This window comes from Bidens hawaiensis, unplaced genomic scaffold (genome assembly GCF_021521415.1).
Source record: "Bidens hawaiensis isolate Kalapana, Puna unplaced genomic scaffold, B.hawaiensis_p1.1 tig00004817_1, whole genome shotgun sequence".
NCBI lineage: Eukaryota > Viridiplantae > Streptophyta > Magnoliopsida > Asterales > Asteraceae > Bidens > Bidens hawaiensis.
The window spans coordinates 1,355,650-1,416,144 of NW_027491300.1; the positions used below are offsets into that span (position 1 = coordinate 1,355,650).

Genomic DNA, 60,495 nt, shown 5'->3' on the forward strand with positions numbered 1-60,495 from the left:
TATTATTTTTTTTCTGCTTTTTAAAGGTTTGTTTATTTTTATAACCTTTAAATATTTAATAAAAAAAATGTTTGGTATGGGAGACGGGTTTTTTTCTACCACATCCTCCGGTGTAGTATTTGTGACGGAAGACATTTCTATTAAATATTTTTTTTAAAATTATAAAAATAAATCTTTAAAAAGTAAAAAAAAATAATAACAAATTAAACATTAAACAATTAATAGTTAAGAAATTTAGTTATAAAAAAATAATAACTATAATACATTTAAAGATAAAAAAACATTTATTTATATACGAGTCAATTACATACCGGAAATATCGAACAGTAAATGTACCGGAAATGCGATATCTAAAGTCAATCTCAGTGAATTCCGTACCAAGCAGCCCAACCAAAACCTAACAGTATATCAGATCTATCCTATAAAGGTAGTCCAACACAAGTAATCGATACTACGCCTTCGCCCTTTGAGAAGTTACTTTGTGAAATAGGATTGCTCCCTTGTACAATTTCTTCATTTTAGATAGCTAGAGCTAAGCCTATCCTAAGTATGAGTCGGGTAGGACCTTTCAGTCAAGTGCATTGCCTTCCTTGCCTATTCATTTAGTCCAACAATTGAAATACCTATTCGCATTCCTTCCCAGTCTATTTCGAAAGTTACTTTGTTCAGTCGATAGATGCAATGTTGCGATGGAGAAATCTCATATGCTCTCCAACTTGAAAGACCTTATCTTCCCCCTCTTGGAAACAGGCTAGCGATGAGGAGAAAAGATGATGACAAACGAACTGAAAACTGCGAATGCTTCTAATTCATTGAATCTTATTTTAGAATCAAATTATATATATATATATATATATAAAGCAGAGTGATGTCTTTATGACAATTCGTCAAGTCCGATCGAGAAACCTGCGCCCAAAGTGCTTACGTAGCCGGTCACCGTTTGGCTAAGATCCTTGATGACTAATTCGTAAACCAAGTGTATAAATTGTAGAAGTGAAAACTCAAAAAATAAAAAAAAGTTGTGTTGCCTTTTATTTTCATTTTTGTCCATAGTATTTAAAAAGTATCTAAAATAGTCTATCAAGAACTGTCGGTCGATGCTTCCTTTACAACCGCAGGCGATTTTTGTTTTGTCACCCAACAAAACTTGTGGACGAGTAATATCACGTCACATGTACCTGAAATCCGTTGACAGTTTATCAATGTCGGGCGATGGTTTATTAGTTTAATGAGTTATTTTTGTTTTCTTGTCTATAATAAAGTTAATTGTTTGTTCAACCACGGTACAAAAAAAGTGGTCACTCGATAACCAGCCTGATTTTTAAAAATATTATCTTAACGGTTTAACATGTACCTAAACTAGAATACCGAATACATTGCCATCTAATAGAAGAATATCTTTTGTCAATCTAAAAATATGATTAGAAAATAAACCCACTTATACACGTGCGATTGATACTAATACCCAACATGCCAGCCACACATGTACACCTTCATCCCAATTCCCATAAACCAATAAATTGCGTTCTTAAGCTTCCTATTTCCATTGAAACTGAAAGAAAGACTCATTTAAGATACAAATCAAAATGAATTCAGTTATCAACAAAACTTACCACCACATTCGAATGTGGTGCTCAATATCGGATTCAATTGGTGTTCGGGTTCACAGAAGCCATGTCCAACCGAAACCACAACTTTCCAACGTGTGTTACTCGCGATTTCCTGGTCGGAGAGCGTTGTTTTCTGTGCCAGCTAGACGTTTTAGTAGTGCGGCCAGTGGCGCATCGACGCTGGCTTCCTTGAGTACTGGTGGACCGGTTTTGTGGTATTTGAGCATGATTAAAGCTCGACCGATTATTACTAAGAGCGTTACATGTGCTCTCAGTTTCACTGCTGCTGATTTAACGTCTCAGGTACTTTATTTCTTTCGGTCCCTGAAGAGCTAGGTCCCAGCAGAGCCCAGTTGGACCCGCAAGACTCACCTTGAAGAGGGACGTCTGCGCAAGGACCAACTGGTTCCGCAGGACCAACCATGCTCAGAGATGAAGACCTTACGCGCAGTACGCCAGCTGTTCCCGCAGGAAAAGCCTCCCAATGGTGAAGTACCCCGCCTGTTCCCGCAGCTGCGGGTACAAGCCATCAGGGAAGGCTATCCGCACTAACAGCAAGGCTACACGCATAAGGCACTAAATAATTCAGTAATGTCACCTGAAGGAATGAGCAAGGCGGGAACACTCCCACCCAAATGAGCCAGTCCGTACGCTTCTGGAAGGTCTTTTGTACTATACCTGCCAAGGTATGGACAAAATAGACAAGATCTGACCAGAGCGGCCCATGAACCAATCACAGGGTGACAGCTCACCGACAACAGTACGAGGAGCACGCTCTAGTACAAAATGTCACTATCGGCCGCTGCCTACTCACCAACCCTTGTGTGGCACGTACATAGCCTGCAGTTGGTGGAAAAGGAACAGTACACAGCCGGCCATGTCACTATCAGCCGCTGCCTACCCACCAACTACCAGCATGGCACGTGCGTAGCCCACAGTTGGTGGAAAAGGAATATTATACAGCTGGCTGTACCTGCTTGGAAACCTACCTTCGGCTATAAATACTCCAACACCTTGGAACGGTATCATTATCTTGTATCTTATCTTCTCTAGCAATCTCTCTTTATATACACTTATATTCAGAGCAATCTAGTCTGATTCTCGCGCCGGAGGGTGGTCACAAGGAGAAACCCCCCCTTCTCAGTGACGAGCTCACGGTGTCTGTTTTGCAGGTCATCAGAATAACCATCTCTGCCGGACCTAACCCTCGTGGGAAACATTACTTAACCCCCAGATTATCCATAATCTACTCGGGGTCACCTAGTGTTTCTTCATTGCCGCCATCCGTGCATAAAAGCTAGAACTAATTCTCAGTTTTTTCAAAAAACCTCTGAAAAGATGGTTAACGTTACTCCGGTCCCAAGGCCAGTGAGTGACCAAGAAACCCCGGTAACCACAACCCCAGCTACTGGGGGGAACACCGGCGGTTACACAAATTTTACGAACACTACCCCGGTTACCCAAGCCGGGGCAAGTGCAGTAAACAATCTTTCACTGGGACTCACCGATGCCCAGTTGGAGAAACAGACGAGGCTCCCCCGCCAAACTCTCGATCAAGTTAAGGCGTGGGCCGAAGCACGTCAGAAGGAATTCCAAGCTGAGTTGGATGAACGCTTGCGTTCACTCCAACAGGCTGACGAATTCGGAAGCACTCGACAACAGCTCAACATGAGCAGTGAGTGCGAGTACTCGGACGATGATCGGGAGGAATCCAACACCGACGCAAACCCTCGCCATAGGGCGAAAGGGAAGCGTAAGGAAACGGACTTCCAACCAAGAAGGAATTTCGGAGAAACCTTCAAACCAAGGACCGCGGGGGGAAACCCACGTGACTTCTCCAAAACCTTTAGACCAACTGTTGCAAATGCGGGAACGTCCAAATTTGCAAGGGACATTGCGGAAGCAATCGCCCCGAAAAGTGCCAAACAAATGTCCAACATAGGCACTTATGATGGTATGTCCGACCCAGACGATCACTTGAACAGATTCATAGCGGGGGCAACCGTCAGCAACTGGACGGAACCCACGTGGTGTTATATGTTCCAGAAGACGCTGGTTGGAGCGGCCAGGGCGTGGTTTGATCGTTTACCGGTCCACCACATCTATGATTGGGTGGACTTTCAACACAAGTTCAGCCAACACTTCAGTCAACAGAGGAAATATACTGAAGAGCAGTGGACGATCCTCAACTGCGTCAGAGAGGAGGATGAATCTTTACTAATCTTCATCACGCGCTTCAACTCCAAAAAGCTGAGTCTGGGCACCATAAGCGAAGATCTTGTTCGCGCCGCTTTCATCCAGGGCGCCGAATACCCAGAGCTTATCCGCACGTTGACGGGTAAGGACGGCATGCCATCCACATGGGATGCCATCATGACGGCGGCCAAGCGCTTTGCCGAAACGGAGAAGCAACTGGGTAAGGATCTTCCCCAGAATACACACCTCTACACGCAGAGGACTAGAGAAAACAACGTTCGGACCGCTCGGCAAAACAAAAAGAGGAAGCTAGGTATTTGGCAGTCAAGGGTAAACTTTGACACCTCATCCAGCTCTCGCCCTCTAGTGGGCGGAAGGGATAACACGCACCCATCAAGCCGAAAACACCGATGGATGCCACTCACCAAAAGCGTCACGGAAATATTTGCCACCGAAAAACTCCCATGGCCAAAAGCTCCAATGATCCGGCAGAGACCTAATGCGGATCAGAGCAAATCCTGTGACTTCCACGGGACAAAGGGTCACAGCACTGAGGAGTGTACATCCTTGAAGGATATTGTTGAAACATTCGTCAAGGATTGAAGACTTACACACCTTGTGGCATCAATCAAGAATGGAGGGAGGAATGATAAACGATACAAAGGCAACGGACGAAAGCTCGTTGACATCAGCATCCACATGGTTCATAGTAACATCAGAGGAAGAAAAAGACGAATGATAGAACCATGCGCGTGGAAGGAAGCTGAGGTGCGCTTCCCGCGAGTGCCAGGAGGACCCAGCAAAGAAGGCCCTATCGTCATCAAAAGCCAGCTGGGGCACTACATCACTTCCCGCACTCTTGCTGACAACGGCGCCTCGTCAACGGTGATGTATAGGCAGTTCTTCGACAAGCTAGACGACGAAGACAAGGAACGCCTGGAAACGGTCTGCGCCTCGATGGAAGGGTTCGACGGCAGCACAAACACCCCCCTGGGTATCCTATCTTTCCCCGTCATTCTCACGGACGGGAAACACTCCCGCACAGAAGATGTGGACTTTGTCGTGATGAGGAAGCCACACCACACGTACGACATTCTCTTCGGGAGAGACGGGATGGCAAGATTCAATGCCGTGGTATCTTCAGTCCACGGCATGATGGGATGGCCAACAGCTGAGGGTGTAGCGATGATCACCGTCATTCCCCAGGTATGCATCGCATCTGTCTCATCTAAACCCAAAACAAAGATGGCTAAACCAACCATCACCGAACCGGAAGAATGGGCCTTCAATGGCAAATACCCTGACCAGGTCATTATCATTGGCCCAACAGTCATTGATCCTACGCGCACCTTACTCAAACGCTTGCTACTGAAAAACGCTGACATCTTCGCATGGACACCAGCTGACATGACTGGGGTACCTCGAAGTAAGGCAGAGCATAAGCTCAAGTGTGACCCGGCTTTTACGCCAGTCATACAAAAGCGCAGAGTAATGGGGGCGGAGCAAGCTAACGCGTGTAGAACCCAAGTCAAGGAACTCCTTGACGCGGGCATCGTACGCGTTAGCAGATATCAAACATGGGTTACAAATCCCGTTATGGTACCGAAGAATAACAAACAATGGCGCATGTGCATAGACTTCAAAGACTTAAACAAAGCATGCCCCAAAGATTGTTATCCGTTACCCGAAATTGATCTTAAGGTAGATTCGTTAGCACCGTTTCGCCTTAAATGCTTCCTGGATGCATATAAGGGGTACCATCAAATCCACATGGCCGTTGACGATCAGGACAAAACCGCTTTTCGAACGCCCGATGGCACATTTTGTTATCAAATGATGCCATTCGGACTTAAGAATGCCGGGTCCACGTACCAACGCCTGATGGACAAAGAGTTTCATGCCCAAATTGGGAGAAACTTGGAAGTCTACATGGATGACTTGGTCATCAAAAGCCCTGACGCGGAAGCGATGTTGAAGGACATCGAAGAAACTTTCAACACGCTCAGGAAAATAAACATGAAGCTCAATCCGAGCAAGTGTTCCTTTGGGATGGAAGAAGGGAAGTTCTTAGGAGTCATCGTTACTAAAGATGGCTTCAGAGCGAACCCTGAAAAGGTCGAAGCCATTATCAAAATGGAATCACCGACTACTATCAAGCAAGCTCAGACACTGAATGGACGACTAGTCGCACTTAACCGCTTTTTGGCAAACCATGCGGATAAGTCGTTTCCATTCGTGTCAACATTGAGAAACTGCTTAAAGAAAACGCACTTCCGCTGGACACCAGAAGCGGAAGCAGCTTTTCAGGAGATTCGGTCACGCTTGATCGAACTCCCAACGCTCACAGCACCAGAAGCGGGGGAGGAATTAATCCTATACCTTTCCGCCACAGATAGAGCAACCGGAGCAGTCCTGCTAGTAGAACGAAAAGGCATCCAGATGCCAATCTACTATGTTAGCCGTGTCCTAACAGACGTAGAAACCCGGTACTCTACCCTGGAAAAATTAGTCTTAGCACTTGTACAGGCTTCACGCAGGCTAAGACGATATTTCCAAGGTCACCCAATCACCGTTCTCACCAACTTCAAACTTGCAAACGTTCTAGGCAAACCCGAATTGTCGGGACGCCTAGCCAAATGGGCAATAGAATTGGGAGAATACGCGATAAAGTACAAGCCAAGACCAGCCATAAAAGGCCAGGTCTTGGCCGACTTTATTGTAGAAGTCCCCGCTTCGCGGGAGAAAGAGTGCCAGGAGGAGGCTCAACCCTTCCCAGCACAGGACATCCAGGAGGTCTGGCGACTCTACACTGATGGAGCAGCCAGCAACGAGGGTTCAGGCGCAGGGTTGAAACTTACTAACCCAGCAGGTCAAGAATATACTTACGCTATTCGACTGGATTTTCCAAGTACGAATAACGAAGCGGAGTATGAAGCATTCTTGGCCGGGCTGAGAATTGCGCGTAAAATGGGAGTGAAAAACTTGGAAGCCCACGTGGATTCCATGTTAGTAGCCAACCAAATAAACGGGACGTACACGGTCGTGAACGACACAATGGCCCTGTACCTCGCACAAGCAAAGACCCTTATGCGCGATTTTAACGATTGTAAAGTCATACACGTCAAGCGTAGCGAAAACAAATCTGCGGATGCGTTAAGCAAGCTTGCATCGTTAGCCTTCACCCACTTGGGAAAGGATATCCGCATTGAACTCCTTGGAGCACCATCAGTCCCGCACAAGGAAATCTGTGTCATCCAAACCGGCACAGAAACATGGATGACACCAATAATAAATTACCTTGCGGCGGGTATACTACCAGAGTCAAAAACACAGGCAAGAAAAATACGTTGTAAAGCACTGAACTATCAACTCATCGATGACGTCCTTTATAGACGTAACTTTCTTGGCCCACTCCTAAGATGCGTGGACAACCAAGATGCTGACTACCTCCTAAGGGAAGTACACGAGGGCATCTGTGGAGTACACGCAGGTCCACGCGCTGTTGTAGCTAAGCTTAACAATGCGGGATACTTTTGGCCGGGGATGCATACGGATGCGCTGGCATACATCAGAAAATGTAGGTCTTGCCAGCTCTACGCACCCAACACGCATCGCCCGAAGAATGAACTTGTTCCAGTCACCTCGTCACCTCTTCATGGCCATTCCAGAAGTGGGCCATCGATGTGACAGGCCCATTTCCCACAGCAGCAGGAAACGTTCAATTCCTAGTGGTAGCCATCGACTACTTCACCAAGTGGATAGAAGCAAAACCCTTAGCCCAAACAACCGCAAAACATATCAAAAAATTTATTTGGGAATTTATTATTTGTCGTTTTGGACTTCCACAGACTTTGGTGAGCGACAATGGCGCCAACTTTGCTGACAAGAAGTTACAAGAGTGGCTGGAAGAACTTCAAATCACCCACACCTTTACCTCAGTGGCGCACCCGCAGGGTAATGGTGAGGTGGAAAGAGCAAATAAAAGCATCGTCGACGGCATAAAGAAAAGACTCTTGGAACACAGATCCGGCTGGGTGGACGAAGTCCCACACGTCCTTTGGGCAAACAGAACGCTGAAAAAGGCCAGTATGGGAGAAACCCCGTTCAGCCTCACTTATGGCACTGAAGCCATGGTCCCGGTCGAAATTGGTTTACCCTCACCAAGGGTCTTGATTCAGCCAGAAGACAATGATGCGGAAAGATGGTTAAACCTTATGCTAACCGAAGAACGCAGAGACTTAGCCGCAGTGCGTGAAGAGAACTACAAGCGACAAATGCAAAAGTACTACAACACGCGGGTAAAACTCTGCAATTTCAATGTAGGAGACTACATATTGAGTAACAACGAGGCTTCAAACCAAGAGCGCCCAGGAAATCTGGCCCCGGTCTAGGAAGGACCATACATTATCAAAGAAGTTTTGGGAAAGGGCGCATACCGGCTTGAAAGGCTCGATGGCACTCCCATCCCAAGAACATGGAATGGAGCTCAATTACGCAAATGTTACATGTAGATCAATTCCAAACTTGTAAAGAAAAGGCCTAGAGCCACTTCTAATGGAAATGATTCTCCTTTATCACATTGTGTTGATAGCCTTACCTTTATACTTATGAACTTTCCACTCTGATGTGCCGGTATTCACCGCATAAATATGGGAAGAAGTAAGTCGTTGCATGTGGAAGGCGGAAAAACCCGCATAAACTGTCACACCCTCAAAATCCACTAACGGAGTTTTACCGTCAGAGGGTGTGAACTGGCAGGATCGGAATCATTAGTTATAATCAAACCAAAGAAAAATGTTTAAATGTAAATAAGTGCGGAAACGAAAAACCTTAGTTCAAAAGTTGCGTCACGCAGGACGACTTAAAACCAAATGTAACTGTTAAAATTAAGTTTGCAAAATAAAGATGTTTTCAATTAATGCATGCTCCTAAACCGCGCGCCCGCCTCGGCTACCTGAGAATAACATACTAAAAGTGTCAACACAAGGTTGGTGAGTTCACAAGTTAAATAAGATAAATGGTTTAGCGTTTTGCGTAACCTTGTTACGACGTTTATGTGTTGCGTAACCCCGTTACGACGTTTAAGTGTTGTGTAACCACGTTACAACGTTTAAGTGTTTTGCATTACCAGATAGTGTTATGTCAAATTATATATCGATAGGTAGCTAATCTATACAACAAGTATCGCTAAGTGGTTCGCGACCGAAGCTGACTGTTTATCAAGTGCCCGTCACCAGGTCAATCCAGACCATGGTAAGTGTTAGCCAAAATTACACCCACTCAACCTCCAGTTGAGCTTAACGTCGGGTGGGGTTTGTCAAACCCAGTAGTACTACTCAACAGTGACTCGCTATTCCAAATATTAACCGGTCCGATGTGTGGGACTTCAAATGTTACGTTTGCCGCTTAGCCTTTACAAGTGATATATAATTTATAACAAAATCTTAAATATGCGTTTATCTCAGAAAATACGTTTATCGGAGTATGTTATCTCCCCCAAGTGAAAAACGTTTGAAAACAGTTCAAAGAGCGGGGTAAGTGAAACTCACTGTTTGCGAAGATTATCCCGATCTAGATCACCAAGTGATGCGCGTCGTAGAAACTCTCTAGCGTTCTAAATAACAAAGAGATTTTCTAAGTATCGGTACGTTTAACGAGTCTCTAGACTCGGCACATAATTCCTATGCACGTAACAGATTTCGTGTTTCGTTTGTGAGTCGTGTGTGACTTACACAAGTACAATTGTGATACGATACATGAGTGAGCAATTACTTTCGTGTCACGTACTAATAATGTATATCACTAGCAATTTCTCCCCGTAAGGGTGATTTGGTCACACACAACAATTAACTAGCAATTATTCCCGTAAGGGCATTTTGGTCAACAAACAAAGACTAACTAACCATTATTCCCCATAAGGGCAATTTGGTCAATTCATGGCAATCAACTAACAACTATTCCCCGCAAGGGTATTTTGGTCAAAATACAACAATTTTATAAAAACTATCATATTTCATGCATTCCTATACAACTCAGCAGCTAGTTTCGTTATGACAGAATTTCTACTTGAAAGATTGCACTAGTTCACCGATCATAACGTCTCAATTAATTCACCAAAAATCACCACAGAAGCATACATATCTTAGGTTTCCAGAACATATTTTATCTTATTTTTATTCCACATATTTTTCTTATAATGACCAAAACATTACAGCAAACTCATATCAGTCAGATTCATGCGCAACAGAATTTTATTTACAATTCCCGTTAAACGAAAAATCCAATAAATGCAAGACCACTTGGGTTTGGTTCCTAACTCAGTGAGTCAACTTCCAGAAGTGGAACCAACCCAATTGGTCTCGTAGTTCATGAGATATAACATTTACAACATAACCTAACAGCAGGTCTAACAGCTCAGCTTTGCATCACGTTTTTGTAAAATCATAAAAGCATACTTCCACTTATCCAAAAATTACGAATTTATACTTTATAGAAACTAGACTCAACCTAGTTTACTGCAGTACCCACAATCTCAATCAATTTTCACGTTTACACTTCGTTACAGTCAGTTAAACATCGTATATACATTCTGTCCAGAATCTGTTCACATCAAAACTCAACAAAATAACAATCTATGAACTATCATGCATCCATATAACCCTCTAGACACTATAACTACTATCCATGCATATCAATTACACCATACACACATGGTTAGGGTTTTATTTGAACTCACAATCAAGGACACAACAATTAACATGCAATACTATCAAACTAGTTATCAATTCATTATTCAAATAACAACAATCATATTAATCATATGCATGAACAAAATCGGCCAGCTAGGGTTTGTTATTAACCCAACAAACATCAAATTCAATCAACAAGGATGTGAAGGATGATCAAATATACCTTCCTAGCACTTTGTTCTTCAATCAAAGGCTTGAATTGATGGTGTATGTGTGTGTGTTTGTGGACGGCAGCCAAGAGAGAGCAAGGGGGAGGCCGATCGGGTTGTAGGTTAATAAAATAGGTTAGGGTTTGTAGTTAAGGTTATATTTATAGATATACAAGTTACACTCTAGCCCCTAATCTTTCAAGTGTTACATCTCTAGCCTAAACTAGTTGGTTCTTGTTTCTTGTTTAACATTCCATATAACAATCAAGTAACACACATATATCTAACACATAATAATCACATAATTAGTGTTTTGAGGTTTGTCGTTTATTTATCAATCGTTCGCGTCAACTCGTTTGCGTTTCGGTGCAAATCCCGAAAGACTACACATGTAGTAAGTGTTAAGCGTCATTTAAACCCTAGTTTAAATGTAATGAAGTGTGCGTTATAGATTCAACGATCTTAAAGTTTGAATTGACGGAGTTGAGTTAACGGGGTTAACCTGAAATTGACGATTGTCACATCATTCCCATGTTAAAGAATTTTCGTCCCGAAAATTTGAGTCAAGTCGTGATGAGAGCCTGAAAAAGTAAGAAAAATTTTCAGTTTGTCATATCATCCCCTAGTAGAAAGAAATTTCGTCCCGAAATTTAGTTCATACCTCCGGTGATGTTTGACGGTTTGCCGGGTTTCGCGGTTTTCGGTGTTTGGTTAGCCCTTCAAAAAGGTGAGGATACTTTTTCATCATGTGATCCTCGCGTTCCCATGTGAACTCCGGTCCACGTCTCGAGTTCCAACGAATCTTAACGATTGGAATTTTGCTGCGTTTGAGCGTTTTGGTTTCCCAATCCAAAACCTCGACTGGTTCCTCAATGAACCGTAACTGTTCATCAACTTGTAGTTCCTCCAAAGGGACTACTTGGGTTTCATCAGATAGGCATTTCTTCAAATTTGATACGTGGAATACATCGTGTACGCCACTGAGTTCTGTTGGTAGGTCCAGTCGGTACGCCACCGGACCAATGCGCTCAGCTATCCGGTACGGACCAACATATCGTGGGTTGAGTTTGTTTCGCTTACCAAAGCGAACCACACCTTTCCAAGGTGAGACTTTGAGTAACACCCGATCGTTCACTTGAAATTCGAGAGGTTTTCGGCGCTTGTCGGCGTAACTCTTTTGGCGATCTCGTGCTGCTGCCATGCGGTTTCGGATTTGAACAATCTTTTCCGAGGTTTCGAGTACCAGTTCCGGACCAGTGATTTGGCTATCACCCACCTCTGCCCAGCAGAGTGGTGATCGACACTTCCGTCCGTACAGCGCTTCAAACGGCGCTGCCTTAATACTTGCGTGGTAGCTGTTATTATACGAAAACTCTACCAAGGGTAAGTGGGGTTCCCAACTTTTTCCGAAATCTAAGACGCATGCACGCAACATATCCTCCAGGGTCTGAATAGTCCGTTCACTTTGCCCATCCGTCTGAGGATGGTATGCTGTACTCATATCGAGACGGGTGCCCAGTGCGCTTTGCAGCGACTTCCAAAAGTGCGAGGTGAAACGAGAATCTCGATCGGAAATGATCGAGACAGGCACTCCGTGTCTAGACACCACTTCCTTCATGTATACTCGAGTCAGTCTTTCCATTTTGTCTGTTTCTTTAATCGCTAGGAAGTGTGCCGATTTAGTCAACCGGTCAACGATCACCCAGATGGTATCGCATCCCGTCGGTGTCTTAGGCAAACCCGTAATGAAGTCCATAGAGATGTGTTCCCATTTCCACATTGGGAGTTCCGGTTGCTGCAGAAGGCCAGATGGTTTCTGGTATTCTATCTTGACTCTGGCACAAGTCAAACATTTGCTCACGTAGGTGGCAATGTCGGCTTTCATGTTCGGCCACCAGTAAAGTGCCTTTAAATCATGATACATTTTATCTGAGCCAGGGTGGATAGAATATCGGGACTTGTAAGCTTCGTCCATCACTAGAGTTCTCAACTCTCCGTATCGTGGAACCCAAATCCGGTTCTCAAAATATCGGACCCCGTCCGATCTTGTTTCAAGTTGCTTGCTCATGCCCCGCATGAGTTCCGATGGAAGATTATCATCTTTCAAAGCTTCCAGTTGCGCATCGCGAATCTTATCGGGTAAGCTGGCATGAATCGTGAGTTGCAATGCTCTCACCCGTCTGGGTTTATCTGTTTCTTTTCTGCTGAGGGCGTCGGCCACCACATTGGCCTTGCCAGGGTGGTACTTGATGGCACAATCATAATCTTTAAGCAGCTCGACCCAACGACGCTGTCGCATGTTCAGCTCCTTCTGATCGTAGATATGTTGGAGACTCTTGTGGTCGGTGTAAATGGTAAACTTGGTACCGTACAAGTAATGCCTCCATATCTTGAGAGCAAACACCACAGCTCCGAGTTCCAAATCACGGGTCGTGTAGTTCTTCTCGTGAAACCGTAGTTGTCTAGAGGCGTAGGCTATAACCTTCTCGACTTGCATCAGCACACAACCGAGACCTTGTATAGATGCGTCACAGTGCACCTCAAAATTTTCCGTTCCCTCGGGGAGGGCTAAAATAGGGGCGCTACAAAGCTTGGTTTTCAACAGTTGAAAAGCGGATTCTTGCGCGTCACCCCAGTTGTACTTAGTGCCCTTGTGAGTCAAAGCGGTGAGGGGTTGAGCAATCTTTGAAAATCCCTCGATGAAACGCCGGTAGTAGCCGGCCAGTCCTAGGAATTGTCGCACCTCAGTCGGAGTCTTAGGTGCTTCCCAGTTTTTGATGGCCTCTACCTTACCGGGATCGACATGGATACCATTCTCGTTGATCACATGTCCTAAAAAGTGAACCTCGCGAAGCCAAAATTCACATTTCGAGAGTTTAGCATACAGTTGTTCCTTCTTCAGTAGTTCCAGAATTATCCTTAAGTGCTCTTCGTGGTCAGTCTCGTTCTTGGAGTAGACGAGAATATCATCAATGAAAACAATCACGAACTTGTCGAGGTACGCCTTGCATACTCGATTCATGAGATCCATAAATACGGCTGGTGCGTTGGTTAGGCCAAAAGGCATAACCGAAAACTCGTAGTGACCATACCGCGTTCTGAAAGCTGTCTTTGAAATATCTTCTTCGCGCACTCTCAGCTGGTGGTAACCGGATCGTAGATCGATCTTCGAGTAGTAACTCGATCCCTGAAGCTGGTCAAACAAATCATCAATTCGGGGTAAAGGATAACGGTTCTTGACCGTCACCTTGTTCAATTCCCGGTAGTCGATGCACATTCGGAAAGTCCCGTCTTTCTTTCGGACAAACAAGACAGGGGCTCCCCATGGCGATGAGCTAGGTCGGATAAAACCTTTATCCAACAAATCTTGCAACTGAGTGGACAACTCCTGAAGTTCCGCCGGTGCGAGCCGATATGGGGCTCGTGCTATGGGTGCTGCACCGGGTGTCAACTCGATTTGAAATTCGACTTGACGAATAGGAGGGAGTCCGGGCAAATCCTCCGGGAAAACTTCCGGAAACTCTCGCACAACCGGTATGTCTTCAATTCGTTTCTCCTCCGCGGGTTTCTCAACAATCTGCGCCAAAATTGCCGGATGACCCTTTCGTAAATACTTCTGTGCCTTCAAAAGGGTAATGACGCTGGTGGTCATGCCGCTTCTCTCGCCTCGGACCGAAATGATCTCGCCGAAAGGGGTGGTAATATGGACTATCTTATCATGGCATATAATCTCCGCTCGGTTCTCGGATAACCAGTCCATGCCGACAACGACATCGAAACTACTAAGCGTAAAAGGAATAAGGTCGATGTCAAAGACATGACCTGACAGTTTCAACTTACATCCCGCAAGTATATGAGTTGTTACTACAGTTTTACCGTTAGCTAATTCAACAGGAAACTTAGCGTCTAACGGGGTTGGAGTAAGGTTTAAAAGTTGGCTAAAAGCTTTTGACACAAAACTCCTATCAGCTCCAGTGTCAAACAAAACAGAAGCAAAACAATCGTTTACAGGGAACTTACCAGACACCACATGCGGATCATTGCGGGCTTGACCCGATCCAATCACAAACGCTCTTCCTTTGCCATTTCCTCCACCGTTACTGCCACTTCCATTACCCCCATTATTGTCATTCTGTTTCAGCTTGGGGCAATCCTTCCGGAAATGACCTTCCTGTCTGCATTCAAAACATCCCTTAGTCGTCATCGGTGGCTTAGGAGCACCCTTCGCCGCAAGGTCAACTCTACATTCCTTCGCTTGGTGACCTATCTTTCCGCATCTTTGACACTTGACACGGTCACACTGACCAACATGATGAAAGTTGCACCTGTTGCATTTTGGATATTTCCCAGCATATCCGCTCGAAACCTGCCCGCTACCGTTCTTGTTGTTGTTGTGATTCTGAGTGTTGAAATTCCGAGTAAATTCGGGCTTACGGTAGTGGTGTTGCGGTGGGAGGTTTGAGGATGAAGATCTGGTGTTGTCAAACTTTCTCTTCCCGCTATTCGGGTTGCTGTTGTTGTTACTGTTGCTGACGTGGTCATTACTCGGGTTGTCACGGGCCTTAACAGTCGAACCCCTTGGTGGTAACGCACCCTGGGTCACAGCTTGATCCGTCAGTTTGTGAGCTAAACGGATCGCTTGTTGGATCGTGGCTGGTCGGGAAGACGTCACCATGCCCTGAATCTGTGGTGCTAACCCATCAATGTACAACTCTATTCTCTTGCTCGGCGGATCCACCATCCGCGGACACATCACTGCCAACTCGTGCGAACGAGTAGTGTAGGCTTCAATCTCCGAACCCACCATCTTCAACGACCAAAACTCCGATTCTAACTTCGCAATTTCTTCCCTCGGACAGTACTCCTCTCGCATCATGTTTTTGAACTCCTCCCAGTTCATCGCGTTAGCCAGTTCTAATCCAAGGATCTGGACGTTCGTATTCCACCAAGTGAGGGCGGAATCCTCAAGTGTCCCAGCAGCGAATTTGACCCTACTGGCAGGGGGACAGTTACACATCTCAAAGGCCGACTCGGCCTTCTCAGCCCAACGCAGGAAGCCTATAGCTCCCTCAGTGCCCTTAAACGTACTGGGCTTGCAGTCTAGGTAGTTCTTGAAGGTACATGTTCCACTTGGACCTCCAGTATGATTCTGAACGTGTGCAGCTAAAGCGGCAGCAACATGGTCATTCAGCAGAGTTTGGAGTTCAGCTGCAGTCATGCTGATGTTACCACGTCCTCGTCCAGCGTTTCTTCCGGCCATTTCCTAGAATCACAGTATAAAATGTTAAACATGAATTTTTCTTTCATATACAACACACCATACATGTAATAAAAGATAGGTAAGAAAAAAAAAACATCACATCACAACCACATATTAGTCTAAATAATAACTCATGATTAAAACCATTGTATTCGCTACAAAGTATTTCCAATCAATCCTTAAAATCATAGAAAAATAATAGTTAGGATGGAGACAACCCCTCCATCTAAGTATCATCATCACTAGATGTCGTCATCTGAGGACACTTCCGAATGTGCCTCCTCCTCAGCCGGTTCTTCCTCCGGTTCTTCTTCGGGTTCCTCCTCGGGATCTTCCTCGGGATCCTCCTCAGGCTCCTCTTCGGGATCTTCTTCAGGTTCTACTTCAGGCTCTGCCTCAGGTTCGGCTGCGTTCTGAGCAAGTTGCATTTGTAGGATATCGCAACGTTCTAACGCTATTTCGGTTCGGGTCCTTGCTTCTTGGAGTTGCTCTTGCAAGTCTATCATCTCGGCTTGCATCTTCATCATAACCTTCGTTTGTTGCTCACTAGTCTCTTGCATTTCTTTCATTGCCGCTGCCATGCGGGCAATCTCCTCCTGAGTCTCGGTTCCATCTTTAAACAGTCTGGAAACATTCTCTCTCGTGTAGCGCATGTAACCCACATCACGCTCCAAACAAGAAACGACAGCTGCGAGAACTCGCTCCACAGGTTCGGTTATGGGTGGTAGAGTGTTAGGGTAAGCAGGGTGGTTCGGGTGAGGCAATGGGGGAACTTGTTCACGGTAGACCATACGTCTGATCATGTTGGGGTACCAATCCCAGCTAATGTCGTTTTCATACAGGCCTCCGGATAGGCGGTACCTCTTCGGTGCAGGAGCTTCGAGTTCCGGGACTACACGGGGTGGCGAGGCAGTAGGTAACTGCGGTTCCTTCCCGTGAGCATGCGTCATCGAATCGGATGATGATGATGATGAGGGTGGCGTCGACATTCCTACAGGTAAGCCGTGTATATGCGCGCGTATGAGTGAAGGAGGTAAAGAAATAAGATTTCAAGACTACACAAACCTATGCAGTGCGTATCATTATAACTAATGGGTCGTCGCGGTTATAGTCTAGTATGCATGCAGCTTCTAGTTCGCTATAACCAATGGCTCTGATACCAATCTGTCACACCCTCAAAATCCACTAACGGAGTTTTACCGTCAGAGGGTGTGAACTGGCAGGATCGGAATCATTAGTTATAATCAAACCAAAGAAAAACGTTTAAATGTAAATAAGTGCGGAAACGTAAAACCTTAGTTCAAAAGTTGCGTCACGCAGGACGACTTAAAACCAAATGTAACTGTTAAAATTAAGTTTGCAAAATAAAGATGTTTTCAATTAATGCATGCTCCTAAACCGCGCGCCCGCCTCGGCTACCTGAGAATAACATACTAAAAGTGTCAACACAAGGTTGGTGAGTTCACAAGTTAAATAAGATAAATCGTTTAGCGTTTTGCGTAACCTTGTTACGACGTTTATGTGTTGCGTAACCCCGTTACGACGTTTAAGTGTTGTGTAACCACGTTACAACGTTTAAGTGTTTTGCATTACCAGATAGTGTTATGTCAAATTATATATCGATAGGTAGCTAATCTATACAACAAGTATCGCTAAGTGGTTCGCGACCGAAGCTGACTGTTTATCAAGTGCCAGTCACCAGGTCAATCCAGACCATGGTAAGTGTTAGCCAAAATTACACCCACTCAACCTCCAGTTGAGCTTAACGTCGGGTGGGGTTTGTCAAACCCAGTAGTACTACTCAACAGTGACTCGCTATTCCAAATATTAACCGGTCCGATGTGTGGGACTTCAAATGTTACGTTTGCCGCTTAGCCTTTACAAGTGATATATAATTTATAACAAAATCTTAAATATGCGTTTATCTCAGAAAATACGTTTATCGGAGTATGTTATCTCCCCCAAGTGAAAAACGTTTGAAAACAGTTCAAAGAGCGGGGTAAGTGAAACTCACTGTTTGCGAAGATTATCCCGATCTAGATCACCAAGTGATGCGCGTCGTAGAAACTCTCTAGCGTTCTAAATAACAAAGAGATTTTCTAAGTATCGGTACGTTTAACGAGTCTCTAGACTCGGCACATAATTCCTATGCACGTAACAGATTTCGTGTTTCGTTTGTGAGTCGTGTGTGACTTACACAAGTACAATTGTGATACGATACATGAGTGAGCAATTATTTTCGTGTCACGTACTAATAATGTATATCACTAGCAATTTCTCCCCGTAAGGGTGATTTGGTCACACACAACAATTAACTAGCAATTATTCCCGTAAGGGCATTTTGGTCAACAAACAAAGACTAACTAACCATTATTCCCCATAAGGGCAATTTGGTCAATTCATGGCAATCAACTAACAACTATTCCCCGCAAGGGTATTTTGGTCAAAATACAACAATTTTATAAAAACTATCATATTTCATGCATTCCTATACAACTCAGCAGCTAGTTTCGTTATGACAGAATTTCTACTTGAAAGATTGCACTAGTTCACCGATCATAACGTCTCAATTAATTCACCAAAAATCACCACAGAAGCATACATATCTTAGGTTTCCAGAACATATTTTATCTTATTTTTATTCCACATATTTTTCTTATAATGACCAAAACATTACAGCAAACTCATATCAGTCAGATTCATGCGCAACAGAATTTTATTTACAATTCCCGTTAAACGAAAAATCCAATAAATGCAAGACCACTTGGGTTTGGTTCCTAACTCAGTGAGTCAACTTCCAGAAGTGGAACCAACCCAATTGGTCTCGTAGTTCATGAGATATAACATTTACAACATAACCTAACAGCAGGTCTAACAGCTCAGCTTTGCATCACGTTTTTGTAAAATCATAAAAGCATACTTCCACTTATCCAAAAATTACGAATTTATACTTTATAGAAACTAGACTCAACCTAGTTTACTGCAGTACCCACAATCTCAATCAATTTTCACGTTTACACTTCGTTACAGTCAGTTAAACATCGTATATACATTCTGTCCAGAATCTGTTCACATCAAAACTCAACAAAATAACAATCTATGAACTATCATGCATCCATATAACCCTCTAGACACTATAACTACTATCCATGCATATCAATTACACCATACACACATGGTTAGGGTTTTATTTGAACTCACAATCAAGGACACAACAATTAACATGCAATACTATCAAACTAGTTATCAATTCATTATTCAAATAACAACAATCATATTAATCATATGCATGAACAAAATCGGCCAGCTAGGGTTTGTTATTAACCCAACAAACATCAAATTCAATCAACAAGGATGTGAAGGATGATCAAATATACCTTCCTAGCACTTTGTTCTTCAATCAAAGGCTTGAATTGATGGTGTATGTGTGTGTGTTTGTGGACGGCAGCCAAGAGAGAGCAAGGGGGAGGCCGATCGGGTTGTAGGTTAATAAAATAGGTTAGGGTTTGTAGTTAAGGTTATATTTATAGATATACAAGTTACACTCTAGCCCCTAATCTTTCAAGTGTTACATCTCTAGCCTAAACTAGTTGGTTCTTGTTTCTTGTTTAACATTCCATATAACAATCAAGTAACACACATATATCTAACACATAATAATCACATAATTAGTGTTTTGAGGTTTGTCGTTTATTTATCAATCGTTCGCGTCAACTCGTTTGCGTTTCGGTGCAAATCCCGAAAGACTACACATGTAGTAAGTGTTAAGCGTCATTTAAACCCTAGTTTAAATGTAATGAAGTGTGCGTTATAGATTCAACGATCTTAAAGTTTGAATTGACGGAGTTGAGTTAACGGGGTTAACCTGAAATTGACGATTGTCACATCATTCCCATGTTAAAGAATTTTCGTCCCGAAAATTTGAGTCAAGTCGTGATGAGAGCCTGAAAAAGTAAGAAAAATTTTCAGTTTGTCATATCATCCCCTAGTAGAAAGAAATTTCGTCCCGAAATTTAGTTCATACCTCCGGTGATGTTTGACGGTTTGCCGGGTTTCGCGGTTTTCGGTGTTTGGTTAGCCCTTCAAAAAGGTGAGGATACTTTTTCATCATGTGATCCTCGCGTTCCCATGTGAACTCCGGTCCACGTCTCGAGTTCCAACGAATCTTAACGATTGGAATTTTGCTGCGTTTGAGCGTTTTGGTTTCCCAATCCAAAACCTCGACTGGTTCCTCAATGAACCGTAACTGTTCATCAACTTGTAGTTCCTCCAAAGGGACTACTTGGGTTTCATCAGATAGGCATTTCTTCAAATTTGATACGTGGAATACATCGTGTACGCCACTGAGTTCTGTTGGTAGGTCCAGTCGGTACGCCACCGGACCAATGCGCTCAGTTATCCGGTACGGACCAACATATCGTGGGTTGAGTTTGTTTCGCTTACCAAAGCGAACCACACCTTTCCAAGGTGAGACTTTGAGTAACACCCGATCGTTCACTTGAAATTCGAGAGGTTTTCGGCGCTTGTCGGCGTAACTCTTTTGGCGATCTCGTGCTGCTGCCATGCGGTTTCGGATTTGAACAATCTTTTCCGAGGTTTCGAGTACCAGTTCCGGACCAGTGATTTGGCTATCACCCACCTCTGCCCAGCAGAGTGGTGATCGACACTTCCGTCCGTACAGCGCTTCAAACGGCGCTGCCTTAATACTTGCGTGGTAGCTGTTATTATACGAAAACTCTACCAAGGGTAAGTGGGGTTCCCAACTTTTTCCGAAATCTAAGACGCATGCACGCAACATATCCTCCAGGGTCTGAATAGTCCGTTCACTTTGCCCATCCGTCTGAGGATGGTATGCTGTACTCATATCGAGACGGGTGCCCAGTGCGCTTTGCAGCGACTTCCAAAAGTGCGAGGTGAAACGAGAATCTCGATCGGAAATGATCGAGACAGGCACTCCGTGTCTAGACACCACTTCCTTCATGTATACTCGAGTCAGTCTTTCCATTTTGTCTGTTTCTTTAATCGCTAGGAAGTGTGCCGATTTAGTCAACCGGTCAACGATCACCCAGATGGTATCGCATCCCGTCGGTGTCTTAGGCAAACCCGTAATGAAGTCCATAGAGATGTGTTCCCATTTCCACATTGGGAGTTCCGGTTGCTGCAGAAGGCCAGATGGTTTCTGGTATTCTATCTTGACTCTGGCACAAGTCAAACATTTGCTCACGTAGGTGGCAATGTCGGCTTTCATGTTCGGCCACCAGTAAAGTGCCTTTAAATCATGATACATTTTATCTGAGCCAGGGTGGATAGAATATCGGGACTTGTGAGCTTCGTCCATCACTAGAGTTCTCAACTCTCCGTATCGTGGAACCCAAATCCGGTTCTCAAAATATCGGACCCCGTCCGATCTTGTTTCAAGTTGCTTGCTCATGCCCCGCATGAGTTCCGATGGAAGATTATCATCTTTCAAAGCTTCCAGTTGCGCATCGCGAATCTTATCGGGTAAGCTGGCATGAATCGTGAGTTGCAATGCTCTCACCCGTCTGGGTTTATCTGTTTCTTTTCTGCTGAGGGCGTCGGCCACCACATTGGCCTTGCCAGGGTGGTACTTGATGGCACAATCATAATCTTTAAGCAGCTCGACCCAACGACGCTGTCGCATGTTCAGCTCCTTCTGATCGTAGATATGTTGGAGACTCTTGTGGTCGGTGTAAATGGTAAACTTGGTACCGTACAAGTAATGCCTCCATATCTTGAGAGCAAACACCACAGCTCCGAGTTCCAAATCACGGGTCGTGTAGTTCTTCTCGTGAAACCGTAGTTGTCTAGAGGCGTAGGCTATAACCTTCTCGACTTGCATCAGCACACAACCGAGACCTTGTATAGATGCGTCACAGTGCACCTCAAAATTTTCCGTTCCCTCGGGGAGGGCTAAAATAGGGGCGCTACAAAGCTTGGTTTTCAACAGTTGAAAAGCGGATTCTTGCGCGTCACCCCAGTTGTACTTAGTGCCCTTGTGAGTCAAAGCGGTGAGGGGTTGAGCAATCTTTGAAAATCCCTCGATGAAACGCCGGTAGTAGCCGGCCAGTCCTAGGAATTGTCGCACCTCAGTCGGAGTCTTAGGTGCTTCCCAGTTTTTGATGGCCTCTACCTTACCGGGATCGACATGGATACCATTCTCGTTGATCACATGTCCTAAAAAGTGAACCTCGCGAAGCCAAAATTCACATTTCGAGAGTTTAGCATACAGTTGTTCCTTCTTCAGTAGTTCCAGAATTATCCTTAAGTGCTCTTCGTGGTCAGTCTCGTTCTTGGAGTAGACGAGAATATCATCAATGAAAACAATCACGAACTTGTCGAGGTACGCCTTGCATACTCGATTCATGAGATCCATAAATACGGCTGGTGCGTTGGTTAGGCCAAAAGGCATAACCGAAAACTCGTAGTGACCATACCGCGTTCTGAAAGCTGTCTTTGAAATATCTTCTTCGCGCACTCTCAGCTGGTGGTAACCGGATCGTAGATCGATCTTCGAGTAGTAACTCGATCCCTGAAGCTGGTCAAACAAATCATCAATTCGGGGTAAAGGATAACGGTTCTTGACCGTCACCTTGTTCAATTCCCGGTAGTCGATGCACATTCGGAAAGTCCCGTCTTTCTTTCGGACAAACAAGACAGGGGCTCCCCATGGCGATGAGCTAGGTCGGATAAAACCTTTATCCAACAAATCTTGCAACTGAGTGGACAACTCCTGAAGTTCCGCCGGTGCGAGCCGATATGGGGCTCGTGCTATGGGTGCTGCACCGGGTGTCAACTCGATTTGAAATTCGACTTGACGAATAGGAGGGAGTCCGGGCAAATCCTCCGGGAAAACTTCCGGAAACTCTCGCACAACCGGTATGTCTTCAATTCGTTTCTCCTCCGCGGGTTTCTCAACAATCTGCGCCAAAATTGCCGGATGACCCTTTCGTAAATACTTCTGTGCCTTCAAAAGGGTAATGACGCTGGTGGTCATGCCGCTTCTCTCGCCTCGGACCGAAATGATCTCGCCGAAAGGGGTGGTAATATGGACTATCTTATCATGGCATATAATCTCCGCTCGGTTCTCGGATAACCAGTCCATGCCGACAACGACATCGAAACTACTAAGCGTAAAAGGAATAAGGTCGATGTCAAAGACATGACCTGACAGTTTCAACTTACATCCCGCAAGTATATGAGTTGTTACTACAGTTTTACCGTTAGCTAATTCAACAGGAAACTTAGCGTCTAACGGGGTTGGAGTAAGGTTTAAAAGTTGGCTAAAAGCTTTTGACACAAAACTCCTATCAGCTCCAGTGTCAAACAAAACAGAAGCAAAACAATCGTTTACAGGGAACTTACCAGACACCACATGCGGATCATTGCGGGCTTGACCCGATCCAATCACAAACGCTCTTCCTTTGCCATTTCCTCCACCGTTACTGCCACTTCCATTACCCCCATTATTGTCATTCTGTTTCAGCTTGGGGCAATCCTTCCGGAAATGACCTTCCTGTCTGCATTCAAAACATCCCTTAGTCGTCATCGGTGGCTTAGGAGCACCCTTCGCCGCAAGGTCAACTCTACATTCCTTCGCTTGGTGACCTATCTTTCCGCATCTTTGACACTTGACACGGTCACACTGACCAACATGATGAAAGTTGCACCTGTTGCATTTTGGATATTTCCCAGCATATCCGCTCGAAACCTGCCCGCTACCGTTCTTGTTGTTGTTGTGATTCTGAGTGTTGAAATTCCGAGTAAATTCGGGCTTACGGTAGTGGTGTTGCGGTGGGAGGTTTGAGGATGAAGATCTGGTGTTGTCAAACTTTCTCTTCCCGCTATTCGGGTTGCTGTTGTTGTTACTGTTGCTGACGTGGTCATTACTCGGGTTGTCACGGGCCTTAACAGTCGAACCCCTTGGTGGTAACGCACCCTGGGTCACAGCTTGATCCGTCAGTTTGTGAGCTAAACGGATCGCTTGTTGGATCGTGGCTGGTCGGGAAGACGTCACCATGCCCTGAATCTGTGGTGCTAACCCATCAATGTACAACTCTATTCTCTTGCTCGGCGGATCCACCATCCGCGGACACATCACTGCCAACTCGTGCGAACGAGTAGTGTAGGCTTCAATCTCCGAACCCACCATCTTCAACGACCAAAACTCCGATTCTAACTTCGCAATTTCTTCCCTCGGACAGTACTCCTCTCGCATCATGTTTTTGAACTCCTCCCAGTTCATCGCGTTAGCCAGTTCTAATCCAAGGATCTGGACGTTCGTATTCCACCAAGTGAGGGCGGAATCCTCAAGTGTCCCAGCAGCGAATTTGACCCTACTGGCAGGGGGACAGTTACACATCTCAAAGGCCGACTCGGCCTTCTCAGCCCAACGCAGGAAGCCTATAGCTCCCTCAGTGCCCTTAAACGTACTGGGCTTGCAGTCTAGGTAGTTCTTGAAGGTACATGTTCCACTTGGACCTCCAGTATGATTCTGAACGTGTGCAGCTAAAGCGGCAGCAACATGGTCATTCAGCAGAGTTTGGAGTTCAGCTGCAGTCATGCTGATGTTACCACGTCCTCGTCCAGCGTTTCTTCCGGCCATTTCCTAGAATCACAGTATAAAATGTTAAACATGAATTTTTCTTTCATATACAACACACCATACATGTAATAAAAGATAGGTAAGAAAAAAAAAAACATCACATCACAACCACATATTAGTCTAAATAATAACTCATGATTAAAACCATTGTATTCGCTACAAAGTATTTCCAATCAATCCTTAAAATCATAGAAAAATAATAGTTAGGATGGAGACAACCCCTCCATCTAAGTATCATCATCACTAGATGTCGTCATCTGAGGACACTTCCGAATGTGCCTCCTCCTCAGCCGGTTCTTCCTCCGGTTCTTCTTCGGGTTCCTCCTCGGGATCTTCCTCGGGATCCTCCTCAGGCTCCTCTTCGGGATCTTCTTCAGGTTCTACTTCAGGCTCTGCCTCAGGTTCGGCTGCGTTCTGAGCAAGTTGCATTTGTAGGATATCGCAACGTTCTAACGCTATTTCGGTTCGGGTCCTTGCTTCTTGGAGTTGCTCTTGCAAGTCTATCATCTCGGCTTGCATCTTCATCATAACCTTCGTTTGTTGCTCACTAGTCTCTTGCATTTCTTTCATTGCCGCTGCCATGCGGGCAATCTCCTCCTGAGTCTCGGTTCCATCTTTAAACAGTCTGGAAACATTCTCTCTCGTGTAGCGCATGTAACCCACATCACGCTCCAAACAAGAAACGACAGCTGCGAGAACTCGCTCCACAGGTTCGGTTATGGGTGGTAGAGTGTTAGGGTAAGCAGGGTGGTTCGGGTGAGGCAATGGGGGAACTTGTTCACGGTAGACCATACGTCTGATCATGTTGGGGTACCAATCCCAGCTAATGTCGTTTTCATACAGGCCTCCGGATAGGCGGTACCTCTTCGGTGCAGGAGCTTCGAGTTCCGGGACTACACGGGGTGGCGAGGCAGTAGGTAACTGCGGTTCCTTCCCGTGAGCATGCGTCATCGAATCGGATGATGATGATGATGAGGGTGGCGTCGACATTCCTACAGGTAAGCCGTGTATATGCGCGCGTATGAGTGAAGGAGGTAAAGAAATAAGATTTCAAGACTACACAAACCTATGCAGTGCGTATCATTATAACTAATGGGTCGTCGCGGTTATAGTCTAGTATGCATGCAGCTTCTAGTTCGCTATAACCAATGGCTCTGATACCAATCTGTCACACCCTCAAAATCCACTAACGGAGTTTTACCGTCAGAGGGTGTGAACTGGCAGGATCGGAATCATTAGTTATAATCAAACCAAAGAAAAACGTTTAAATGTAAATAAGTGCGGAAACGTAAAACCTTAGTTCAAAAGTTGCGTCACGCAGGACGACTTAAAACCAAATGTAACTGTTAAAATTAAGTTTGCAAAATAAAGATGTTTTCAATTAATGCATGCTCCTAAACCGCGCGCCCGCCTCGGCTACCTGAGAATAACATACTAAAAGTGTCAACACAAGGTTGGTGAGTTCACAAGTTAAATAAGATAAATCGTTTAGCGTTTTGCGTAACCTTGTTACGACGTTTATGTGTTGCGTAACCCCGTTACGACGTTTAAGTGTTGTGTAACCACGTTACAACGTTTAAGTGTTTTGCATTACCAGATAGTGTTATGTCAAATTATATATCGATAGGTAGCTAATCTATACAACAAGTATCGCTAAGTGGTTCGCGACCGAAGCTGACTGTTTATCAAGTGCCAGTCACCAGGTCAATCCAGACCATGGTAAGTGTTAGCCAAAATTACACCCACTCAACCTCCAGTTGAGCTTAACGTCGGGTGGGGTTTGTCAAACCCAGTAGTACTACTCAACAGTGACTCGCTATTCCAAATATTAACCGGTCCGATGTGTGGGACTTCAAATGTTACGTTTACCGCTTAGCCTTTACAAGTGATATATAATTTATAACAAAATCTTAAATATGCGTTTATCTCAGAAAATACGTTTATCGGAGTATGTTATCTCCCCCAAGTGAAAAACGTTTGAAAACAGTTCAAAGAGCGGGGTAAGTGAAACTCACTGTTTGCGAAGATTATCCCGATCTAGATCACCAAGTGATGCGCGTCGTAGAAACTCTCTAGCGTTCTAAATAACAAAGAGATTTTCTAAGTATCGGTACGTTTAACGAGTCTCTAGACTCGGCACATAATTCCTATGCACGTAACAGATTTCGTGTTTCGTTTGTGAGTCGTGTGTGACTTACACAAGTACAATTGTGATACGATACATGAGTGAGCAATTACTTTCGTGTCACGTACTAATAATGTATATCACTAGCAATTTCTCCCCGTAAGGGTGATTTGGTCACACACAACAATTAACTAGCAATTATTCCCGTAAGGGCATTTTGGTCAACAAACAAAGACTAACTAACCATTATTCCCCATAAGGGCAATTTGGTCAATTCATGGCAATCAACTAACAACTATTCCCCGCAAGGGTATTTTGGTCAAAATACAACAATTTTATAAAAACTATCATATTTCATGCATTCCTATACAACTCAGCAGCTAGTTTCGTTATGACAGAATTTCTACTTGAAAGATTGCACTAGTTCACCGATCATAACGTCTCAATTAATTCACCAAAAATCACCACAGAAGCATACATATCTTAGGTTTCCAGAACATATTTTATCTTATTTTTATTCCACATATTTTTCTTATAATGACCAAAACATTACAGCAAACTCATATCAGTCAGATTCATGCGCAACAGAATTTTATTTACAATTCCCGTTAAACGAAAAATCCAATAAATGCAAGACCACTTGGGTTTGGTTCCTAACTCAGTGAGTCAACTTCCAGAAGTGGAACCAACCCAATTGGTCTCGTAGTTCATGAGATATAACATTTACAACATAACCTAACAGCAGGTCTAACAGCTCAGCTTTGCATCACGTTTTTGTAAAATCATAAAAGCATACTTCCACTTATCCAAAAATTACGAATTTATACTTTATAGAAACTAGACTCAACCTAGTTTACTGCAGTACCCACAATCTCAATCAATTTTCACGTTTACACTTCGTTACAGTCAGTTAAACATCGTATATACATTCTGTCCAGAATCTGTTCACATCAAAACTCAACAAAATAACAATCTATGAACTATCATGCATCCATATAACCCTCTAGACACTATAACTACTATCCATGCATATCAATTACACCATACACACATGGTTAGGGTTTTATTTGAACTCACAATCAAGGACACAACAATTAACATGCAATACTATCAAACTAGTTATCAATTCATTATTCAAATAACAACAATCATATTAATCATATGCATGAACAAAATCGGCCAGCTAGGGTTTGTTATTAACCCAACAAACATCAAATTCAATCAACAAGGATGTGAAGGATGATCAAATATACCTTCCTAGCACTTTGTTCTTCAATCAAAGGCTTGAATTGATGGTGTATGTGTGTGTGTTTGTGGACGGCAGCCAAGAGAGAGCAAGGGGGAGGCCGATCGGGTTGTAGGTTAATAAAATAGGTTAGGGTTTGTAGTTAAGGTTATATTTATAGATATACAAGTTACACTCTAGCCCCTAATCTTTCAAGTGTTACATCTCTAGCCTAAACTAGTTGGTTCTTGTTTCTTGTTTAACATTCCATATAACAATCAAGTAACACACATATATCTAACACATAATAATCACATAATTAGTGTTTTGAGGTTTGTCGTTTATTTATCAATCGTTCGCGTCAACTCGTTTGCGTTTCGGTGCAAATCCCGAAAGACTACACATGTAGTAAGTGTTAAGCGTCATTTAAACCCTAGTTTAAATGTAATGAAGTGTGCGTTATAGATTCAACGATCTTAAAGTTTGAATTGACGGAGTTGAGTTAACGGGGTTAACCTGAAATTGACGATTGTCACATCATTCCCATGTTAAAGAATTTTCGTCCCGAAAATTTGAGTCAAGTCGTGATGAGAGCCTGAAAAAGTAAGAAAAATTTTCAGTTTGTCATATCATCCCCTAGTAGAAAGAAATTTCGTCCCGAAATTTAGTTCATACCTCCGGTGATGTTTGACGGTTTGCCGGGTTTCGCGGTTTTCGGTGTTTGGTTAGCCCTTCAAAAAGGTGAGGATACTTTTTCATCATGTGATCCTCGCGTTCCCATGTGAACTCCGGTCCACGTCTCGAGTTCCAACGAATCTTAACGATTGGAATTTTGCTGCGTTTGAGCGTTTTGGTTTCCCAATCCAAAACCTCGACTGGTTCCTCAATGAACCGTAACTGTTCATCAACTTGTAGTTCCTCCAAAGGGACTACTTGGGTTTCATCAGATAGGCATTTCTTCAAATTTGATACGTGGAATACATCGTGTACGCCACTGAGTTCTGTTGGTAGGTCCAGTCGGTACGCCACCGGACCAATGCGCTCAGTTATCCGGTACGGACCAACATATCGTGGGTTGAGTTTGTTTCGCTTACCAAAGCGAACCACACCTTTCCAAGGTGAGACTTTGAGTAACACCCGATCGTTCACTTGAAATTCGAGAGGTTTTCGGCGCTTGTCGGCGTAACTCTTTTGGCGATCTCGTGCTGCTGCCATGCGGTTTCGGATTTGAACAATCTTTTCCGAGGTTTCGAGTACCAGTTCCGGACCAGTGATTTGGCTATCACCCACCTCTGCCCAGCAGAGTGGTGATCGACACTTCCGTCCGTACAGCGCTTCAAACGGCGCTGCCTTAATACTTGCGTGGTAGCTGTTATTATACGAACACTCTACCAAGGGTAAGTGGGGTTCCCAACTTTTTCCGAAATCTAAGACGCATGCACGCAACATATCCTCCAGGGTCTGAATAGTCCGTTCACTTTGCCCATCCGTCTGAGGATGGTATGCTGTACTCATATCGAGACGGGTGCCCAGTGCGCTTTGCAGCGACTTCCAAAAGTGCGAGGTGAAACGAGAATCTCGATCGGAAATGATCGAGACAGGCACTCCGTGTCTAGACACCACTTCCTTCATGTATACTCGAGTCAGTCTTTCCATTTTGTCTGTTTCTTTAATCGCTAGGAAGTGTGCCGATTTAGTCAACCGGTCAACGATCACCCAGATGGTATCGCATCCCGTCGGTGTCTTAGGCAAACCCGTAATGAAGTCCATAGAGATGTGTTCCCATTTCCACATTGGGAGTTCCGGTTGCTGCAGAAGGCCAGATGGTTTCTGGTATTCTATCTTGACTCTGGCACAAGTCAAACATTTGCTCACGTAGGTGGCAATGTCGGCTTTCATGTTCGGCCACCAGTAAAGTGCCTTTAAATCATGATACATTTTATCTGAGCCAGGGTGGATAGAATATCGGGACTTGTGAGCTTCGTCCATCACTAGAGTTCTCAACTCTCCGTATCGTGGAACCCAAATCCGGTTCTCAAAATATCGGACCCCGTCCGATCTTGTTTCAAGTTGCTTGCTCATGCCCCGCATGAGTTCCGATGGAAGATTATCATCTTTCAAAGCTTCCAGTTGCGCATCGCGAATCTTATCGGGTAAGCTGGCATGAATCGTGAGTTGCAATGCTCTCACCCGTCTGGGTTTATCTGTTTCTTTTCTGCTGAGGGCGTCGGCCACCACATTGGCCTTGCCAGGGTGGTACTTGATGGCACAATCATAATCTTTAAGCAGCTCGACCCAACGACGCTGTCGCATGTTCAGCTCCTTCTGATCGTAGATATGTTGGAGACTCTTGTGGTCGGTGTAAATGGTAAACTTGGTACCGTACAAGTAATGCCTCCATATCTTGAGAGCAAACACCACAGCTCCGAGTTCCAAATCACGGGTCGTGTAGTTCTTCTCGTGAAACCGTAGTTGTCTAGAGGCGTAGGCTATAACCTTCTCGACTTGCATCAGCACACAACCGAGACCTTGTATAGATGCGTCACAGTGCACCTCAAAATTTTCCGTTCCCTCGGGGAGGGCTAAAATAGGGGCGCTACAAAGCTTAGTTTTCAACAGTTGAAAAGCGGATTCTTGCGCGTCACCCCAGTTGTACTTAGTGCCCTTGTGAGTCAAAGCGGTGAGGGGTTGAGCAATCTTTGAAAATCCCTCGATGAAACGCCGGTAGTAGCCGGCCAGTCCTAGGAATTGTCGCACCTCAGTCGGAGTCTTAGGTGCTTCCCAGTTTTTGATGGCCTCTACCTTACCGGGATCGACATGGATACCATTCTCGTTGATCACATGTCCTAAAAAGTGAACCTCGCGAAGCCAAAATTCACATTTCGAGAGTTTAGCATACAGTTGTTCCTTCTTCAGTAGTTCCAGAATTATCCTTAAGTGCTCTTCGTGGTCAGTCTCGTTCTTGGAGTAGACGAGAATATCATCAATGAAAACAATCACGAACTTGTCGAGGTACGCCTTGCATACTCGATTCATGAGATCCATAAATACGGCTGGTGCGTTGGTTAGGCCAAAAGGCATAACCGAAAACTCGTAGTGACCATACCGCGTTCTGAAAGCTGTCTTTGAAATATCTTCTTCGCGCACTCTCAGCTGGTGGTAACCGGATCGTAGATCGATCTTCGAGTAGTAACTCGATCCCTGAAGCTGGTCAAACAAATCATCAATTCGGGGTAAAGGATAACGGTTCTTGACCGTCACCTTGTTCAATTCCCGGTAGTCGATGCACATTCGGAAAGTCCCGTCTTTCTTTCGGACAAACAAGACAGGGGCTCCCCATGGCGATGAGCTAGGTCGGATAAAACCTTTATCCAACAAATCTTGCAACTGAGTGGACAACTCCTGAAGTTCCGCCGGTGCGAGCCGATACGGGGCTCGTGCTATGGGTGCTGCACCGGGTGTCAACTCGATTTGAAATTCGACTTGACGAATAGGAGGGAGTCCGGGCAAATCCTCCGGGAAAACTTCCGGAAACTCTCGCACAACCGGTATGTCTTCAATTCGTTTCTCCTCCGCGGGTTTCTCAACAATCTGCGCCAAAATTGCCGGATGACCCTTTCGTAAATACTTCTGTGCCTTCAAAAGGGTAATGACGCTGGTGGTCATGCCGCTTCTCTCGCCTCGGACCAAAATGATCTCGCCGAAAGGGGTGGTAATATGGACTATCTTATCATGGCATATAATCTCCGCTCGGTTCTCGGATAACCAGTCCATGCCGACAACGACATCGAAACTACTAAGCGTAAAAGGAATAAGGTCGATGTCAAAGACATGACCTGACAGTTTCAACTTACATCCCGCAAGTATATGAGTTGTTACTACAGTTTTACCGTTAGCTAATTGAACAGGAAACTTAGCGTCTAACGGGGTTGGAGTAAGGTTTAAAAGTTGGCTAAAAGCTTTTGACACAAAACTCCTATCAGCTCTAGTGTCAAACAAAACAGAAGCAAAACAATCGTTTACAGGGAACTTACCAGACACCACATGCGGATCATTGCGGGCTTGACCCGATCCAATCACAAACGCTCTTCCTTTGCCATTTCCTCCACCGTTACTGCCACTTCCATTACCCCCATTATTGTCATTCTGTTTCAGCTTGGGGCAATCCTTCCGGAAATGACCTTCCTGTCTGCATTCAAAACATCCCTTAGTCGTCATCGGTGGCTTAGGAGCACCCTTCGCCGCAAGGTCAACTCTACATTCCTTCGCTTGGTGACCTATCTTTCCGCATCTTTGACACTTGACACGGTCACACTGACCAACATGATGAAAGTTGCACCTGTTGCATTTTGGATATTTCCCAGCATATCCGCTCGAAACCTGCCCGCTACCGTTGTTGTTGTTGTTGTGATTCTGAGTGTTGAAATTCCGAGTAAATTCGGGCTTACGGTAGTGGTGTTGCGGTGGGAGGTTTGAGGATGAAGATCTGGTGTTGTCAAACTTTCTCTTCCCGCTATTCGGGTTGCTGTTGTTGTTACTGTTGCTGACGTGGTCATTACTCGGGTTGTCACGGGCCTTAACAGTCGAACCCCTTGGTGGTAACGCACCCTGGGTCACAGCTTGATCCGTCAGTTTGTGAGCTAAACGGATCGCTTGTTGGATCGTGGCTGGTCGGGAAGACGTCACCATGCCCTGAATCTGTGGTGCTAACCCTCTAGACACTATAACTACTATCCATGCATATCAATTACACCATACACACATGGTTAGGGTTTTATTTGAACTCACAATCAAGGACACAACAATTAACATGCAATACTATCAAACTAGTTATCAATTCATTATTCAAATAACAACAATCATATTAATCATATGCATGAACAAAATCGGCCAGCTAGGGTTTGTTATTAACCCAACAAACATCAAATTCAATCAACAAGGATGTGAAGGATGATCAAATATACCTTCCTAGCACTTTGTTCTTCAATCAAAGGCTTGAATTGATGGTGTATGTGTGTGTGTTTGTGGACGGCAGCCAAGAGAGAGCAAGGGGGAGGCCGATCGGGTTGTAGGTTAATAAAATAGGTTAGGGTTTGTAGTTAAGGTTATATTTATAGATATACAAGTTACACTCTAGCCCCTAATCTTTCAAGTGTTACATCTCTAGCCTAAACTAGTTGGTTCTTGTTTCTTGTTTAACATTCCATATAACAATCAAGTAACACATATATATCTAACACATAATAATCACATAATTAGTGTTTTGAGGTTTGTCGTTTATTTATCAATCGTTCGCGTCAACTCGTTTGCGTTTCGGTGCAAATCCCGAAAGACTACACATGTAGTAAGTGTTAAGCGTCATTTAAACCCTAGTTTAAATGTAATGAAGTGTGCGTTATAGATTCAACGATCTTAAAGTTTGAATTGACGGAGTTGAGTTAACGGGGTTAACCTGAAATTGACGATTGTCACATCATTCCCATGTTAAAGAATTTTCGTCCCGAAAATTTGAGTCAAGTCGTGATGAGAGCCTGAAAAAGTAAGAAAAATTTTCAGTTTGTCATATCATCCCCTAGTAGAAAGAAATTTCGTCCCGAAATTTAGTTCATACCTCCGGTGATGTTTGACGGTTTGCCGGGTTTCGCGGTTTTCGGTGTTTGGTTAGCCCTTCAAAAAGGTGAGGATACTTTTTCATCATGTGATCCTCGCGTTCCCATGTGAACTCCGGTCCACGTCTCGAGTTCCAACGAATCTTAACGATTGGAATTTTGCTGCGTTTGAGCGTTTTGGTTTCCCAATCCAAAACCTCGACTGGTTCCTCAATGAACCGTAACTGTTCATCAACTTGTAGTTCCTCCAAAGGGACTACTTGGGTTTCATCAGATAGGCATTTCTTCAAATTTGATACGTGGAATACATCGTGTACGCCACTGAGTTCTGTTGGTAGGTCCAGTCGGTACGCCACCGGACCAATGCGCTCAGTTATCCGGTACGGACCAACATATCGTGGGTTGAGTTTGTTTCGCTTACCAAAGCGAACCACACCTTTCCAAGGTGAGACTTTGAGTAACACCCGATCGTTCACTTGAAATTCGAGAGGTTTTCGGCGCTTGTCGGCGTAACTCTTTTGGCGATCTCGTGCTGCTGCCATGCGGTTTCGGATTTGAACAATCTTTTCCGAGGTTTCGAGTACCAGTTCCGGACCAGTGATTTGGCTATCACCCACCTCTGCCCAGCAGAGTGGTGATCGACACTTCCGTCCGTACAGCGCTTCAAACGGCGCTGCCTTAATACTTGCGTGGTAGCTGTTATTATACGAAAACTCTACCAAGGGTAAGTGGGGTTCCCAACTTTTTCCGAAATCTAAGACGCATGCACGCAACATATCCTCCAGGGTCTGAATAGTCCGTTCACTTTGCCCATCCGTCTGAGGATGGTATGCTGTACTCATATCGAGACGGGTGCCCAGTGCGCTTTGCAGCGACTTCCAAAAGTGCGAGGTGAAACGAGAATCTCGATCGGAAATGATCGAGACAGGCACTCCGTGTCTAGACACCACTTCCTTCATGTATACTCGAGTCAGTCTTTCCATTTTGTCTGTTTCTTTAATCGCTAGGAAGTGTGCCGATTTAGTCAACCGGTCAACGATCACCCAGATGGTATCGCATCCCGTCGGTGTCTTAGGCAAACCCGTAATGAAGTCCATAGAGATGTGTTCCCATTTCCACATTGGGAGTTCCGGTTGCTGCAGAAGGCCAGATGGTTTCTGGTATTCTATCTTGACTCTGGCACAAGTCAAACATTTGCTCACGTAGGTGGCAATGTCGGCTTTCATGTTCGGCCACCAGTAAAGTGCCTTTAAATCATGATACATTTTATCTGAGCCAGGGTGGATAGAATATCGGGACTTGTGAGCTTCGTCCATCACTAGAGTTCTCAACTCTCCGTATCGTGGAACCCAAATCCGGTTCTCAAAATATCGGACCCCGTCCGATCTTGTTTCAAGTTGCTTGCTCATGCCCCGCATGAGTTCCGATGGAAGATTATCATCTTTCAAAGCTTCCAGTTGCGCATCGCGAATCTTATCGGGTAAGCTGGCATGAATCGTGAGTTGCAATGCTCTCACCCGTCTGGGTTTATCTGTTTCTTTTCTGCTGAGGGCGTCGGCCACCACATTGGCCTTGCCAGGGTGGTACTTGATGGCACAATCATAATCTTTAAGCAGCTCGACCCAACGACGCTGTCGCATGTTCAGCTCCTTCTGATCGTAGATATGTTGGAGACTCTTGTGGTCGGTGTAAATGGTAAACTTGGTACCGTACAAGTAATGCCTCCATATCTTGAGAGCAAACACCACAGCTCCGAGTTCCAAATCACGGGTCGTGTAGTTCTTCTCGTGAAACCGTAGTTGTCTAGAGGCGTAGGCTATAACCTTCTCGACTTGCATCAGCACACAACCGAGACCTTGTATAGATGCGTCACAGTGCACCTCAAAATTTTCCGTTCCCTCGGGGAGGGCTAAAATAGGGGCGCTACAAAGCTTGGTTTTCAACAGTTGAAAAGCGGATTCTTGCGCGTCACCCCAGTTGTACTTAGTGCCCTTGTGAGTCAAAGCGGTGAGGGGTTGAGCAATCTTTGAAAATCCCTCGATGAAACGCCGGTAGTAGCCGGCCAGTCCTAGGAATTGTCGCACCTCAGTCGGAGTCTTAGGTGCTTCCCAGTTTTTGATGGCCTCTACCTTACCGGGATCGACATGGATACCATTCTCGTTGATCACATGTCCTAAAAAGTGAACCTCGCGAAGCCAAAATTCACATTTCGAGAGTTTAGCATACAGTTGTTCCTTCTTCAGTAGTTCCAGAATTATCCTTAAGTGCTCTTCGTGGTCAGTCTCGTTCTTGGAGTAGACGAGAATATCATCAATGAAAACAATCACGAACTTGTCGAGGTACGCCTTGCATACTCGATTCATGAGATCCATAAATACGGCTGGTGCGTTGGTTAGGCCAAAAGGCATAACCGAAAACTCGTAGTGACCATACCGCGTTCTGAAAGCTGTCTTTGAAATATCTTCTTCGCGCACTCTCAGCTGGTGGTAACCGGATCGTAGATCGATCTTCGAGTAGTAACTCGATCCCTGAAGCTGGTCAAACAAATCATCAATTCGGGGTAAAGGATAACGGTTCTTGACCGTCACCTTGTTCAATTCCCGGTAGTCGATGCACATTCGGAAAGTCCCGTCTTTCTTTCGGACAAACAAGACAGGGGCTCCCCATGGCGATGAGCTAGGTCGGATAAAACCTTTATCCAACAAATCTTGCAACTGAGTGGACAACTCCTGAAGTTCCGCCGGTGCGAGCCGATACGGGGCTCGTGCTATGGGTGCTGCACCGGGTGTCAACTCGATTTGAAATTCGACTTGACGAATAGGAGGGAGTCCGGGCAAATCCTCCGGGAAAACTTCCGGAAACTCTCGCACAACCGGTATGTCTTCAATTCGTTTCTCCTCCGCGGGTTTCTCAACAATCTGCGCCAAAATTGCCGGATGACCCTTTCGTAAATACTTCTGTGCCTTCAAAAGGGTAATGACGCTGGTGGTCATGCCGCTTCTCTCGCCTCGGACCAAAATGATCTCGCCGAAAGGGGTGGTAATATGGACTATCTTATCATGGCATATAATCTCCGCTCGGTTCTCGGATAACCAGTCCATGCCGACAACGACATCGAAACTACTAAGCGTAAAAGGAATAAGGTCGATGTCAAAGACATGACCTGACAGTTTCAACTTACATCCCGCAAGTATATGAGTTGTTACTACAGTTTTACCGTTAGCTAATTCAACAGGAAACTTAGCGTCTAACGGGGTTGGAGTAAGGTTTAAAAGTTGGCTAAAAGCTTTTGACACAAAACTCCTATCAGCTCCAGTGTCAAACAAAACAGAAGCAAAACAATCGTTTACAGGGAACTTACCAGACACCACATGCGGATCATTGCGGGCTTGACCCGATCCAATCACAAACGCTCTTCCTTTGCCATTTCCTCCACCGTTACTGCCACTTCCATTACCCCCATTATTGTCATTCTGTTTCAGCTTGGGGCAATCCTTCCGGAAATGACCTTCCTGTCTGCATTCAAAACATCCCTTAGTCGTCATCGGTGGCTTAGGAGCACCCTTCGCCGCAAGGTCAACTCTACATTCCTTCGCTTGGTGACCTATCTTTCCGCATCTTTGACACTTGACACGGTCACACTGACCAACATGATGAAAGTTGCACCTGTTGCATTTTGGATATTTCCCAGCATATCCGCTCGAAACCTGCCCGCTACCGTTGTTGTTGTTGTTGTGATTCTGAGTGTTGAAATTCCGAGTAAATTCGGGCTTACGGTAGTGGTGTTGCGGTGGGAGGTTTGAGGATGAAGATCTGGTGTTGTCAAACTTTCTCTTCCCGCTATTCGGGTTGCTGTTGTTGTTACTGTTGCTGACGTGGTCATTACTCGGGTTGTCACGGGCCTTAACAGTCGAACCCCTTGGTGGTAACGCACCCTGGGTCACAGCTTGATCCGTCAGTTTGTGAGCTAAACGGATCGCTTGTTGGATCGTGGCTGGTCGGGAAGACGTCACCATGCCCTGAATCTGTGGTGCTAACCCATCAATGTACAACTCTATTCTCTAGCTCGGCGGATCCACCATCCGCGGACACATCACTGCCAACTCGTGCGAACGAGTAGTGTAGGCTTCAATCTCCGAACCCACCATCTTCAACGACCAAAACTCCGATTCTAACTTCGCAATTTCTTCCCTCGGACAGTACTCCTCTCGCATCATGTTTTTGAACTCCTCCCAGTTCATCGCGTTAGCCAGTTCTAATCCAAGGATCTGGACGTTCGTATTCCACCAAGTGAGGGCGGAATCCTCAAGTGTCCCAGCAGCGAATTTGACCCTACTGGCAGGGGGACAGTTACACATCTCAAAGGCCGACTCGGCCTTCTCAGCCCAACGCAGGAAGCCTATAGCTCCCTCAGTGCCCTTAAACGTACTGGGCTTGCAGTCTAGGTAGTTCTTGAAGGTACATGTTCCACTTGGACCTCCAGTATGATTCTGAACGTGTGCAGCTAAAGCGGCAGCAACATGGTCATTCAGCAGAGTTTGGAGTTCAGCTGCAGTCATGCTGATGTTACCACGTCCTCGTCCAGCGTTTCTTCCGGCCATTTCCTAGAATCACAGTATAAAATGTTAAACATGAATTTTTCTTTCATATACAACACACCATACATGTAATAAAAGATAGGTAAGAAAAAAAAAAACATCACATCACAACCACATATTAGTCTAAATAATAACTCATGATTAAAACCATTGTATTCGCTACAAAGTATTTCCAATCAATCCTTAAAATCATAGAAAAATAATAGTTATGATGGAGACAACCCCTCCATCTAAGTATCATCATCACTAGATGTCGTCATCTGAGGACACTTCCGAATGTGCCTCCTCCTCAGCCGGTTCTTCCTCCGGTTCTTCTTCGGGTTCCTCCTCGGGATCTTCCTCGGGATCCTCCTCAGGCTCCTCTTCGGGATCTTCTTCAGGTTCTACTTCAGGCTCTGCCTCAGGTTCAGCTGCGTTCTGAGCAAGTTGCATTTGTAGGATATCGCAACGTTCTAACGCTATTTCGGTTCGGGTCCTTGCTTCTTGGAGTTGCTCTTGCAAGTCTATCATCTCGGCTTGCATCTTCATCATAACCTTCGTTTGTTGCTCACTAGTCTCTTGCATTTCTTTCATTGCCGCTGCCATGCGGGCAATCTCCTCCTGAGTCTCGGTTCCATCTTTAAACAGTCTGGAAACATTCTCTCTCGTGTAGCGCATGTAACCCACATCACGCTCCAAACAAGAAACGACAGCTGCGAGAACTCGCTCCACAGGTTCGGTTATGGGTGGTAGAGTGTTAGGGTAAGCAGGGTGGTTCGGGTGAGGCAATGGGGGAACTTGTTCACGGTAGACCATACGTCTGATCATGTTGGGGTACCAATCCCAGCTAATGTCGTTTTCATACAGGCCTCCGGATAGGCGGTACCTCTTCGGTGCAGGAGCTTCGAGTTCCGGGACTACACGGGGTGGCGAGGCAGTAGGTAACTGCGGTTCCTTCCCGTGAGCATGCGTCATCGAATCGGATGATGATGATGATGAGGGTGGCGTCGACATTCCTACAGGTAAGCCGTGTATATGCGCGCGTATGAGTGAAGGAGGTAAAGAAATAAGATTTCAAGACTACACAAACCTATGCAGTGCGTATCATTATAACTAATGGGTCGTCGCGGTTATAGTCTAGTATGCATGCAGCTTCTAGTTCGCTATAACCAATGGCTCTGATACCAATCTGTCACACCCTCAAAATCCACTAACGGAGTTTTACCGTCAGAGGGTGTGAACTGGCAGGATCGGAATCATTAGTTATAATCAAACCAAAGAAAAACGTTTAAATGTAAATAAGTGCGGAAACGTAAAACCTTAGTTCAAAAGTTGCGTCACGCAGGACGACTTAAAACCAAATGTAACTGTTAAAATTAAGTTTGCAAAATAAAGATGTTTTCAATTAATGCATGCTCCTAAACCGCGCGCCCGCCTCGGCTACCTGAGAATAACATACTAAAAGTGTCAACACAAGGTTGGTGAGTTCACAAGTTAAATAAGATAAATCGTTTAGCGTTTTGCGTAACCTTGTTACGACGTTTATGTGTTGCGTAACCCCGTTACGACGTTTAAGTGTTGTGTAACCACGTTACAACGTTTAAGTGTTTTGCATTACCAGATAGTGTTATGTCAAATTATATATCGATAGGTAGCTAATCTATACAACAAGTATCGCTAAGTGGTTCGCGACCGAAGCTGACTGTTTATCAAGTGCCAGTCACCAGGTCAATCCAGACCATGGTAAGTGTTAGCCAAAATTACACCCACTCAACCTCCAGTTGAGCTTAACGTCGGGTGGGGTTTGTCAAACCCAGTAGTACTACTCAACAGTGACTCGCTATTCCAAATATTAACCGGTCCGATGTGTGGGACTTCAAATGTTACGTTTGCCGCTTAGCCTTTACAAGTGATATATAATTTATAACAAAATCTTAAATATGCGTTTATCTCAGAAAATACGTTTATCGGAGTATGTTATCTCCCCCAAGTGAAAAACGTTTGAAAACAGTTCAAAGAGCGGGGTAAGTGAAACTCACTGTTTGCGAAGATTATCCCGATCTAGATCACCAAGTGATGCGCGTCGTAGAAACTCTCTAGCGTTCTAAATAACAAAGAGATTTTCTAAGTATCGGTACGTTTAACGAGTCTCTAGACTCGGCACATAATTCCTATGCACGTAACAGATTTCGTGTTTCGTTTGTGAGTCGTGTGTGACTTACACAAGTACAATTGTGATACGATACATGAGTGAGCAATTACTTTCGTGTCACGTACTAATAATGTATATCACTAGCAATTTCTCCCCGTAAGGGTGATTTGGTCACACACAACAATTAACTAGCAATTATTCCCGTAAGGGCATTTTGGTCAACAAACAAAGACTAACTAACCATTATTCCCCATAAGGGCAATTTGGTCAATTCATGGCAATCAACTAACAACTATTCCCCGCAAGGGTATTTTGGTCAAAATACAACAATTTTATAAAAACTATCATATTTCATGCATTCCTATACAACTCAGCAGCTAGTTTCGTTATGACAGAATTTCTACTTGAAAGATTGCACTAGTTCACCGATCATAACGTCTCAATTAATTCACCAAAAATCACCACAGAAGCATACATATCTTAGGTTTCCAGAACATATTTTATCTTATTTTTATTCCACATATTTTTCTTATAATGACCAAAACATTACAGCAAACTCATATCAGTCAGATTCATGCGCAACAGAATTTTATTTACAATTCCCGTTAAACGAAAAATCCAATAAATGCAAGACCACTTGGGTTTGGTTCCTAACTCAGTGAGTCAACTTCCAGAAGTGGAACCAACCCAATTGGTCTCGTAGTTCATGAGATATAACATTTACAACATAACCTAACAGCAGGTCTAACAGCTCAGCTTTGCATCACGTTTTTGTAAAATCATAAAAGCATACTTCCACTTATCCAAAAATTACGAATTTATACTTTATAGAAACTAGACTCAACCTAGTTTACTGCAGTACCCACAATCTCAATCAATTTTCACGTTTACACTTCGTTACAGTCAGTTAAACATCGTATATACATTCTGTCCAGAATCTGTTCACATCAAAACTCAACAAAATAACAATCTATGAACTATCATGCATCCATATAACCCTCTAGACACTATAACTACTATCCATGCATATCAATTACACCATACACACATGGTTAGGGTTTTATTTGAACTCACAATCAAGGACACAACAATTAACATGCAATACTATCAAACTAGTTATCAATTCATTATTCAAATAACAACAATCATATTAATCATATGCATGAACAAAATCGGCCAGCTAGGGTTTGTTATTAACCCAACAAACATCAAATTCAATCAACAAGGATGTGAAGGATGATCAAATATACCTTCCTAGCACTTTGTTCTTCAATCAAAGGCTTGAATTGATGGTGTATGTGTGTGTGTTTGTGGACGGCAGCCAAGAGAGAGCAAGGGGGAGGCCGATCGGGTTGTAGGTTAATAAAATAGGTTAGGGTTTGTAGTTAAGGTTATATTTATAGATATACAAGTTACACTCTAGCCCCTAATCTTTCAAGTGTTACATCTCTAGCCTAAACTAGTTGGTTCTTGTTTCTTGTTTAACATTCCACATAACAATCAAGTAACACACATATATCTAACACATAATAATCACATAATTAGTGTTTTGACGTTTGTCGTTTATTTATCAATCGTTCGCGTCAACTCGTTTGCGTTTCGGTGCAAATCCCGAAAGACTACACATGTAGTAAGTGTTAAGCGTCATTTAAACCCTAGTTTAAATGTAATGAAGTGTGCGTTATAGATTCAACGATCTTAAAGTTTGAATTGACGGAGTTGAGTTAACGGGGTTAACCTGAAATTGACGATTGTCACATCACATAAAACGGTAAAAATTTCTAAGGGAAAGATAAGGAAAACCTTCACGCGGGTCAGTTATAGGTAAAGTTTGGTCATCCTACTAAATGCAAGTGACGGTCCTACCCGCACAATCATGATAGAGGAAACTGAACATTAACCTATTAACAACCGCGCGTCGAAAGGTTAACTTATTCAAAACACTTAGAAAATTTCTAAGGAAAAGATGAGGAAAACCTCCACGCAGGTCAGATATAGGTAAAGTTTAGCCATCCCACTAAGTGAAAGTGACGGTCTTACCCGCACAATCACGAAAGAGGAAGCAGAACTTTAACCTATTATCTACCACGTGGAAAGGTTAACTTATCCAAAGTACTTAGGAAATTGCCAAGTTAAACTAGAATATGCATGAGCAAAACATATAAGGTTTACAAGGCAAAGCATTAACAAAAGATTTATATTCCATCAAAATTCAAATATTACAAGAATTGCTGGGCACATACCCGCGTACAAGAATATAAATCTATACAAAAATGAAAATCTACTCTAACGGTGGAAAGGGATCTAAAGGATCAAGCTTCAGGACTACTCCCACTTGGACTCGCACCATCAGTAGAGCGTGGCGGTTCAAGGAAAGCCTTGAGAAGAGTTAGCCCATCATCAGCAGCACTAATCTCGTTCACCTTCTCCACCACCGGATGCGGGAAGGCAGCATACTGATTCACTGCTTGGTCATAAGCAGCTTCAGTGTCCACATCGTAAAGAGGGAAGTTGGAAGGCGGGATGCCTTGTTCAACAAACCCTAGACCAAGCAAGAAGCCAGCCTTTTCCCCATCCTCATGAGAAGCGTTGAGGGCTGCACTCATCGCATCGTCATATGATGTGTTCGTGAAGACCCGATGCACAACCTATAAAACAGAAGTATATCAAAAACTCTTCTGTGTAAGGAAAAGCGTAAAGAAATTGTGAAACTGCGCATACCTGCGACAACGCTTCTCGAAGAAGCCATTCCTTGGTAACCAGAGCCTCCTGGAGGGCAGCTTGAGCTTCATTACGGGCGCGTTCGGCTTCGTTCTTTGTAAGGTTGGCAAGCAACACATCTTTGGCTGCAGCCTCTTCGACGCCCTTTAGCTTACGCTCAGTGTGGTCAAGCACCCCCCTCTGGTCCAAGATCTCTTGGAGCTTCTTGGCATCTTCCATGGCCAAGGCATCATGAGCCTGCTGGAGCCTCTCTAATTTGGCTTTAAGTTCCTCATTCTCGATGCGTAGAGGCTCAGCAACAGCTTCAGCCTTGGTGGCCCTCTCGGTTGCGTTCCGTGCAGTTTCCTTGGCCAGCCGAAGTTGTTCGTTAACAGCTTGGGCAGCCTTGGAACGGGCCTCGAGCCGGGCCCGAACTTCAACCTCGAGGGCCTTGAAGGCCTTCTCCTTTTCCGCAGCAACGGCGGCAAGCTTCGCATTCTCCTCCCGGATAGCCCGCGCCTGAGCCACTTCAAGGCTACGCACCGTCTTTAACTTGTCGTTTTCACGACAAAGTAGCTCGACGCGCGGCTGCATTCGGGCGAGGAGGATTCGGAGCTCGTTGGACAGCCTACCTTCCTGGTAGCTGGCCATGGCCTCCCCCAGCGCACCGCTTGGGGCGGCGTGACGCGCCCATTCGACGCACTCCTCAGCAGTCCGGAGGGTCGTTCCCTGGCGGATATTCCACCGAGGAGCGTACACCTCGTTGGAATCACGAACTGCAATAAAACAAAAAACAGTTGAGAGAAATGATGAAAGGGATATAGGCCAAAATAACCCTACGCACCTATAGGGTCGACAACAGGCCGATAGCCACCAAACCCATCACCTGAACCTAAGGGATATCCATCCAAAAGGTCAAGGAGACGGGAAGGAGGCAAGGATTGGCTAGACGCCCCAACCCCAAACGTACCTGAAGGACTGGCCGTAGTCGCAGGCGCCGGATGAGGCATGGTGGAGGTTGCCGCGGTGGAAACCAACGGAGGTGAACTCACAACCGTGGCCGCGGCTGCAGAAGAACCCGCAAGAGAAATCACCGCCGGCTCAGTGATGGATTCTGTGAAAATGGCACTGACAGCCGGCGGGGATAATGTTACAGCTGGAAGAGTTGGCTCAACGGGATGAACAACTGAACCAGTACTGCAAGCAGGCGTAGCCGCCTGGGTCATCGCCTCGGGTAGGTTGACCAAACCTACCTTCATGGGTCCAGAGCTGCTCCCTCCCGCTCCACTCTGGAATGCCGTAGCATCCACGCCTGCACGAAGACAAGATATATAAGTATAACAGCAAAAAGATATGAAGTTAAAGTTATGTACACTTACAAGTCCTTTTGAGCTTGAAGGTGCGAACAGGCGGGGACGAACCCGATGGAGCCGGTCTCTTCGTACCGGTCACCGTCGTCGTCCTGGGCTGCTCGGAGGTGACAGCCGTTTCAACCTCCGGAGCAGTGGTCTCAACACCACCTGGGTTCCCCGCCGCTTCTTCACTCTCGGTCTCCGACTCAGACCGGTTCCCCTGATCGGCAGTGGAGGCAACCTTCGCCTTACCCTTCCCGCCGACAGCCTTCTTCTTCCGCGCAAGGAAAGGACCATCTGCGGATTCCTCATCAGAAGATGACAAGATTAGAGGAATTCCAGCAGAGGTTTGAGCATTGAGAGGGCGAGGGTTAAATAGTCTTTTACTTGGCCGCGTGGCGCTCAGTATCTCGTGGCCTGGCGGGTAGGCCTCCACAAACCGATCCGCCGTCTGTTCGAGGATGGGCAACTCGTTCTCGTCAAGAGCACGAGTACCCAGCCGAGCGGGACCACCAGCTTCCCGCGGATGCAAGAGCGACTGCAAGTCATTCCCCTCTGAAATAAAAAGAGTTAGAATAAAACCCTAAATCAACAAAGAAGACGGAGCATACCGTAAGGGATAAAGTTCAAACCGTATTCAAGGACGATGGGAATCTGTGGCACCTCCGCCCCAGCATCCTTCTACACCCGGCTCATACCGAGCATCACCATCCCGGACTCCGCAAAGCGGTAAACCGAAGACTGGATCCGGGAAATCTTGGCAAACCATTCCGCCTCCTGGTAGTTTGAGGCGTGAAGGCTGGGGAGTGCTCTCCCGTTCTTGAATGTCATCGCAATAGGGATGACACGGGCAGAGATGTAAAAGAACTCCCGCTTCCAAGATCGAAGACTGCGCTCGGTAGCGCAGATCTTCAAACCCTTGATCCTGGTGACCAGGGTGTACCAGCCTTGGATGCACCTCCAGGATTAGAAGGTCATCAGGCGGTCAACATGGGGCTCCACGCCAAGAATGAGGCACACCGATTCAACATGGCGGATCTTGGCTATCGCCATTGGGTGTACCTCCGTCAGGTGTACACCGTGTCTTTCCAAGACACGGTATACAAACTTCGTCAATGGGAACCTGAGATTCCCATAGACGAAGAAGGCGGCATATACCCCTATTTTGCCCTTGGGGGCATCATACACGGTCTGGTGAGGCTCAGGAAACTCAGGCTCGAATGGCTCGAGCATGAACTTCCTGATGATATACTGGTAAAGCTCGATGGGAAGAGCACACTGGCACTCGCCAGCAGTGCTCTTATCGTCCTTATCAGACGTAGACGTCGGGTTCTCGACGTACACGTCAGACTCTTCGGCGGTAGCTTCAAGATCGTGAGCAGAAGAGATGTTTTAGAAGTAAAGAAGGAACGATTTTAGGAGAATGCTCGACAAAGCTTAGAGTATTCACCGGAAATCGTTTAGAAGAAAGAAGAGAAAAGTGAAAGTGTGGATTAAGATGAACCCTCTCCCCCTTTATATACTCATCGCAATGAATGCGGTGAATTTAATGCGGAGGAGAGAGAAAAGCGCTGGTGCAATGAAACTATGACACGTGGAAAAAGCAAGCTGGCAACAGCTGTTGACAGGACGCGCGCCGTAAAATCCGCACCCACGCGCCCGAAAACTCGCGCCCACGCGCCTGAAAAAGCGTCTGGAATGACCACATACTGTCACGTCGTCATAACTTCCTGCACCTCCTGAAACTGTCAGAAGAAACCGTCGGACGCTAACGTCCCTTCAACAGTTTGGACTGTTCTTATCCTTTCACCAACTCTTCGAATTTCAAAGAAATTCAAAAAGATTCAAAGATTCAAAAATAAGAGGGAATATACCCCCTTACCTTAGTATCCAAGAAACCGTAAGACAAGTGCGGGTACAGTGTCAAGGCGAAACCCTTCACATACCTAGCACCTGCAGGGAATTGAAGCCAAGAATACCTTGGTATCCAAGAAACCGTAAGACAAGGTGCAGGTACAGTGTCAAGGCGAAACCCTTCACATACCTAGCACCTGCAGGGAATTGAAGCCAAGAATACCTTGGAAGTAAAGAAACTATAAGACGAGTGCGGGTACAGTGTCAAGGCGAAACCCTTCACATACTTAGCACTTGCAGGGAATTGAAACCAAGAAGGATCTTCTGGACCGTGCTTGCGGAAAGAGAAATAGCACATCCGCATAGCGGGAACGTTGAGAACTACCTTGTTTGAAACTTCAAGGCGGAATTGGTGGTTTAACATAACTGATCACTATGTCCGAAACTACCAAAATCTCGTGAAGAATCTATGCAAGTGAAACTCAACGCTCCCGATGTGCGAAGGGGTTAAACACCTACCCGCATCACAACCAAAGGTCAGGCAGAAAAGTCGGGAATTTCTGCGAGTGACATTATGAAAACCGCGGGAAGAATCCCCACGGAAAACCTTAAAACTAAAAACCCTTTTCAAAACCCCATGCTTAAGTCCAAAAGTTCACCTCACTTATTAACAATTCATGAGAAGAACATTGGACTGGGGGGACTTGAAGAGGTAGGTCCCAGCAGAGCCCAGTTGGACCCGCAAGACTCACCTTGAAGAGGGACGTCTGAGCAAGGACCAACTGGTTCCGCAGGACCAACCATGCTCAGAGATGAAGACCTTACGCGCAGTACGCCAGCTGTTCCCGCAGGAAAAGCCTCCCAATGGTGAAGTACCCCGCCTGTTCCCGCAGCGGCGGGTACAAGCCATCAGGGAAGGCTATCCGCACTAACAGCAAGGCTACACGCATAAGGCACTAAATAATTCAGTAATGTCACCTGAAGGAATGAGCAAGGCGGGAACACTCCCGCCCAAATGAGCCAGTTCGTACGCTTCTGGAAGGTCTTTTGTACTATACCTGCTAAGGTATGGACAAAATAGACAAGATCTGACCAGAGCGGCCCATGAACCAATCACAGGGTGACAGCTCACCGACAACAGTACCAGGAGCACGCTCTAGTACAAAATGTCACTATCGGCCGCTGCCAACTCACCAACCCTTGCGTGGCACGTACATAGCCTGCAGTTGGTGGAAAAGGAACAGTACACAGCCGGCCATGTCACTATCAGCCGCTGCCTACCCACCAACTACCAGCATGGCACGTGCGTAGCCCACAGTTGGTGGAAAAGGAATATTATACAGCTGGATGTACCTGCTTGGAAACCTACCTTCGGCTATAAATACTCCAACACCTTGGAACGGTATCATTATCTTGTATCTTATCTTCTCTAGCAATCTCTCTTTATATACACTTATATTCAGAGCAATCTAGTCTGATTCTCGCGCCGGAGGGTGGTCACAAGGAGGAACCCCCCTTCTCAGTGACGAGCTCACGGTGTCTGTTTTGCAGGTCATCAGAATAACCATCTCTGCCGGACCTAACCCTCGTGGGAAACATTACTTAACCCCCAGATTATCCATAATCTACTCGGGGTCACCTAGTGTTTCTTCAGTCCCTCTTTCTCCGTTTCAATATTCGTGGTTTTTGTTGATTGTTATTTTAGTCTCTGTTACGTTTTATTATTAAATGGAAGTGTGTAACTCTCATTTTATCTTAACGCAGAAGGTAAATAAACAATTAACTGCGCTTAGTTTTTCCTTGTAAGCGGCCACTAAAATCCCCTCAGTCTCCAATCTCTTTATTTGTGTTATTGAATAGATCACAGCATTATTAAGATGTCCAAATCATTGATGTTTACCTTATTTTCTTGTCTTTTTTTACCCTTTTTAGTCTCACCTTTTTACACAAACAAACATATCAGGTAAAATCTCACTCATAAGTCTCGATTTTTTTATGTTTGAACATGTCTTAAAATCTATGATCAAAGCTACCCCTATGTTTTTACGCCACATAAGGTCCCATGTCCAGGGTTCCTGTATCGGTGTACTCAAAAGTTACATGAGTCATCATTCGATCAATTGTCGTGAATTGCATATATCAAATGTAAAATTTCCAACCCTTGTTTAATATACATTACATGTTTACCTTGCATGATCTGATAGACATAAACCTTTTCGAAGATATGTTGGGATAGCAATTGTTGAAGACGCATAATTAAAGTTAAGGATTTTTAGGGATAAATGAATACCTTAAGGGCTTCTATTTGCCTTACTTTGGTCACACACCATTATGATATTTTCTGTTCATATATATATATATATATATATTAGTATTATTATTTTTACTACGTGTTATTATTAATTATATTACTGTTGAACTTTAATTTCCTTTTATATTCCCACATACATATGTTTTTTAAAGCTGAGGGTTTTTCTGGAAGCCACATCTTTATCCCCTTATATAGAGGTATGATGTCACCCTCCCTAGACCCTACTTATAGCTTTGCTATTTGTGGGACTTCACTAGATATGATTGATTGTTTGACATGTTTACCTCGCATAATGAACCTAAACCATTAGAACTGACTTTTAGTGACTTGAATTTGTATATAACGAGAAGCGGATTGCGGCAACCTTGAATTTGAGGAAGATGACAAGTCAAACTAGTGTAGTAAAAGTATTATAATATGTGACGTCTCGGAAATGAAATAAAAGAAATTTGGGTTAAAAAGAAAGAAATTGAGGCCACATGCCATCTTCCCCTTGTTTGCAGCCGAAACCAATAAATTACGCCTTGTTTCTTCCCTGAAAAAGAAGAATCCCACGCATTTCTCCCTCACAGAATAATGAATCCAGCTTTCCACAATGCTTACCGAATGAGGTGCTTCATTTCCAATTCAATCCATGTCCACCCGAAACCACCGCACCTTATTAACACCTTTTGCTCTCGGTTTCCTGTTCGGAGGACGCCGTTTTCTGTTCCGGTTCGTCGGCTTAGTAGTAAGACCAATGTCACGTCCTCCGTAACCAACAGCGGGCCCATTTGGTGGTATTTGGGCATGATTAAAGCGCGGCCTATTCTTACCAAGAGCGTTACGTCTGCTCTTATTTACATTGCTGCTGATTTAACATCTCAGGTACTACTTTGCGATGGTTTACATGTTTTGTGCTTTCGTAATATCTTTTATATTATGCACATTTACAAGTTTTCTGAATTGCAATTTGCATTCGTGTTCGTAACCTGACTTAATGGGGTTTTAGTGGTGGATTGTTCCTGGGTGAGTCAGGTCCTGAGCGTTAAAATCATTCATTATGGCGAATGACAACGTCGTTAAAAGAAGAAAAAAAAAGGTTTTCTGAATTAGATTAATTGTGTTGTATGCATACGTGTGGATGGTCTTTGGATTGGTTGATGACTTGACCTAACATATTTTTGTATTCATTTTGGGCTGATTGGTAGTTTTTTGTCATCTAGTTCAGCATTGTGCCAATTCATTTTGAACCAGTTGATTAATCCTCTGATATCAGTTCCTTAGAAATCAGGGCTCATAAAATCTGGATGAGATAAGAGGTTTATGTGTTCATCCTACGGGTGTAAACCAGCTGGGCCCGAACTCGGCTAGGGCTCAACTCGTTTATTATTTATTAATTAATTTATATATGTTTTCTAATTATTTTAATATTTTTTGAGAAAAACTTTAACCGAGCCTAACTTCCGGGAGAGCTCGTGTAGTACCTTAAACGAGCTAAACCTTGGCTATGCAGTGTGAAATTAATACGTACAAGTCCAAATGAGGTAAGGTAAAATTTAAAATTACACAAGGCTCGTTAAAGCTCGACAGGCCTAAACGAGTTCCCATACTAGGCTCGAGCTCGGGCTCGATGACTAAAAGAGCTTTATTTGAGGCTCAAGCTCGAGTTTAGCCCATTTTTTTAGTTTTAAGTGGGCAATTGTAGATATTCCTTTAGAGTTTAGACCCTTGTTTGATTTAGTTCTTAAATCCTCCTGTTGATTTTTATTTTGTTATTAGATTCTTTGGTTCTTAAATTATAATTCAGTTGTTCATGTTCATTTTCAGCAATTTCTTGATTTATTATATTCTCTTTCTGGATTTGTCTACATATATACTCATCACGTTATGTGGTTCCTGTATGTCTGTTATGATCTGTAAAGTAAAATGTGTTCCAATTTTTTGTTTTGACGGTTATTGGTTAGTTGATTTTAAGTAATTATATATTGTTTCTGATGTTGAGTTTAATTGAATATTCAGACGATTACAAAGTCATCATCAGAGCCGTATGATCTCATCAGAACGTGTCGCATGGCGGGGTATGGAATGATTATATTAGGTCCAACCTTACATTTCTGGTTTAATTTTCTGTCAAGGGTGTTACCTAAGCAGAACCTTGTGACAACTTTTAAAAAGATGTTCATTGGGCAGACTGTATTTGGACCTATTATGACTGCTATGTTCTTCACTTATAATGCAAGCCTCCAAGGTATTTTATGATTCTATGATGGTAGTAATGTTTAAATCTTATCCTGTTGCATCTTTTAGGGGAAAGCGGTAAGGAAATTATAGCGCGATTAAAGAGAGATATGCTGCCTACAATGATCAGTAATGCTATCTACTGGCCTTTATGTGATTTTATCACATTTAGATTCACCCCTGTTCATTTGCAGGTAACCCACTCATACAGTCATACCTCATTTTCTTTTTTCTGAACTGCATACTTCATTTTCTTGAATTGTATGTGTTAGTAGGTCTAGAAAACCATTTTAAAAAAAATCTAACTACATAGTTTTTTTAATTCTTCCCCCCTAAGTTATGATATAAATATTAGGAAAATTGGTTTTAAATAATCCCAACTATGCCCCATTTGTAAATAACAGTCTCAACTTAACACTTGCCTGGTGGCGGTTCCAACTAAAGATGTATTTGTTTACAGCAGTCCACGACTAACGGATGGTTAACTCCGTTAGTTTGATGCTTACGTGGCATGTCTAGTGGTCAAAAAAAGATTTACGTGGCAGCTTATGTGGCAATAATCTTATATCTTTAAAAAAAACAAACAAACAAACAAATAAACCAGATCTTCAATTAACCCTCACCCAGCTTCATTGAACATAACTTAAAGCAACCAGCCACCATCACTCTGCTCACGATGGCCACCGCCGCCGCCACCCTGATCGCTAACGGGCCACCACCACCACCACACTGCAGCACCCACGTCGTCCATTATCTTTAACTATCATCTGATATCCCGTCATAAATCACCATCTCAAGACCATAGAAACAAGCAAGCAGAGCATCAGATGTAGGCGGTTTCAGGCGAGGATGTGATTAGGGCAAAACTCTGGCAATGTTTAGAACGGATCTGGGTTTTAGATCGGAAAAATGATTTTGGGGTTTTTGTGAGTTGTATGTCCCCGGAGTAAGGGATTGAGGATCTGACGAGCTTAGAAGTGGTGGATGATGTTCCGTTGAGAATCTACAGAAGAAACTAATCAACGAGGAAGATGATGTTGGAAATCCGCCGGCAAGAATAAACCCCCAAATCTTGAACTTTGAATTTGCTAAACTAGACAATGGTGCTAATCTGATGTGTGAAGAAGAAAGGATATGGTGGTGGTGGTGAGTGGCGGCAGAAAAGAGGTAGAAAAAGGTGGTGCTGGTGGTTGCCGGTTGGTGTTGGGTGTAGGGGTAGGGGATGAGGAAGAAGGTTGGTTTTCCACATAAGCTGCCACTTAAATCTTTTTTTGACCACTAAGCATGCCACGTAATCATCAAACTAACGGAGTTAACCATCCGTTAGTCGCGGACCGTTGTTTACAAATAGATCTTTAGTTGGAACCGCCACCAGGCAAGTGTTAAGTTGGGATTGTTATTTACAAATAGGGCATATTTGGGATTATTTAAAACCAATTTTCCTAAATATTATTGAAAACACAGTAGTTTTTGGTCGTTTAAATAAAATTTATACATTATTTTGTATATAACTTGGTTGTCAATATAAATTTATATTGGATTATAAGCAAACCGTATAGTTAGGTTTTCTTAGAATTAAATATTGTAATTTATTAGAGAAAAATCAAATAGTATGTTAACTTAAAATAAAAAAGCACGTCTCAAGCACAAGACGCAGGGCGGCCTCGCTTTTTGCCACTAAAGGCACATGTTGTCCAAAAGACACAATTGAGGCGCACCGAAAAAAGTGGCCTCAGGCATAAGGGGCGCCTCACGTACTATGGGGGTTTTTGTTTATCTGGATGTTGTCAAACAGACTTTTTTAGGTGTACATGTTTGTAATTTTATATATCAAATTGTATATAAAGCTTATTTATAGCATACTATTGACATTCTATTTGTTTTGAACAATGCAGCCGCTCGTGAACAATTCGTTTTCGTATGTATGGACTATTTACATCACATACATGGCAAGTTTATCAAAAGCAGCACCAACTAATCAAACACACTGACAACACGATCATGTAAAAGGGGATTCATCTTTATTTCACTTCACTATTAACCATGTTCACACTATTATACAACTGCTTACATGTTATTTGTTCTGATTTATGTTTGTTTCATTTCATAAGTGGAAAGAATTGACTTTACAGTTTCATCTAGTTAAGGTTGTTACATTATATCTCCAACAACATCAAAATCATTTAAGCAAACAAAAATCAAGAAGAATGACAACTTGAATAAATGCAAGATCCGCTTATGCTATACAAACAAAACAGAAACAACTATTAAAAGAAAAGAAAATGCACTCTAATCTCAAATTCTCAACCCTAATGTTATTATTATTGTTATTATTTTTCTTATTATTTAAAAGAGCTAAAACAAAACCTTTCGTATTGAGCCGACCAATCCGCTCCAATTTTACTCGGATAGCACTCCATCGCAACACTAAAATCCAAAGCCGACACTACCGATGTCATCGGCCTTTGCCTATACGACCTGGGTGCGGTTTTAGACCGAGCAAGCCCGATACATGGTTCCATTAATCTCTTCAAATACGCATCCAAACCGACATTCAACAAATTAACACAATCATCTGAAATACTTAGCCCCTCGACCTTCAATTTCTCCTTCAAACGACCCCTCAAAAGTCTACTGTCTGGCAATTCACAACTGTTTTCACATGTGACAGCTCGAGGTTGTGAACAAGAATTATGGTATAAAGTTTTCCGGGCCGCACCCGGTTTCAAAACAATGCCGAGAGGAGCAGTAACCGGGCTTCTACTTTGAATCCCGGGGCTTCCAGAAACCACTTCTTCACCATCTTCAACAGATAAAACTTCAACAGGTGGTCTGCTACCAAGAGAGTGAAGTTCAGTTGGGCTTTGATGGGACTCCTGGTGCACCTTGGGCCCGAGAGGACTGAACCGGTCCTTAAACTTGCGGTCCCGTGGAGACCGACTCTTACGAGGGGATAAAGGAAACGCATCCCTGTAAAGCGTTTGAAGACTGTTTCTTTGTGGGGCCCGTGACACTTTGACATTGAGAGAATTTGCTAACTTTTTCACTGTCGGTGGTGGGACTTTAGCAAAAGCTGCATTTTTAACGATCGAAGATATTAAACAATTGTGAAGAGGGAGATTTTCCCGACCAATGGTTCGGATGCAGAATTTGTCAAAATCCCCCTTGCTGAGCTGGAGGCTGAATAGTTTGTTAAGTAAACTGAAATATTTATCTGATCTTTGTTGTCCAATCTTTTGATTTAAAAGAGCTTTTAACTCTAATGTATCTGTTCTTGTATATTGCTGATTTACACCCATGTTTCTTTAACTACCTACAATTCAAACAATGTCAGATTTCAAACTTCAAATTTACAATACTTTCTATAATTGTAATTATAAGAAAATAACTGCATAACAGCATAAACAGATGTATCTATTGCTTTAACTAACAGTAAAAGATTAAATGATTTTTTTTCTCTAAATAATCTATTTTTCTACTTTCTTTACTGAATCTTTCTCATAACAAGTTTCGTACACACGTGTAGATCTTTAAAGTAAGCAAATTCAAATATAACATATGAATACACATAAACTTATCTACAGACTACACATATACATACATTAATTCAAGCACATTCACAAAACAATGATGCATTTCAATAGTCATGTTATAATCTCAAATAAAACACAAAAAAAATGAATCTTTATGTGAATTCACTTACATAACGGTAAAAAAGGAATTTTCTCTCTAAATAATCAAATTTTCTACTTTCTTTTCCCTATCTTTCTCGTAACAAGTTCCGTACACACGAATACATCTTTAAAGTAAGTTAATTTGCACGTGTGTTGATGTTTATAACATATGATCACACATAAACTTATTACTTATCTACACATATCCATACATTAATTCAAGCACATTCACAGAACAATAATGTATTTCAGCATTCATGTTATAATCTCACGTAACACACAAAAAAATTGAATCTTTATGTGAATTCACTTACATAACGCTAAAAGATTAAATGATTTTATCTCTCTAAATAATAAATTTTTCTACTTTCTTTCCCTATCTTTCTCGTAACAAGTTTCGTGCACACGCGTAGATCTTTAAAGCAAGTGAATTTACACGTGCGTAGATGTTTATAACATACGAATAAACATAAACTTATCCACACATATACATACATTAATTCAATCACATTCACATAACAATGATGTATTTCAATAAAAACACAAAAAAATTGAATCTTTATATAAATTCAACTACCCATCAACTTATTATCAAACAAACATTGCACAATTTCTTCATTAAAACCCTAATTTTAGCCCCAATTTCATACCCAAGTAATCAAACAATTAAAACCCAAAATTGACAAGAACCCATGTGTAAACAAGATCAAATATGCAATCGATTGATTCCAATTGAACAATTAAGCAAGAAAAATACCAAATTGATGAGAAATCGACCTGAATCGGGTTCTTGATTTGGGTAATCCAATTGATTTGATGTGACTCGGAAAGTGAGCTGGCGATTGTATTGAGATCGAGTGTTGGATTTACGATTGAAACCCTAGAAATTTAATTTGGGAATTGAAAAAATTAAAACCCTTTGGCGAAATATTTGGTGTCAATTGGTAGTTTGGTACTTAAGAAGAAGAAGAACATAAATTGACCTCGTTGACTATTTTTGGGTCAATTGTTAAAATGCCCCCAAACTTATACTTATATTGCAAGTATAAGTCTTATGAATTTATTGTTTTGTTTTTGTTTGTATGAATGTTTTGTCTAAAGAGTTAATGATCATTAGATTTTTATGTTTGTTGTGATTACTATATGGATAAAAAATTAAATATTATGAGACTAGAAAGAAACGTTCTACTTGCATTGCGCACATATAGTGTATATATGTGTGAATCTTCGGGTGTGCAAAAGTGAAATTGCACTAGTTTTGACATTATTTTACTAATTTCGTGAAATTATGTTAAAAGTGACGGAAGGTTAATCAGGCATCATGTGGTGCCGTTAATAGCCGAAAGACAAGGGTATATGCATCAATCAGTCGGTGTCCTGATGATTGAGTGTTATGTGTTTTATGTCCAAGGCTTGATGCAAACTACTATCGAGTCAGGGGGTCTCACCGGAAGCAGTCTCTCTATCTATATGGGGTAAAGGTAAGGCTGTCTACATCTTACCCTCCTCAGACCCTGCCATAGTTTTGCTATTTGTGAGATATATTGAGTACGATGATGACGATGATGATGATGGTGATGAGACTAGAAAGCAACGACTATAGATACCCTTGTTAATAATAATAATAATAAGGAAAAAAGTGACAAGTATAAGATGAAAGAAAACTGAATTTTAATTATACCTAACTGGTTTTTTACCCGGACGTTGCGCCAAGCAGCTAGTAAAACCCCAACGCTGAAATGTGAGCGTTGGTAAAACTCGAGCTACGACGATGTCAACGTGAATTCAGTCGGTGTCAATTACGTTTGTGGTGGAGGAACAATTGAAGACAAAGATGGAGGCGTGTGCAATTACAATTAAAAAGAAAAAAGGGACTTCTAAACCATGTGTGCTACTGTGCAAAACCAAAATAAGCATTCATAGTTGTCTAGAGTTGGATTCGAACCCGGGTGGTGGCCAAGGTAATAGAACTAAGTGACTTGAAAGTTATAACAAACAACACAAGTCACACTATCAATTGACTTCATTCAACAAATATATCTTATATACAAAAAGTTTTTGAAAACTTTTTTATGATACCAAACTTCTCTATTATACTAATTAAAATAGTTGTTTTAATAAATTATTTATGTAGAGAAGTAGTTGATAAGGGTATTTAAAATTAGGAAATGTACATATCTTGTTTCATGTTAGTTTAGTGGAATGATGAATCTAACATGTAAAGATATGGTAACTAAGGAAATATACTTGTTCAAGATTAGCCTGATGATATAACTTTTTTATGTTTGCTTTATATATAAAATGTTTTTTGTTAGACTTAATAGGCTTATTTCAAGCATATATATTATATGAAGCTTGATAGGTTTACCGTTTACCATCTTAAGTTCTTGACAAAATTAACAATACAAAGACGATGACTGAGAATTATATATTTAACCTATTGTGACTGTAACATAAACTTTTATATCAATGTAACTATATTTTACCCTTATGATTTGTAGATAATTTGATCATCATTTGTTTTGAAGCGTCGAAATTTTAAAATCACAATGGTCGTATTCTTTCCTATTCCCCCTAAATTATTATAAATTTAACGTTAAAATATTCATATTTGTGGACCGATGGTTGAATAATGTAAAGTGCAAGATCACTATGTGATTAATATATAACAACAAGCAGACAACACATATCTATACTTTAAATGGCAAGTAAAATAAAATCAGCATAAGCATCACTCTTGCCCATTTAGACACGACAAATATTGTTGGTAAATAAACTATTATGTTTGTTCTTTTCTAATCATCATTTCTCTCTTTTCTTCAAAAATATTCATATATCCTATATTGCAATGTGTAATTCAATAAAAGTAGTTATTTGTTGATAAATTATGTTAAAAAAATCATAAAATAAAAAGTGATTCGGGTAAAACTAGAAATCTATACGACTATACATGTTTTGCTATTATATTTATCAAGCTACCTTTTCTTAGGGTGGCTTTATGGAGGAGAGGAGGTGTGAGTTGTGGCTGCCTGAATACATACCCAATAAACCTATTTGAATTATAGGTGTCTACCCGTCGGATTGGCGAACCCAACCGGATTTCAAACTTTCTGTTTATATTTTATTTCATCCAAAATATCGTTTACCGATTAACTTGCTACTTAAGTCCTCGTATTTTGTAGGGGTGTTCATAAACTGTAGAAAGCAACCGAACGGCCCAAAACAAAGAAATTCGGCTGGTTTGAAATATATATGACCAGTTCATGGTTAGGTTTTAACGGTTTAACGATTTGCAATGCAGTTTATGGCTTGAAATTTGAAACCAGAAATGTAAACCGAACCAGTCGTTTAACATTTATTTATTTTAATTTAAGAATATTAATCTACTATTATAATAAACAAAAATGATGTTTGTGCCGCATAGCACCTAATTGGCCCACTTTTGTATCAACTGGTACACTTATCTTTTAATCTTTAATTCCTAATTTTTCTAATTAAAACAAATCAATTAAAACCGTTCTTAACAAGCTTCTTCACTGTATCACATCAGACGTTCCAAAGCCTAATGAGATAGAAGTCGTCGTTCAACATTGTTTGCACACCAAATTTGGATCTTCAAATCGGTATGTTCTCAAACTCGTGTATGTTTATATTGTTTTCATACCCCAAATCCCTATTCATTTAATTTCATACCACAAGTCCCTATTCCATTAATTTCATTCCCCAAATCAATATTCCAGTCGGTTATCAAATCTTTATTTCCTCCCAAATCCGAATTCCGATTGTATGTAACACTAATACTACCCCAAATATGTATTTCCCAATTGAAGCATATGATAGAAACCAATTACTTATTCGATTAGCGTCTACATATGTCAATTGATTGTATGTTTTAATTACGTTGTCCAGTTTTTTTCTCCTTGCATCCATTTATTGTATGTGCACTTTTGAATGTGATGGGTTTTTCAAAAAATGATTGGAATAAGGCGTATACGCATGTTCAGTGTTTATAAAGCAACATAAATTAGTTTGTTTTTACTTCAATTACTGGGTCGACTGGTTCTATTTACTGGATCGTCAGCTACTTGAATGATGAAAGATAATTTAATCTTACTATCATATACATATACACGTTTTTGATCGATCGATGGGGCCAAGTGTCTTTAGAGTTGTTCTCCATCCACACGGAATTTAGCTGGTAAAGATCTTTTTTAAGTTATTATGTAATTTACACAATTTTATAATATGAATGAAAAACTTGGATTAATTATAACTATTTATATTTAATTTCGGTTTTACGGACTAGATATGCACAATTTTCTAATAAGTATAACAATTTTTCAAAATAATTGTTATTGTATTTGTTAATTTATCAATTAACAATTTCTAGTTGATCTATACTCAAAGTATGCTGATAGAAGTTTTTCAATTGTGAAGCGTGAAAAATGTGAGAGAAAAAGGTACATGGCTTCATTGAATCTAAGTTTTTTTTACAATAAAGTTCTTGTAAAAAGAATATTTTCATTTCTATTGAGTGACTCACGCTCATATAATCAACTATAGCAGTATGGTGTGCTTATAATTTTATTTTCTTGAGTTATTAAATTAGGATTATATTTGTAAAGTACACAATTGTAGAAAACTATCTTGAAATTTGATGTTAATCAATCAAACTAATAAGTTATTTGTTGCCAAGTGAGCCAAGTTGTAATATATATTGAGTTATTTTTGCTTAAACGTGATTGTTGGTATGGATAAATAAATTTTTCAAGACATCCTACTTTGTTAGGGGTAAATGAGTAATTTTAAGTTCTACACATCATAATTTATCTATGTATATGAAAAAACATAAATTGTAATTTGTAAATATTTGTTTGGTGTATATTTGTAGGGAAAAGTTGAATTCTGTTGTCTATGTTGTATTGGAGCATTGATTCATATGGGTATTGTTTTTGGTTAATTCAACTATGACGTATGCAACTGAGTTGACCATTTTTAACCATCTTGATTTATTATTATTATTATTATTATTATTATTATTATTTAGCATCGTATGTTTCATAGTTCACGAGTTATTGGTCAAAATGGGTATTTCGTAGTTTACAAGTAAAAAAAAGTCGAGTATGTTTGATTGAACAAGTGATGTATTTATAAAAACAAGTTGGGTATGCTTGATTGAACAACTAATGTATTTATAAAGATAATTAATTCATTTATTATATCTGTGATGAATTGTGATAAGAAAGTAGAATTTACTTGGGGTGTTATAGTGAATTGGTAAATTGTCATTTGGTTTATTTCAGACAAATGCAACTTAAATACAAATAAACCAATTTTTTAACTTACTCTACTATTGTATATTTGAATAGGAACATACCCAAGTTTCTTAAATATATTTTATGTTTTTGTTAGTATTATCAACCTTCATGGCTGATGAGAAACCAGAGTATATATATTATGTATCGTAGATTGTTTTGAAGAAAAAAGAAAAACGAGAACTGGACAATTATAAGATGAAAAATTGGAACAGGTCAAAAAGTCAAATATACATATGGATATTGCTTTTGATTAATTCTGGCGTATACAACTAAGTTGACCACCTTTAACCATCTTGATTTATTATTATTATTGTTATTATTATTATTATATTATTTTTTTTTTGCATCGGATGCTTCATAGTTCACGAGTCATTGGCCAAAATGGTTATTTCGTAATTTACAGGTAAAAACAAGTCGAGTATGTTAGATTGAACAAGTGATGTATTTATAAAGTCAAAACAAGTTGGGTATGTTTGATTGAACAACTAATGTATTTATAAAGTTAATTAATTCATTTATTATATCCGTGATGAATAATAATAAGAAAGTAGAATCTACCTGGGGTATTATAGTGAATTGGTAAATTGTCATTTGGTTTATTTTTGACAAATGCAACTCAAAGTATAAATATAACATTTTTTTAACTTACTCTACTATTGTATATTTGAGTAGGAACATACACAAGTTTCTTAAATATATTTATGTTCTTGTTAGTATTTTCAACCTTCATGGCTGATGAGAAACAAGAGTCTATATTTATGTATCGGAGATTGTTTTGAAGAAAAAAGAAA

At 42.6% G+C, this 60,495-nt stretch overlaps 2 protein-coding genes across 3 annotated transcripts; one reads left to right on the plus strand and one right to left on the minus strand.

Annotated features, from left to right (window-relative positions):
* The first annotated feature begins 1,137 nt into the window (after nucleotides 1-1,137).
* Nucleotides 1,138-52,748, plus strand: LOC143628126 (protein SYM1-like). Its single transcript, XM_077097793.1, has 4 exons — nucleotides 1,138-1,913; nucleotides 50,494-50,722; nucleotides 50,782-50,906; nucleotides 52,608-52,748. The coding sequence occupies exons 1-4, from the start codon at nucleotides 1,587-1,589 to the stop codon at nucleotides 52,701-52,703; spliced, it is 777 nt and encodes a 258-aa protein (XP_076953908.1). The 5' UTR covers nucleotides 1,138-1,586; the 3' UTR covers nucleotides 52,704-52,748.
* A 163-nt stretch (nucleotides 52,749-52,911) lies between these two features.
* LOC143628125 (uncharacterized) lies at nucleotides 52,912-55,442 on the minus strand. 2 transcript variants are annotated; one of them, XM_077097792.1, is made up of 2 exons: nucleotides 55,144-55,442; nucleotides 52,912-54,025 (listed from the first exon to the last, which is right to left on the minus strand). In XM_077097792.1, the coding sequence occupies exon 2, from the start codon at nucleotides 54,009-54,011 to the stop codon at nucleotides 53,055-53,057; it is 957 nt and encodes a 318-aa protein (XP_076953907.1). In that variant the 5' UTR covers nucleotides 54,012-54,025; nucleotides 55,144-55,442; the 3' UTR covers nucleotides 52,912-53,054. The 2 variants fall into 2 exon arrangements, with proteins under 2 accessions (XP_076953907.1, XP_076953906.1); XM_077097791.1 differs by having other exon boundaries at nucleotides 52,914-54,025; nucleotides 55,164-55,441.
* Between the last annotated feature and the right edge of the window lie 5,053 nt (nucleotides 55,443-60,495).

What these genes read in the sequence shown, in the direction of transcription:
- LOC143628126 (XM_077097793.1), top strand. Translation starts at nt 1,587, where the DNA reads ATGAATTCAGTTATCAACAAAACTTACCACCACATTCGAATGTGGTGC. An exon ending in TTATAATGCAAGCCTCCAAG is followed by an intron (nt 50,723 to 50,781) that starts GTATTTTATGAT and finishes TGCATCTTTTAG; the next exon opens with GGGAAAGCGGTAAGGAAATT. An exon ending in TCACCCCTGTTCATTTGCAG is followed by an intron (nt 50,907 to 52,607) that starts GTAACCCACTCA and finishes TGAACAATGCAG; the next exon opens with CCGCTCGTGAACAATTCGTT.
- LOC143628125 (XM_077097792.1), bottom strand. Translation starts at nt 54,011, where the DNA reads ATGGGTGTAAATCAGCAATATACAAGAACAGATACATTAGAGTTAAAA.